Source organism: Gallinula chloropus, assembly GCF_964237585.1.
Source record: "Gallinula chloropus genome assembly, chromosome: 2".
NCBI lineage: Eukaryota > Metazoa > Chordata > Aves > Gruiformes > Rallidae > Gallinula > Gallinula chloropus.
The window spans coordinates 87,151,878-87,223,245 of record NC_140086.1 but is presented as its reverse complement, the minus strand read 5'-3'; the positions used below and the strand labels follow the sequence as shown (position 1 = coordinate 87,223,245).

General features: G+C 40.1%; 1 protein-coding gene across 1 annotated transcript; it reads right to left on the bottom strand.

Moving 5' to 3' along the window:
• Positions 1 to 14,238: 14,238 nt before the first annotated feature.
• On the bottom strand, positions 14,239 to 62,939 carry LOC311205774 (cadherin-6; the record flags this gene model as incomplete). Its single annotated transcript, XM_084280271.1, has 11 exons — positions 14,239 to 14,729; positions 18,291 to 18,542; positions 18,630 to 18,747; positions 19,575 to 19,696; positions 24,201 to 24,337; positions 31,138 to 31,391; positions 32,794 to 32,981; positions 34,481 to 34,648; positions 36,690 to 36,809; positions 38,361 to 38,655; positions 62,712 to 62,939. The coding sequence occupies 11 exons, from the start codon at positions 62,937 to 62,939 to the stop codon at positions 14,239 to 14,241; spliced, it is 2,373 nt and encodes a 790-aa protein (XP_084136397.1).
• Positions 62,940 to 71,368: the final 8,429 nt, after the last annotated feature.

Here is a 71,368-nt window from a genome sequence, read left to right as displayed (position 1 = left end):
CTGAGAGCTCTTTCTGCCACATAAATCTCATCGAAAATCTTTAAAGATCTTGCCCCAGAAGGCCACTATGTTTTCTTTCTCGGTAAAAAGAAGCAGAGCCAGGAATTCATTTCTCAAAGTTTTAACTAGAATGGTCTATTTATGAGGCAGGTCTGAATGCATCTCTATTTTACATTTTGAAACGTTTAAAAACAGCGCTGCACTTTATGATTAACTTTCACTTCTAAGCAGTACTACAAAGAGCTGTATCTATCTTCTCTCCCTTCCTTTCTTAGTTTGAGAGGCTGGAATAAAGAAAATCACCTTTCTTTTAGATGGGGGAATCTGAAGAAGCATTGTGCTTATTGTAGCTCAAGCCTTAAGTACCATAGGCACTACATTATAAAGGTGCTATTTGTGCAGCCTTCTTAAAAAGACTCGACACTGCTTCCCTGGTGAAATTTACTTTTTTTTTAGAGTAACTAAAATGATTTTAAAAATAAATATGTATTTTGAATTAAAAATCAAGTCTTTCAACTCAGCTAGAGTTAAGGAAGCCCAAAATACAAAGTCATACTAATTGTCCATAGAATTATCAGCACCTCTGAGTCATAAGGTGTGGCTTTGGGCCTGGCAGACTCATTTCTTCTAGCCTTTGTAGAAGTAAATATGAAGAAACATAAGAAGCTTGACCTTTCCCCCAACAAAAATAATTTTTTGAAAAGAGTCATTATTGAGTCTGAATTATCTGTACCACAGAAAGAACCTGTGTGTGTGAGTTTTAGGATTTTCAGGGATAAAGTAACTTGTATGACAGGGCTATAAATGTTCCAGTAACACTAAATGTTTGGTAAAATTATCTTTTTTTTTTCTTTTCTTTTTTTCCTTCCCCTACCCCTCCTCCTTTAGAACAGCCTGCTAAACTATTCCTTGCTTGCTCTGTCACTGTACAGATTGCTCTGTCACTGCGCAGGTCTGACCACACACTGTGTAATAGGAGACTGGGGACTTAATTTCCTTCTCATCTTTTTTTTTTCTTTCATCTAAACAAGCAAACTCCAAGACCTTTTGCAATGAATATATGCCAAAGTGTCATTTATTCATTTAAACTATGCAGCCCAGTGCAACTTAAATACAATTACCGCACAGCAGAGCAAAGCTAACTTCATAAAACCAGGGACATGGCAAGCAACATCCGATTAGACAAGCATCCTCCTACAGGTGCAGAACCACTGGCAACAGAGGAGGGCATTGCATTAATCCAGGGCATAATGGGAAATTAAACAGGCCATCAAATTGTCATTTATTGCTGAGAGATACACCAGTACATTTGTATGGTGCCAGTGTCAAAGAAGTGAGCTCTGTAGCTGTCTCCTCAAATAGAGCAAGTTTGTGAATACGGCATTAATCGTGTTAATGACCCCTGGCCTAGAGTATATTCCTATCTTTGTGAGCTCACTCAGAAACTTCTTTGCCTAAGTGTTCTTCTTCTGGCTTTATCATAGAATCATAGAATCACAGAATCATAGGGGTTGGAAAGGACCTCTAGAGATCATCAGGTCCAACCCCCCTGCCAAAGCAGGCTCATATTGCACAGAGAGGTGTCCAGACGGATCTTGAATATCTCCAGAGATGGAGACTCCACCACCCCCCTGGGCAGCCTGTCCCAGGGCTCTGTCACCCTCACTGTGTAAAAGTTCTTCCGCATGTTGGTGTGGAACTTCCTGTGCTCCAACTTGCAGCCATTGCCCCTTGTCCTGTCTCTACAGACCACTGAAAAGGGGCTGGCCATTTCCCCCTGCATTCCATACTTAAGATATTTATAAACTTTAATTAGGTCCCCCCTTAGTCTTCTCTTCTCAAGACTGAACAGCCCCAGCTCACTCAGCCTTTCCTCATAGGGGAAATGTTCCAGGCCCTTAATCATCTTTGTAGCCCTTCTTTGGACTCTCTCAAGGAGATCCCTGTCCTTTTTATACCAGGGAGCCCAGAACTGGACACAATATTCCAGGTGGGGCCTGACCAGGGAAGAGTGTATATATATGACTTGAAGTTGCTGCAGCAAATGAATGAGTTTCAGTGAATCAACAGACTGAATAATCATAAAATACAAAAAAAAATTGAAGTCAGTTTCTAAGCCTAGAATCCAACTCCAGTATTTTTGGGAGCAGTCTTTGGATTCCCAAGTTCCCCTTCATCAGCTCCTTTGTGCCTGTTAATGGCTCCAGTTTATGGGAGAGAGGGAAAGTACACTTTATGACAGTCCAAGGTATATTTCTGTCAGGAAAAGCTTTTCTCCAGCTGACCCCCAGCACTCCTTTATGCTTCCTGCAACATCAACCCCTTTGGTCCTTTGGTGAGACAGACTCTTGTCTCCCTTTTCCATGGCTGGTGCTAAGGGGATGGAAAATTAGGAAGAGAGAACTGGCCAATGTTTTTGTAGAAATAAAGGGTTTCCTAAATCTACTTTCTGGACATCCCTTTCAGTGTTGGAGGAATATTTGTGTCCCCCTTTCCTGTACTCAACATCCTTCGCAGAAACTAAAAAATGTGCTATACTTGCTAAGGAGCCTAGAAAGTGTTCTGGTGGGCTCTGGTGTCCCAAAGAGATTGGGCAGTGGTAGGGCAGTCTAAGTGGAAAGCATTTTCCCTTCACTCATCAGAACATCTTCTGGAGTTTGAAATTTTCTCACTTCATGACAATGCTAGTGCCAGCGATGACGGGAATAACTTGGGTTTGGGCAGTTCTGCACACACTGAAAAGGTTTTTTGGACTTTATCAAGGAGTAAAAGGTACCTAGAGAGTGATGCCCAGGACTATATATATCAGTGAGATGTAAATGGTCTACTTATATTTGCAGGGGTAAACCACAGCATGTGCTAAGTACCTGGCAGGGTTTCAAAAGGCAAGATGGAGTGAGATGATAAAAATGAGTAATCCTTAGCGTAACAGCTTCATTTCTGTACAGCTAGCATATAGTGTAAATGTTTATGAATGTATGCAGGCTATTCGGAGGATAAAAGAAAGCAGGCACAAGAACAAGAGCTGGATGAAACAAAGGCTTGCAGTGCAGCTTTTGTCCAGTTGTTTCAGAGGCTGGGCATGCAGGAGGGGTGGCCAGGGCTGGCACAAAGCAAGCGCTGCTGACAGCAGGGACCTGACCTTCCAGTGGAGATGAATTGAGAGAGAGAAGGGAGAGAGCCGGCAGGATTTGATGATGTCTCAGCTGACATACAGTGAGGGTGTGGGGTTGGTTTTTTTGGTTTTGCAAGGTAATTGTTAACAGGCAATAAAATGAAGTGCTGAAGTCTTGGCACAATGCTTTATATATTATGATCCTCTTGCCAGAGATCTTTGTTCACGTACGATTCTTTTATTTCACGGTCCTCAGGAGCAACATCCATCATCTGAGTCCCTTTGTCCTCTGCTGCACTTCATGCTGGTCACCAAACAGTTAACCGGTGCCGTCTTCCAGGAGCCCCATTTCACTCCTGCCAGAATCAATGATAAAATTCTGACTGTGCAAGCGAGCGAGCCCATGGGCCAGATGGATATTGGGTATCAAAACCTTTGAATGGCTCTTTCTGCAATAAAGAGCTATATGAAGTATTTGCTCTAAAGACAAGTACCAATCTCTTGTCTCCAGGGCATTTGTAATCGATATTATATTACAGGTTGATTAAATACCAAGATATTAGAACAGTGAATCTCACGGTGTAGTTTTGAGGTTTCTTTGTTACTCAAAGACAACTGTAAAAGCTGTTTAGAGGAATGTTGACAATGGCAGAAAACAGCAAAATCAAAATAGCATCTCAGTTACTATTTCCGAATGTGAAGACTTGGCAAGGGGGAAGCACGTGTCACTGCATGGCTACCTGGTAGCTGCTGTAGATGGGCAGAATATTAGAACCTAATTTCACCTACATATTTCACCTGTTTTCCTCGGTTTGGCTGAGATAATCTTCTTCACAGAAGCCAGAACGGGGCTGTGTTTTGGATTTGTGCTGAAAACAGTGCTGATACCACAGGGATGTTTTTGTTGCTGCTGGGCAGGGCTTACACAGAACCGAGGCCTTTGCAGCTCGTCACACCACCCCAGTGGGCTGGGGGTACACAAGGAGTTGGGAGGGGACATGGCTGGAATAGCTGATCCCAACTGACCCAAGAGATTTCCCATACCTTATGACATCATGCACAGCATGTGAGGGGCTGAGGGAAGAGGAAGGCAAGGGGACAACATTTGGAGTGATGGCGTTTGTCTTTACATGACGAAGCCCTGCTTTCCTGGAGATGGCTGAACACCTGCCTGCCCATGGGAAGTGGGAAATGAATTCCTTGTCCTGCTTTGCTTTTGCACATAGCTTACGTTTTGCCTGTTAAACTGTCTTTGTCTCAACCCAGGAGTTTTCTCATTTCACTCTTCCAATTCTCTTTCCCATCCCACCAGGGGCGGGGAGTGAGCAAGTGGCTGTGTGGGGCTCAGCTGTGACAGCCAGGATAAACCAGCATTTATCCTGCACTCTCTGCAAGTAGATAGTAGAACATGGAGAATGCTTTACATGCATAGCTTTTTAGAGTAGTATCCAGCATGTGCATAGAAAGTGGGTGCCTCTCAAAAAGTTGTTTGTACCCACAGGAAGCTGAATATAAAAGTTGAAATCTGTTCTCTTCAGACATTCACAATAATGGGGAGGGTGGGGTTAAAGAGACCTGTAGGGATGCTGTGTCAGAGCCTGAGCAAGTTAGACCCCCACTTTCTCCTTCTGTCCCTACACATTCTTCCACACTCTTTCACTTACTAGAGCTCTTCTATTCAGTCCCCTTTTCAATGTCTTGTTACCAAAGTTTAGGTTTGATCTTTGGGGGCATTTTTGGTTTTATTTTATTTTATTAAAGGAGGTTTGAGAGTTTGTTTGTTTTAATAAGCTGGGACTGTAATTGGGAAATGGGTTCAGCTTGTTTCCAATTAAGATAATTGATGTGAAATACCCAATTGCATCCTGAGAGAGAGAGAAATAAGTTCCCCAGCTGAGTTGTAGAAGAGAGCAGCTTTGTCTAACAATGTAAGTAGAAGCAGATGTTTAGAAAAACATGTAAAAGCAATCAGGAGGGGATTTATTTCTTTGTTTATTAATTAAGATGTATGTATGAACAGCCATCCAGCAAAGTTCCTAGTTAACAAAGATGAAGTTCCACCAGGGTGTAGAGGGAAAGCTGTGTGCAGGTGATTCTTGGGGAGTTTGGTGGGGGTTTTGTTTAGGGTTTTTTTTTTGGATGATGTGATGTGTGCTTTTTCTTGTGTGGTTTTCTATTTTGGTGGGTTTTTTTGTTTGGGTTTTTTTTTTAGTGTGAGGGTTTTGTTTGTTTGTTTTGACATTAATAAAAGAGAAACCACTCCACAAGATTTAGGTCAGCGTGCTGCCTTGTATATAATCTTCCTGCCTCTGTTCCTAGTAACTTGTTTTCTCTTTTGCTTAAAGAAAGTAAAATATATAGTGAGGTCTTCACAGGCCATGAATAAAAATCCACATGACTTTGTGCACTTTGTTGTTCAATCAGGTTAAAAAAGCCCCACATAATGAGTACTAGACCAGTTCTGAAATAGTCAGTGGCAGAGGACTTCTGACAATGCTCACATTTGCTTTAAAGCTTCTGGGGAATTAGGAAAGTGGAATCAGCTTTTCTGATTTGGAAGGGTAGAGATGCTTGGGGGTCTGGTGTGGGGACAGATGGCTGCTGAGAACCTGTTAGCTGGTAGGGTCACTTTGGGGAGAAGAAAATGTAGGGGGTGGGTATTTGCTAGATAGCTGGCTGCGCTAGAAACAGGGGAAGATGTGCTAGGGCTGAGAAGAAAGGGAGAAGCTTCAAAGCCTTTGGGCATGTGTCTTTTTTAATGTCTGTACTTTATCCATTAAACCTGGATTTTATTTACAACATCAAAAGTATCATTGAGATTAGAATTGGAAGGATCAACACTGAGTTCACTGGGCTGGTCACATCAGCAATCATTCCCGTGATTTTTATGCGAGCACTAAAGCATCGGTGAAACACATGGCCCTTTTCTTTGGTTTCCTTCTTTGAGCTGTCTTTGAAATTCAACATGGGCTGGTTGAACTCTTTTAAAGTAAAGGGCTGTAGGCTGTGGTTGCTTTTGTAATTTGTCTCTGTGACAAATCTGGTAGTGTAAATGAAAGATGAACATTGGGAGGGTTGTGAGGTTTTGGGGAGGGGGGGAATATTATTTGACTCACTGGTGGTCTCAGAGCCTCAGTACTTGTGGTGAGTTGCGGAGCTGGGACCACCTCTTTGCAGGTGGACAACACAGATTTGTCCTGCTGCTTCTGTCTTCGCTTAGAAAATTAAAAATTCAAGCTGATGTCTTGTGAAATCTTGTAGGGCTGCTGTGATGCCAACAGTAATGGAGATGGGGTAACAGCAGCCTCTCTATGCTTGCACCTGCAAGCCTGTGTTCTTACCAAAGGGAGTAGAGGAGTGTGCAGTGCTTGGGTTCTGTGATTTGGTGTTCGGGTAGTTGAACACTTTTATTTACAATGTATTTATAGACTCATGGTCTGCTAACGAGGTCTGAAAAGAGCTGGTTTCTTGGGCTATTCATACAGAAGTTTTCTTCTGGAGATCCACCTGGGATTGCAGACGGATGTTTTGTCTAATTCATCTCATCAGTTACAAAAGTTACTTAGTTCTTCCATAAACCTGGTACAGCTAGCTTTCCATGTTGCTTTTTGTGGCTTGTTCTAATGTTTGCAACGCAGTCCTGGTTTACCAAGACCTTTCCCACTCTTTTCTTCGTCCTTGTATTTAGGAAGAAATTTAAACATGATGAAATTCCTGGAGATGTAGACAGATCTTTTATTAAGGAAGCGTTAAAATGAACAACTCTCTGGAGGTTGTTCTTCTTATGTGATAAGATACTGCTAATGACATTTGGAGTCCCTGTAAGTCAACCTAGCTTCTAAGTGGGTTTTTTTTTTTTTTTTTGGACCTTGTACAGTGAAAGTCAAATAACTGAAGAGTGCTATTATAAACCATATGGTCTTTATATGCTTCAAGGAAGGTATTCTACGTGTTTTATTTTGACAAAGGTCCTGCTGACTTCCTGGGGAACCTTGGCCAAAAATTTGGCTTGTGAGCATAGACCAATATCCTCCTTGTAGTAAGCATCACTAAATGATGCCTTCTGAAACTGTATCGCTCTATTTGAGAGGCCTCACTGGTAACAAAATGGTGATCCTCCTGCTCTTATAGCATATTGCAAGACGGACACTTAGAAATGATGTTTGAAAGACTGTGTCAGTTTAACCCCATGTCTGAAAGGGACTGCAGAATCTTTCTGAAGGCTTATCTTTATGATAGCATTGTAAATACAAGGCATGTATTGAGATAATTAGGAAGGAGAAAAAAAAAAACAAAAACCACAACCAGTTAGAAAAAAAAACAATTTATTAAGTAGTATCATATAAATAACTTGTTACAAAAATCAATTTGCAAAAAGGCAAATTCACTCTGTCTGTGAGAAATTGCTGTTCAAATTGGTTTCTCATTAAATCCTTAAATTTCATTCCCTCTGCCCCCCACCCCCGAAAGAGAAGCCAGTACAGTGAACAGGAAATATAAGGGAGAGAGTGCACGCCTGCCACCTGACTGTAACAAATTGCCCATCCACTCTGCAGAAGAGATAACCATTCCAGCACGGGTCCCTTTGCAACACAGGGAAGCTTCTAGGTGTAAATCTCTTGGGAGACAAAAATCTTATCACCCACAGATGTCCCTCTGTGCTGAGCGATGACCAGATCCACCCGATGCTGAGGCTCCCTTGGCATGACCAGGGGATTACATCGTGAGAGACTGCGTGGCTGGAGCATGCCAGCAAGTAAATCTTCCCAGGTGGGGGTATCAGTTTCAATTTATGCTTGGAAATATTTTTAATTTAAAAAAAAAAAAATCAATACCGAAAAGCATTTATTTTAAGGGCTTAAAAATCACAAATCGCAGTAGGAGTTTGCCAGATTGATTTCGCTCAGTAACACAGTTCAGATGCACGTAACATTTATTATAAGGCCTTTCTTTTCAGTTCAATTTCTTTTTCAAAGCAATGGAAGTAATCACAGAATTAGAACAGTACAGTGATTCTGAAGAGGGGTTTCTTGCGTCAAAATCCAGAACAATTTTGTGTTTGCTGTGTTGTTTCCTTGTTGTGTTCACCTGAATGCTTAATAATTCTATACATTTGTCTTTCTTTAATAAACACTTAAAGCAGTAGATCATAGAAAACTAAAAGTTTATAGAAAGTGTCTCCAGGTATATTTACATAAATAGTGCAGTCTCATAGGAGAGGTCAAAAGCCCGTGGGAGGATTTCTCTATATGCTGAACTTGCACCTTGTTTGTCAAATCGACTTTGGGGAAGGAGAAATTTTAAGTTAGCAGCTTTTTTTGTTTGTTTGTTTTTATAAAGAAAGCAAAAGACATGCAGGAAAAAATGTAAGAGCAGGTTCTGTAAAAACCCCTTTGAAATCCAGTCACTCTATGCACAATATGACAGCTTTGTGGCTTTTAAGTGCCACGGGCATGCCTTGCATATGACTGATTACCTCCCCCCTCACCCCCACCCCCTCTGTGCAATTCACTTTGTGTTCTTCTTCCTGAAACTCCCAGTTCTCTGACTCTGCGCTCCCTGCAACCCCAGCCATGGCTTTCGGATACCTGCTGCCCAATTTTATGAGCTGTTCAGGAAAGTGGTTAGCGTATGACAAACGCAGGTCTGGGCTGGAAAAGGTCATATTGCAAAATGATGGGCAGGATCAAGATCATTTCGGCTGTGCCCAAATAGAACTACTGAGGGGAGAGGCTGGCATTAAAACACTGTGTGCTGGCTGCTGTGTGTTTTCCCCCCTCCTTCTGAAGCAAGGTGTGAATCTGTAGACATTAAATATGCTTTTGTTCCTGTAAGGTCAGAAACAGCCTCTAAGAAATCTTTCTGAAGACAAAACCAAAATTAAGAAAATGCTTGTGGCTTTGACACTTATTGGAGGAGGCTGCTGTTGTGGATGTCTGGAGGGGTGGAGAAAACCCTGCCTCTCGCAACTTACAACATAGGTTGTACTCACTGGGAGTAGCGTCATCGCCATTAATTTTTCAGCTCTCGTTTGACAAGGGATCTCAGACTGCAGCGTTAATTGAAACACAACCGGGCAGGTGATGGCAGCATCCAGTTGGGACAGTGGTCTTCTGAAACACTTGGTACTGCTTATAGCCAAAGGAAACATGGAGAGGTTTAAACAGATGGTGGCAGGAAGAGCGAACACGGAGGTGTGTTCGCAGAGAGCGAGCTACCTGCTCAGAATAACTGTCTGTAATTTGCCCTGCAGAACCCCATCAAGATAGATCTGCTGCAGAAACTTAACACGTTTTACTAATAATCATGACAAAGGGACTTTCTTTCCTAGAGGTCTGCATGGAAATGGCCTGGATTTAATTTGTTTGGTCTGAAAAAGATGATTTTTTTTTCTTCCTACCCATGCAAATCTCCCTCTGGCTGCTGTAGAAAACCTGGAAGTATTAGAAGTGACTGTGTGCTGTTGTCCCTGCTCAACATCGATGTCTGTTTTTGAAACATGGCCAGCTTCCAATGTTCATAACTACCCTTCTTTTTATTCATACTGTACATGTGCAGACACACATTCCCAAAGCCATTTCTCCCTGCTCTATTTCTTTATGAGTGTTCTGCTTTTTAAGGTACTACAGATACCGAGTTAGTTGGGTTGTTCATTTTTGTGACAGAGGAATGGAGATGATGTGCTGTGTAACACAGCCTGCCACTTCTGAAAATGGTTCATTTAAAGGATGCCTCTCCCTTTCACATTTAACAGCAAGGAAATACCTGTCCATAGAATGAAGCAGAACCTGAAAATAAAAGCCAGAAAAGCACCTCTGTTCCTAAGGAAAAACTTAGAAAATATTGGTGTTAGTACAGGTGGAGTGACGGTGTTCTACTCAATCTTTCCTAGCAGTCTTCTTTTTGCCAGCAATAAGTGAGAAAAGAGACTTTTTTTTTCTCATAGTTAGATGCATCTCCATCTACATCAGGTTTGGGAATGCATCCCAGTCCTGCAGTACTGTTGGTAGAGCCCTGTGGAAGCCTCCAAATTCCCTTGTCTAGAGCCTGCTGCGAGTTTCTGCCTCAGCTCTCTTTGAAGCACTTGCCTATAGAGAGATGTCCCTTCACTGGAGGCCTGTCCTGTTGTGTCTCTGCATACTGGTGCTGCTGTGGGACAGAACTGGCTTTAACCTGAAGTTCATAGGTCTTATAGACTAAAAATAAATAAATAAATATCCCTTTTCCAAAATGATGTGACTGTTTGGGTAGCTGGTATGATAATTGCTACCCTAGAAACCTTATTCCATCTCAAGTGCAGAGGTGTTACTGTTCCACAGTTGCAAGGCTGGAAAAGCCTGCCATGTAAACATGCCCCTGTTCCCTGTTAACTCTGCTGAATTCCTTGGTGTCTTTTAACAGGCCCCCTGTTAGACCAGGTGCTTTGCCAAATGAAAAGTCAGCTTCGCTGCTCATGTCTCTCCCTTCCTTAGCTAAACTCCCTAATACAATTCCCTCCTCTCAAGCAGGCATGTTTGTAAGGAGAGCAGGCTTAAAACAGCCTCAAAATCCACTTCATAGCCCATAGTCTAACGCTTGTTTATATATAAATGCCAACTCTAACACTGTGTGGATGCATTGTTAAATACTCATTTCCATCCTCTAGCACACTGACATGCAACAAAGCATAAAGAAATACTACTGCAAAATAGTATTTCACTGCAGTATGGCCCAGTATTTAATACGCAGTACTGATTTTATAGATTGTGCTTTGTGGTACTGCCAAGCAAGAAGAAAAGAGAGAATTAAATGCTTCTTGCTGTGTGAGGGATGCTAAATCTGTCTGATTTGCAGGAAAAAATACATCTTAAAACCTAGATGCATAAATAATAATTTGGATGCAAGTTTGCCTTGAATTTTCACAGAAGGATCCATTTAGTCTTTGGGCACTGTATTTGTGGTGACAGAATGTAGTATTATATATGATATATTTACACAACAGGCATGAATAGCCACGCTATTATTTACTGTGTCACTCAATGTGGAAGATAAAACCAGCTTCCAATTAAAAAAAGAAAAAACAAACAAACAAAAAGACCAAACCAAAACTTGCATTTGGACTGCTAGCAAATCGAGCCAAGTCTCTGTTCAGGAAAGCAGTTACAAGGAGAACAGCGACCCTGTCTTGTTATTCCACCCCAAAAACTGACTAATGCCAGGTGACCTGCAGGGTGGCCCAGACCTTTTAGGGTGCAAGGTCTGTCTTCAGTCAAGTGATGGAAACTTCCTCTTCCCTGTGAGTGGCTTGTAGGGCCAAGCATGTGTGGGGTTCCGGAACCACCTCTGCCGTCCCCTCTGCACAAGCATCTGTTTCCTACGGGTCTGAAGAGGGAAAGGGACAGTTAACTGGCTCATTTTGGGTGTCTGTCTAGAATCGGAGCTTGAGGTGATCTGCTGGAGGCAACCCCATGCAGTAATGGGTGAGATGCAGACATGTGTTGGGCAGCCATTTGGGAGAGCCTGGTGAGGGGTATGCTGTCTCCACAGCCCAAAGCAATGAACCTGTGACAGGTAGTGCTGCACATCTGCTATTCTTCCATGTATCTGAAAACCAGATGACTCCTGTGTGGCAGTCAGGCTTCGGGCAGTTTGCCTCATGAATACGCTAATTTCAAGGAATCTATGAAGGGCTAGACTCAAAGGCTTTCGTCATCTTAAATCACGGAGGAGACACTCAGGAGAGCATAATAAGGATCTAGTCATGCCACTGCTGTTGTGATGGGAGTGACAGGCTGAGCGATGGAGTTGGACACCTGGCTGTGCAGCACTGAAGCACTGCGAGAAGCCTAGATGAGGGTAATGGGGGGTTCTGCTCCCTTTGAAACTCTGGGTTCCTCAGCTCTGAAAACCCATCCAATTTGTCATGCTGGGCATCTGAAAGCCATTAGCTGCCTTGCCCATAACCTGTAAATGCATGGTGCTCCCCCCTGCAAAGGAGTCCTTCCAAGTCCCAGCCAGGCACCTCAGTGTGGCTGGCTCATCCTCTTCCCGTTTGCACCTGGAATTATGTTGTCATGCTCGTAAAAGTCTAATACTTGGGAATCTTACTGCTCTCTTTATTTACTCTCTAGGAGTAATGAATTCCAGGGATTAATTTTTAATCCCTTTTAATTTTCTGTTTATTAACTTTTTCCCGTCTCTATTTTTAGAGTAAACTTGAGCTGCTGTTTAGTTTTCAAACTGATTCATTTAAGATTCAGGAGAGGGGGGAAAGAGATCCATGCCTGTAATTCTGGTATTAAACACTGTTTCAAAACAAAATAAATGAGATTAGTTATGTATGAGGTATATTTAAAATAAATAAATAAAATTGCTGCCTTTCCTTGGCACAGGGCCATGGGCTCTGTCCCTAATTTGGGACACAGGGCTTTTCCCTCCTCAGATTGGATGTGTCCCATGGCAGGCTTCAGGGATTTTTCTAGATAGCCTTTCCTAGATGGCTGGATTTGAAGAGCAGCAACTGCATGCATTTGACAAACCAAAAAAATAGAGAGGTGCACAAGCAGTAAAGAAAATTGTTTTGGCCTGAGACTATGGCACTTTCCTCCCTACCTCTGGACAAGAATTACTTAGCTTGACATAGAAGATAAACGCATACTCTTGAGAGACTTGTCATTAAAATTCTACCTTTTGGTGAAGTATTTAACAACCCTGGTTAAGCAGTTTGTTTTAAAAAATGAGCTATAGTGCTAAACCCTACTTTTCACACCACTGAAATAACCATTGATTCTTGCTTACTTGTGCATTCAGGGCTTGAACTGGGTGGGAGGGAGGGGAACAATGCAACAGAAACAACCCAACCATCCAAAAGCATGAGAAATTACTTCTTCTGGCAGAACGCCACCATTTTTCAAATGACTCCTCTAATTCTTGCAACATCCTGATGAGGTAGGCATTATTTCCCCACTTTACAGATATCAAAACTGGGCAGAGAGTCACTCAGGAAGCCACCCTGGGCATCCAGGCAGGGAAGATCAGGATAAAAAAAGCACTCCTTCCTCCTTTGTTGTTGATCCTTTTGCTCTAACGGGTGGCAGTGACCTTGAGGCTACTACTCCTCTCCCAGGGATGATAATGGGCAGAAATAGATAGATATGAAAAGCCTGACTCCAACCTCCCCAGCACGGTGGCCATCACCAAACTGGTGTGGGGGTGGAGGTTGAGTGAAGATGCATAAAGAAAAGCAAAGTTAGGATCTGCTCCTTCCTCTAAGTCACAATCTCATCTGGAGTCGGGTTAGATGATTTTCCCCGTATCACAAGGCAAGTCTGGTTTAGAGCTGGGAACCCATCTAAGAGTTAGATATTGGGGCTACTGACCACACACACGTGCACGCACACACATCTCTCCAGCAATGCTAGGTCAGAAGAATATATACATAGCAGTCAATGAACTATATATATGTGTGTGTAAGTACGATTCAGTGCATTGGGGGGCAATGGTGAGTTCTAGAAAAACACTTAGGTTTGAATGGCCATTAGGGCCCTTCTACCCTCCTCATGAGTAAAATGCATGTTTGATTTTTTTTTTTTTTCTCAGCTTACTCATGTAGTAAACCTTCATTCCATCACCACTACTTTTGACTATAATACATAGGGTAAAACTAGGGTACCTCATTACATTGGGATGTGCAATACACAATCGACGGAGCAATCGTCTGAGCTGAATAGTCTGAATACAAGTAAAAAGAGCAAGTGAGCTTAAACAGTAATATACTCCAATTTACAATATAAGCAGAACAAGTAAAAATATTGCTCCCCATCTGATTTTTTTTTTCTATATTTTTTTCTTTTCTTCCCCTCCACTACTGCTGTGCCTGTAAGGTTGGCCTGGTAAACCGGATGCACTAAAAAATAAGAATTTTGCCTCTTGGAAGCTCATAAAATGATACTAGAAAAAGTTTTGAGACAGCTGATCCACACAGACTGCAGTCATTAGACAGTTGGAAGGGGTGGAACAGAGAAAACCCTTTCACACAGCTGTGGAGAGATAGAAATAGCCACTTCACGTATCTCAATGCTGTTTCTGAAAATGAGGAAGGGAAACAAAAAACCCAAACAAATAAACAAAAAAAAGGCGACATATTAAGAGTCTTTATCACTGTCCATTGCGCCATACATATCTGCCAGCTTTTTAAACCGCGGCCCCCAGTCACTGAGGTAATCGTAGTCCTGATCTCCGTCCGTAGTCACCGACTCCAAGGAGCTGAGGGACTCGGCCACGGAACCGTTACCTTCGTACGCGTAGGTTGCTAATGAGTCATACGGGGGTGCCGTTGGATCTATATCGTTTTCCTTTAACCTTTGGTTAATGAAATCTCTGACGTCGGTGTTGTCTCGCGCCGCTGCAGTCCGCCGTGGCATAAAAAGTGTTTCGGGCACAATATCTCTGCGTAATTTGTTATCGTCTATGGCTTCGGGGTTCCTCAGCGTGCCGATATCAAACGCCTGGGTGTCTTCCTCTCCACCACCTTCGTCGTTATAGCTGACAATGTTGTCTCTGATGTCTTCTTTGGAAATAATCAAAGGCTCTTTTTTCCGCTGCCGCCGCAGCGCTGCGAACAGCACCACTGTAACTGGGAACAGAAAACACAGGGAAAGAGAAAGGGAGAGGTTAATCCCTGACTCCGTTAAAAAGGCAGAAGAAAGGCCGGGCCTCCGCTCGAATTCCAAGTTTTATAAGATGTTTTGCAAAACTGCAGGTGTGTTTTCAGGCTGTGCCCGCTCTGCCTGCGAGTACCTTGGGAGATGAGACGGCAGGGATATGCACTAGAAGAAAGGAGACATCGAGCTTGTGAGAAGCCAAGTGGAGTGTCTTTTTGTCAGTAGGCACATTTTCACCCAGCATCGTACAGCAATTTTGTTGCCTTGAGAACACAACTAGTTTCCTGAGAGTTGGGAAGGAAAAAATGCTTCCTCTAAAACAAGTAACATCACATGTTATTTACCTTGGACCCCTGGGACGAGATGCAGCTTGTGCTATGGGTGAAGCCGGTATCTACAAGGCTATGATAAAAGGCTAGCAAAGCTGCGTCTCAAGACAAGTAAATCTATGCTCCTCCAAGAAAAAACCTTGGGAAGTGGAGTGCATTTTCAGCCGGCACAAAGTCCAAGTTTATTAATTTCTCTGGCATGTTTTTACATTGTACATCACCTTTAAAAAGCACATGGCTTAAATCTGAGACGGATGGGATGTGGTAATGGTATTATTTAATCTGCCAAAGGCATGGCATTTCTCAAACAGATAATTTTGTTTTTCATTCTAAAGTGTATGTGTGTGTATATGTACATATATTTCATTTATTTGGAGAGCAGGAACTCTGTCTAAGGACCTGATCCACATTTAAGTATTTTAACTCAATAATAATTCCCGGTGCTGTTAGAGAAGTGGGCACAGAGGGCAGGAGGGATTATGTTCAACACGTTATTCCCTTTAGAAGCTAATTTCAGATTTCTTAGCAGGATTCTACCTTAAGGTGTTAAATGACTGAACATTTACAAATGAAGAGCAGCAAGGAGCCGGGATGTATTGCTACTATCAATCTTGATTTCATACTCTGAGGTTCACAGTGCCCAGTATTTCAGCTCTGCTGTGCAGAATTTGCGAAAAGACACACTTTGCTGTCTTCATAGTTATTTCATAGCAAAGAAATCAGAAAATGCCTAAACTTGTTAACGTCAGATGATAAGGTGGTTCAAAATTATGTTTCCTGTCAGCTGTGTCTCTAGAATGGTGTGTGAATCAAAGCACAACAACTGATAAAGCCTTTTTTTTTTTTTTTGGCAGTCCCTTCCTCATTTGTAGTTCTGTTAAGGGCAATGCCAAGGACTAAGGACATCCCCAAAACAGAATTTTAGCCTATTGAATTGTCTTTCTTAGCTTTCTTCAACAGACAAAAAGCTGATCTATCTATCTAATTAATTGTTATTAAATTATGGGATGACCGCAAGATATTAACTGTGTGCTTAAGCGTATTGTGGAAGAGTCTCATACTCTTTCTCTCCATTGACTATAGAGGGGTCCCAGGATGATAACATAAAGTAGGAAAACGCTCTAACTCTTGCTGTGTCTTTTCCATAGGAATAGTGTGAGTAAGGGAGAACGTCTGTTAATATAAGTTGAAGGGAAATAAGTGAGGTTATGTAACTGAACAAATTAGGATGATGGCTGTTTCAGATGGTGAAAGCTTCAGGGCCTCACCCTAATGGTGAGGATTTACTTCTGGTGTCACATAAAGGTCCTAATCTGAGTGATGCTTCTTTGTCTTGCAGCATTTTTGCACAGCAGCAGAGAATTCTCTCCCTTTAAAGCATAAAGCTGTTGCATTGTGTGGGAGGGCTGGGGAAAGGTCTATGTGAGAGAACAGAGAGAAGCGGAGAAAATTTTGGAGAACTTGAAAAACACAGTGTGGATTTTGAATGGGCTTCCAGAATACCGACCAGTAGAGTGATCAGAGCAAGCGTAGGAAGGGTAGTTTCAACATGGAAGGGTTGCTGAAGTATCTCTAACAAAAAAAAGTTGTTTTGCAGAATATGCAGCTCTGATAATTATGTCACATCTCTGACACTTTGGTTTTCTTATTTTGTGTTGAACTTGCAGGCATAAACCTCCCCCAACATTTGAAGTTATATGTTAAAGTCCATCACCTTTATTTTCACGTCAGTGTTTAGCAGTATCTGAGGCCTCCTGATAAGCTGAGAGGCTTACTCAAGCTGCAAGTAAACCCAGCAATTTACAAGCACTTTTTGTTGCTGCAAAATTTTAAGTGGTGGTACAGGTCTGCCCAGAGTATTGTTTTTCACTCAGTAGTGGTTGCACATACAAACCCTGCAACCAGCCTGAAAATAGAAAATTATATAGCTGAGTTAATTGAAAATCTGCTTATGGTGCATGGTGGCGTGAGCAGTAATTGACATAAAGTGCTGCTTAGCACACAGAATCAATTATTTTCGATTGACATAAAACAGGAAATCGTTTAATGTCAGATTGATATTAATGAGCACAGTTGTACTAACGAGTGCAAGACTATCTGCAGCATTAGATTTCTTTTTCTGGTAAGGAACTTGATACAAAGTGAGCTCAGCCCTTGGAGGCAGTGAAACTACGTTTTGAAAAATGAATTTAATGGCAAATTAAGGGTAAGACTGTTGTTGTAGGAATCATTTCTGAAAATGGGATAGTGCTTATTTAGGTGGGCCATGACTATATTGTTAAAGTCTGAGAATCACAATGTGGTCTTTGGCTCAGCACCGGACAGAGCAATTTTGTTAATAGTAAAGATCAAGATGATTCTGCAGTGGTGATTAGCATGTCCAAGGAAGATATGATTATGGTAGAAAGAAGGGGGATCACTGAGGAAGTGATTTCTCCCCTGCTTGACACAGCTGCTCTAAAAAAAATGGTCTGACGCCCTTCTTTCCTGACCAGATACTAAAGGTGACTAATAATATCTCCCGAGAACTGCTCGTGCTGTATTGTTCAGTTCTACTCAGATGAATGGCCAAGAGACTGACAAAAGTCTGAGAGATGTTGCAATCTGTCCTTACTTTTATATAAAAATATATCTTGACTACCTGTAAGTGATGTGGCCAGAGACCTGCACATTATCCACACTTAGAATCCAACCTCTTCATATTGATGGGTGCCTGAAAGGGAGGACCCTGCAGCTTTTGAGAGAGTGCTTTACTAACTACCCCATTTCAGCATCCTTTTCCAGCAGAACAGAAGCACTGAGACTTGCTTCTCATCAGTTTACACACAGGAAGTTGTTTAAAACTAAGCTATATGGCCTCCTTCCATGGTCAACAGAAAGAGACAGAGGGTGATGAGCCTGGTCCACCTCAGGAACTGACAAAGGGATGGGATGAATGTCTATCTACTGGTGCCTCTTTCCACTGACAAGAGGCTGAAGCCCAGCAGTCTCCTCTTGCTTGGACATTGCTAACTTTTAGATAACTAAGGTAGGACAGGATGGATTCTATGTGCCATATCTGTAGCAGCCCTCAGAGAAGGAAATACAATAATAAAAATGTAGGATAAGACAAGGATGTCTTTGCTGTTGTTCTAGCCTTGGTGTAATCACTTGTAGGAATGCAAAATAAACATGAAAGGAAATAAGCATCTCTGAGCTACTTACCGAGCAGTATAATGATACAGAGAAGAATGGCAATAAGAGCCCCAGTGCTAAGACCAGTAGGATGAATCAAGGCTTCTGCATTACAGGACAGCATCTTTCCTCGGTGGTCACATGCACATACTCGAATAGTCACCGTTTCAGTGCTGCTCTGGATAGGGTAGTCATTGTCTGATATTACCACTGGCAAGAAGTAGGTACTCATTTCATGCCGGTTGTATCTGGTTTTTCGGGTGAAAATCCCTGCTGTGTTGTCTGGAAACACAAAGCACACATTAAATCTTCATCTGAAGACTGAAAGCAAGGATGAGATAATAAAGAAAAGTCTTCCTAGAAATTCACCTCTGTTGTCCTGTAGTGTAAAGTTTGAGCTGCTGGCTGCCTCAGGAGCTAAGGAGAATGAAAACTGATGTCCACTGTAAGAGTCATCTTTATCAACAGCACTTAATGTTTGTATCAGCTGAAACAATAAGAACAAAATTATCTTCAAAGTCAGTGGACCTTATGCTCATTTATATGCTCTAGGATTGTAAAGCAATCTTATTTGGGTCAGGTTTTTTGTTGTTGGTGGTTTGGTTTTTTGGGTTTTTTCTGCTGCTATGGTGGGTTTAGGAAAAGTGATCCACATGCTGCTGCTGCTGTTCAGGATCACCGTGCTATTGTATCCCATTCCATCAGCCAGTAACATCAGTAACATAATGCATTTGAAAGCTGGCAGGAAAATCATGTCGCATTCAAGAACAGGCTTGGGTTGATGCCACTCCACATGCGTAGGAAGCCTTTGCATGTGACAAGCAATAGAGATGAAAGGTGAGACAGTCCAAGCTGACTGCGTATTTATCTACTGAAATCTCATGTCACAGGAATTGTTTGGCTGAATCTTCCAAATTATCTGCTACTTTGAACCATTTAGTAATAGGACCGGTAGAGTGAGAATTATGTGGCAGGAAATAGTTATATCACAGACAGGACCCATGACAGTTATGGACCTGAAAATGTTTTTGAAGGAGACAGTGAAGATGCCTGAGTAAGGCAGAGAATCACAGAATGAAAATGAATCAGGGATAACAAGGTGCAGTACAGAAAACAACAGTGTAAAACATACTGTCACATTAGCTGCAAGCATGCTAAGTGTAATCAGGTACTGTGCAGCCGCTGTTTAGTTTAATTTTGCAAAACCGACAGCTTGATGCAAACGCAAAGTATACCTCCTGATAAAGTGTTGCAAGAGTAGCAACAAAAATCAATTCATTTGGAATATTTTCTTAGTAGGAGCAGACAACACACCTGTTCTGCCTTTGCGTTTTCACAGACGAAAGTCTCGTAAAACATGGCAAATTCTGGAGCATTGTCATTTACATCCAAAACCTTAATGAACACTGGGACACGGCTGCTTTGTTTTGGGTTGTCTGAAATGATAAAATCAGAAAGAATAGAGATTTTATTTAGCCCAGCTACTGACTCAGTGTAGAAGAAAAGGATGGGTTTAAGGGATCGCTGCCTTAATCTGTCTCACTCACAACACTCCACTTACACGCTGTTGATACCGGGGGAATGCGTTATGAGTTAAACACACTAAATCATGGTGTGTTATCATTGCTATGGTTCTGTGTGAGCTGTACAGCTAAGACTGGGTGGGAATCCAGGATGTACAAATTCTTCTGAACACTCCAAGTATAGTTATGAATGAATATGAAATATATATATAATATATCATACTGGAATTAAATCTATTTATTAACCTAACTGATACAATATGGTAGCAACAAACTTTCTAGAACATATTCCCTCCCTTAACTCTGAAACAGGAAGACTGAAGAGTCATGAAGATGGTACTGAGGGTTTTTTTTTTCCCCCTTCTGTTATATAGAATGTTTTGTCCCCTACAAATCTCACAACACAGTTCCTTAAGCTACCACAATTACCATTATGTTATATAAATAGTAGCTATGTCTGTGATCACAAATATATTCTAATGTGTTGTGAATTGATTTGGCTGACATTCTAGAGTTAACACTTAAAGGCATCAGCTGAAGAACATAAGCACTATACAGCATCTGCAGATCCCCATATGTAAACCTGCTTTTTCCCTATAAGGATCATATAGTGCCAAGCGATTGAATTCAACAAGGATATTCCTGAGCACAAAATTTGATTAAAACATTGTAATTTTTCTAGATGAAAGTTAAAACATTTGGAAACATGCCACACTATATAAAGCATTCCCTCTTCTGTTGGGAGGAAAAAGGCTTTAGTCACAAAGATGCACAAAATAAGGAAGAAAGGCAACCTTCCCTAGGAGCCATGACTGATGAAATAGGCAAGATTCCGAGGCAGAGTCACAGCTATCAATTCCTAAAAGGTACAAGACCTGTCCCAAAAACAACTTGTCACCACCAATCAAAATGAAACCATGAGAGATTGATCTGTGCACTCCGTGCTCCGTATCACACAGAAAAACCATCTAGGCCAGGTCACCTGGACATACCCACCTCAGTGCTGTGGGGCATGTGGGTGTGGGAATGTGAAAGAGTGAAGTCTATGAGGGAAGGAGCGTGATTGAAATTAGTTTCATTTAAAATAAATACCTTCCCCTTCGTGAGGGCTCAAAACAGCTTTTGTTACGCTAATTTCCTACTGGTGTTAATATAGTTTATTAATGCATTTTAACCTATGACTCAAGTAAAAAAAATAGTACAATACAATATAGCTGATCTAAGACTGTATGCTTCTACAAGTATTCATTACAGTAGCTTGTTGAGTTGGGCTTTAATACAAGTCCTATTACTGTGTTTATCATACGTTTATAAATTCAGAAATGCCTTCTCCAACATTGGCACTGTGTGTTTTTATTACAGAGCTCAGTCATTCGGACAAAATATTGTGCTTTAAAGCTGCACAGTCCCATTGAAGTTAATATGATTCCATTAGGCATAAACCACTTTCTAATATGAATCACTGGGCTAAATTCATTTGATGTATAAAATAACAGTTTATGTATAATATAGACTAGGCTGAATTCTGTGCTAAAATACATCAATACAAATGTTGAATTTTTATAATAGGCAGAAATAAAAGGTACTCATTTGAAGTTGTGGGACTATTGGCAAGAATGTTTTATGAGGCCATACCTTTCTAACAAATATATTCAGGCAAATGTGTTTCTTTTCCTCTCAAGGACTACAATTGTTTTCTTTCCTGCTTTTTGAACCATGAACTACATATTTTCATTTTACTTCTAGATGCTTAAGAGTCTCACAATTTCAAATGAAACTGTAATAAATAGGAACTTCATAAAAACTCTACGCTCTGTGGACAAGAGCCTTTTTTCTGATTTAACAGAAATATGAGTTGAAAAATATGGATACATCTTAAAGACCTTTTTTCGTCATCTTTCAAATTACTTTTGCAAATTTGTTTGCATTATCTCCAAAAAAAGCTCCGAAGACTCAACAATCTGCTTAAATCTGTAGTGGTATATTCTCTTTTGAGCCAGCAACCAAACTATTACAGCTTAGTTTGGTTTATGTTGTTTGGTTTTGGTTGGGGTTTTTGTTAGACTGGGGGGAGGGGGCGGGGGAGGGGGGATGGGGGAGGAATGGCAGGGGCCGGGGGTGTTCTGAATACGGCCTTGAAGTCCTGCCAATGTTTGATTTACCCTTAAGTGTTAAGTAAAGAACATTTTAAAATACTCTGGAATTCTCTCCGGTAAATCATCTGTAATTCTGCAGTGGTGAATCGGTAGCCCTGTGTACTGAATTTTACTGCCAGTTTGTCTTCTGACCATGGCACATGTACTGACCCAGAATCCAGCAGGATTCTCCAGGCTGCTGAGAAACTGCAGCTCATACTGGTGAAAAAGAAGAACCGTAAGATATAGAGCTACGTAAACTTACTGACAATTTAAAGACAATTAAAGGCAACGTAAATTCTCTATTTTTAATTTTTTTTCTACTGTAAAATGAAATCAAGGGTGTTTCTCTTTATGACTTTATCTTCTCTTTTTTTTTTTTTTAATATCAAAGGGAGCACCCATCACTCTGATTGTGCATCCTGCCTGTGACTTGATTGGATATTTCTTTTGGATTATTTCAGTGAAATATACCTGGAGTTTGATGTGATGCTATGCCACTGAGAGCAATCAGTGGAATTATCTGGATTCAGTGGAATGGGACTTCAGCTGGCCTTGGTAGAAATTACTTGGTTTAACTAGGAGCAGTAAGCAGGGGTGCTTTCCAGTCTACTCTCTTGAGACCTAATAGTGAGGTAGTCTGGATCAGACCAAGGTTTGTTTTAACAGTGGCTGCACTTCAGTCAAGAAAATTGCCTTTGGAAGGCACCTAGCCCAGTTATGACAAATTCAGTCTAGGCTCGGTGAAGCACAGCCTGGGAAGTAGCTTGTTGCAGACTGGAAGGACTCAGATTAAAGAGGAATGGTGATCAAGACAGAAGCCTTTGTCAGACACAAAGGGTTTAGTTTAGTTGGCCCAGTAGAAGCTCTGTCCTTTGGGGAGGAGGCAAGGAATTAAACGAATATTTCATATACATGCTAAGTTGGTTTTCAGATAGTGTACCATTCTCTGTATTATTTCATCTCCTCTGGGATCAATGCAAGTGTTCTTCCTAAATGTAATTGTTTATTCTTTCCTTTTCAGGTTTTTTTTTCCCCACTCCCTCCTCTACCCTGGAGCACAGTCTTTAGCTTACAACTCCTGACCCCGGTTCACTCCTTCCAAACTTAAGAGAAACACAAACACCTTCGCTAACAGGCAGCCAGGAGTCAGTGCTTGGTGTGCTGAAGCCTTGTATCTAGCACTAAAAGGTGAAAGCTTTCAAGAGAGGCAGAAAACTATTGAGAAGCATCATTCCTGTAAGCCTTAGCCCTGTATTAATTTTACATAACCCCATCTTCTTGCCTCGGTAGGATTGTTTCACATCAGTTCTAAGTTTTTTAAAAGACCTACAAAGTATAGAAAGCTGGAGTCAAGTTCTCCTTAGTTATATCCTCCTCACCATTCAGCAGCTGACTGAGCCATACTCAAACACACAGTCTAAGAAAGGAGAGTTTACATCGTCTCCGATTGTGTGAAAAAAAAGCGAGCCACTCAGCCTCTGTGTTGCACAAAGACTTTGTGAGGGTCACAGAAGTGGTATTTATGTTAGATCTATCTACCATCCTACCTTGCTTCACAACTGTAGGCACTGTGACTCTGCAAAAGTGAACAGAATTTCATGTGCTAATACTTGACCATCTCACATGCTCACAGTTAATGTGTTAAAGAGGATTGTTTATTAAGGCCACCTAGCATCCAAGTCGTTATCTAGATCCCTGGCATTTCAGCTCCTAAAATGATCGTGACTGATATCACAAGATTACATCTTCTGAGCAACCCTCAATTAAGTGACAGACTGATGTATATATAACTATGGCTCGTAATTTCAAAGGATGCTAAAGAAGTTAAAACCAGAAATCCTTAAAACAGATTAAGATCTGGCCACCTAGCTCAGCCCAACCACCTCAGTCCTGCTTGAAAACATCCAGCCTGCACTATATTCAGTCTGGATCAGACAGATTTCAGCCATGGAATGCAGTTCAGCTTTAAACCCTCTTTCTTGCTGCATACCCATTTCAGAATCCAATAATCATGTTCAAAACTAAAAATGGCTATCACTGCATAGAAAACACGGAATTGTGACCTCTCCTCCCTGCCCAGCCAAGTTACCTCTTCGTGACCTGTGTTCCTAGTAAACATAAAACTGCAGACCACCTCTCACAGAGCTTCCGCTTCTTCATTAGTATTGAGTGGACTATCCATATAACCTGACATCTGTCCAGCTGTGCTTTCCACATGCTCAACTAGAAGGCTAAATTCTTTACATCAGGGACAGCAGTGGTATTTAGGTTTGACTTACTGATCTCTGCTGCTATTACTGTAATGTTGTGCCATAGCAGTGTTTCCCGGTCAAGGGGTTTTGAAGTAAATATCGAACCGTTTCCTGAATTGATGTTGAACACTCTGTCCATATCAGTGTGTCGATCTACAGAGTACCTGCAAATACAGAGACAGGGGTTAGGAGAATGCTTTCCTTTTAATTTCTGTGTTCTTAAACCATCTTCTAAGACTAAACATCAAACAGCTAGTAAATGGGGCTGACTTTTGTTTTCAGAGCAGGCTTCGGCGTCTTTATATATTCACACAAAGAGCTAGTTCTGAGCTACTGGATAATGACACGTTGGAGGTTTGATTTAGAAGGTGGAGCATTGTCACTGAATAAATGAATTACTGTGGAATTTACATACCTCTGAGAATCATCAAAGCTTTGTTTTTAGTGAGAAATGTGAAGTCTGTCCTGGAAGATATGAAGTTTATTTTAAGGCTGAGTTGGCTTTCCCATTATAAACCCCCTCTTTTTATGGTTTGATATCTCAACTGTTCCACGTAATTTCTGATATTAAATTTGACATCTGGGATGTATTTCTGCCTTTCACTTCCCAGTGTTTAAAAAGAATGCCCCCCCAAAACAAGTCAGCATGGAACGGAGATTCATTATTCCACGGTACATATCACATAAAGGTTTGCTGTAATTCATTAAATCTAACACACTCAGCCCTGCTTGATGGTATCTAGATGTGAAAATGAATGCTAACAAGCTCTGGAGGAGCTCAGAGTCTAAATAAGGATTCAAATTTTCAATCCAATCTTCCACTCTTACTGCTGAACTGAATCCGACTTTAAAAGCACAGAACTCTCCAGTTCACAGGAGGGGGTGCTCCCACCCTGATCCAAACGCTGTGACTTGGTTTCATCGCTCATGAGGAGAAAATTCTCACATAAATTATGGAGGTTTTGACAGAAATACGTCTCATGTTGCTACAGCAAGAATACAGTTGCATTATTCTGTTCTTATTTCCTGCTGATGTACAGCCCAGGAGAGAGCCTTAGGTAACCCAGTGTGCTCCCTTGCTGTCCTTTGCAGGCCATGTCGATGGAGACATGGCGGCTACCACTGTCCCTTATGTCCAGGCAAGGATAAAGGTACAGCTGAGCCGGTATGCAGTCAAGTGAAAATTTGGGCCAGGAGAATGACTGGCAGAGTTTGTTTTCCTCATAGAGATGGGCAATTGAATATACACAAATATACACAGAATTCTATCACTGACTGTAGAAACACCAAGTATTTTGAGGAAAAGACCTTTTTTTTAAAAAAAAAAAAAGCATGGAAATATACTGAACAACCACTGCAGAACTGAGGGACATGCAGAAGCTACAGGAAAATCTCCGTTCCCTGCTCTGCACTAGCAGCAGCTGTGTGACATGTCCCTTGTTCTGCACAGATTTCCCAGTGCCTGTGCAGCATCTCAACTTCTGAGAAACATCATGCATGGATGAAGGAGGGGACAGAACAGTCCAGTTGAAACCTGTCAGTCTGACAAAGGTTTAAAATGAACTGACTTGCTAACTGTCTCGGAACTGCATTTTTCTTTCTTCTTAGCAAGTAAAAAGATGGGATATAATCTCCACAGCAAATGACACTGGTCTGACTCTAAAAAGTGAATTTTAACGTAGCCTACCTTCCTAAAGAAAACGATAGCAAGTGTTAATTATTTTCAATGCATTTTATTTTTTTTTACCACATTAAAATCCCTATGAAAGTCACCAAGTTAAAGTCAAAGGTACTTGCACAGCTCCCTTTTGTTGGTGGGACTTGTGTAGACACATCTTGCTGTTTTTTTCAGGAGTTGATTTAGTTTTTATTCGTGGCTGTCGCTTAACTAACAGTACTGCTCTTTCAGCTGCACCAAGTCAGCTGTGGTGTCACCCACCTAGTTCATTACACAGCAGCGTAACGCTACCGTCAGCCTGGAAGGAGCCTGTGAGAAGGTATGAAACAGGCAGCGCTGACTGATGGGACAGCTCCAGCAAGCCCTGTTGTTTTGTCCAAATCTAAATAGTACATGTGGATTTGTTGACTTATAGCTGAAATGTTTGATGGAAACACATTTATACAAACGGGTCTGACTCTCTTATATTTTGACAAAGTAAGTACTTGATATGGTAAACATTTCATTTTAACTTTCATTCATTCAGGCTTTTATATGATATTATGTTGGTATTTTGTGAATTCAATTATTTTTCAGATATTCTGTGCTCATTTCCATATCTTTCAGAGGAAATACTTTGGTATTTCCATTTTGCAGTAAAACTAGATTCTGTGTTCCTATTTGAAACAAAATAGCAGGATTTTCCATAGATTAGCTGTTCCAGCCAGCTGTAAAACTATGTTTCAGTCTCTTATTCAGCAAAACATTTAAGGAAGCTACTCGCTTTAGGCGTGAGTTGTCCGTTTGTTGGTTTTGTTTTTTTCCATTAATTATGCTTCCACTCATGCTTCATAGTACGGAAGGACTTTAAATATCTTGCTGCCTTAGCACATTTTAATGCCTTGGCATATTGTAATCACTATCGTTAATCTGTAAGATTTCTCAAATTCAATCTGTTGTACAGTATCTGGAATCAAAAAAGCAATGTTCTGAAATTATTCTAAGGTTACCAGAGCTGTAGACTTCTACAAGACATTAAGAATTTTAAAATATAATTCCTTGTAAAACCATATGTATATATTCAGTCATTTTTACAGTGAAAAATTAGACTCACAAAAAACCCCAAAAACCAAACCTGAGAACAGCTTCTTAATGAAATGTTAATTTTATTTCTTCATATTCAAAAGAAAATACACACACAGTCAAAGCAGTTAATGTATATTCTAATTATACCATTAACCCTGGTCTAGAAGGATGATTTTAATAAGCTAGACTGTCACTTCCGTTTCTTAGTTTGTATAATCCAGTCTCTTTTGATCAAGGACTGTTAATTATGTCGAACTGGTGGTGATTCTGACTTACAGATCATAACCTAGTAAGAATTAAGCAGACATCATCAAACTCATTTCTACATTTATTTAATGGAATTACTGGTGCGTATTTGTCAGGTTTCAGGACCTCATCCCTTTCGAACCACAAGGAATTGACAAGCTAGGAAGTTAAAAGGTATCTATGCAGATTCCAGTCTCTCCTTGCACATCATAAGCAGAAGGGGAGGGTGAAAGAGAGAATCTAACGCATGCAAATATGTTGTCGGTAAAATACACGAACAAAATTAAGCCTTACATTTGTTTGCAGATCATTTTCATCTGGGATACTTTAGTAAATCAAATCACAGCAGGGAGACAGTTCCAGTGACTGATGAACTTCATTATGCCTCTGAGGAGTTACTATAGCAAGAAAAGCTCAACTAGCAATCTGCAAAGATCTGATGCACAATACAGCAGCGCCAGTTGCAGCATTATTGTCTTCAGTGTGCAGCGGTTCCTGATATTTCTGCTTTGATCAAGTGCAAGCAGACTGCAAAACTTTTTCTTTACTAACACAGCTGGACAATGGAGTGTTACTTGGGAGTATATTAGCACTGCTACCCACAGATGCATATTCACATACAGCCAAACACCTTTTCTGTGGGTTTCTGTAAAGCCATGTCACAGCACAGCTTATTTCTAAGGGCTGGACTGATGAAATGCAGCTCTTCCAACACACAGGTCGTCAATGATTATGCACTCTTACAACCAGGGCAGAGATCCCTTCATAGCCTGCTATTGCTTCATTGTCTTCTGACGTTCAGCAGCTTGCTGTCTAATGTAACCGTAAGTCAGGAAGATTTGTGGGTCAGGAAGGGATGTGCGTGTGTGAATTTTTCATAATGCATTTTCATAATGTTATTGTGAAGGTTCCCTTTAATGGAAGATCAAAGGGGCTTTCATCTAACAGAGTTAGGGCTCAGTTTGTTTAAAAAGAGAAATCTTCACTCAAGTAGAGGAGAAAATGGAAGGTTTTCATTGTAATATCAAGTGTCTCAAGTTTTTATTTTTAACCGTCAAGAAAAATTGACAAGCAAGTGACAAGTCATATATATACAGTCTAATTGCATCTTCCCCGAAGCTCAGAGTGAAAATTGGATTTAGCATCTCTATTGCATGATGGAGGAAAAAAAAAATCACCCTGTCAAAAAGATGCAGACTCAACCCGTGCCCCTAAATTCTAGGAGATATTCATGATATTAGCACCATAAAATTACATTTATTACAAGCTAAGATCTCTCAGGCTACTGCTTTCTGCTGATTTCCATCCCCTCTTGCTGATCTTCATGTTTCTTCTTGCTGTGTTTATTTCTGTTACTCTAACCTCTCCCTCATTTTTCTTTTTCTTCTCCTTTCACCTTGATTGTTGCATGCTATTAGAGAATGAGACACGTTTTCTGCTGCTCTACATCAATTTTGACGTCTGCTAAATTTTCCTCAATAATTATCTGATACTTCAATATGCAAAGTACCTATAGCATTTTAAAGAACTGCCCTCTGAAAGATAGGCAAGTTTTAGCACATTCAATTAATAGAAAAGAGTCAGTAGGCAGTACTCAACAATGAACAGCATAATCCCTATCCACTGTAAATCACTTATAATTAGGAGCTGGTGCTGGTGTGAAATGCAAATGGTTGTAGTTATCACCACAGGGAAGAAGGGAAGCGCTCCCTTTGCTCTCCAGTGCCGTTAGATATAAAAAAGCAGGTTTGTATGAAGACTGGAAGGGGCCTGGGTATCATCCCAATAAAGTTTTCATCTTCATGCTAGCACACCCATGAAGACGTGCTATAGAAGGGGCTTATTCTGTCCCCGAGCTTTCCCAAAGTCATCAAAACATGCTGCTCTTTTTATAACTCTGCTCTGCTAGTCCATAACTCCATCTAATCATTGCATTATCTGATAGGCATGAAAGAGAGGGGAAAGAATCTTCGGTCATAGGCTTGCCAAGCTGGTGAAGATGGTTTTAAACTAAAATTGCTAGTGGAAGGAAACCTCAGTCCATCCCACTCTTAGCAGTTGGATTCCAGTGCCAGCAGTAGATGCCCAGAGCCAAGAGAAAGATCACAGATCAGCAGAAGAACACGTGAAGTGCAGCACAGAGGAATTCAGGCCACTCTGGCCAGTAAGTCAGCTTCACCAGGGGCTCAAGTTAAATGCCTCTACGCCTTGGAGAACAAACAAGAGGAGTTGGGAGATGTGCACACACCTACTATATTCTTATTGGCAACATGGAGATGATGGTTCCTATGACTGGACTGTTGGGATGGAAAGAAACAGGCTCTTTAGGAAAGACAGGCAGGGGGAAAGAGGAGGGCAGCAGGTCTAGGGAGGTGATTCTTCCCCTCTAGTCTGCTCTCGTGCGTCTGGGATCCCCAACATAAGAAGCACATAGAGCTGTCAGAGTGAGTTCAGAGAAGGGCTTTGATAAGACGGCTAGAGTAGGTATCCTATGAAGACAGGCTGAGAGAGTTTGGCTTGATCAGCCCGGAGAAGAGAAGGCTCCGGGGAGATCTTATAGTGGCCTTCCAGTACCTAAGGGGCCCTAAAGGAAAGCTGGAGACAGACTGTTTACAAGGGCATGGAGAGATAGGACAAGGGGTAATGGTTCTAAACTAAAAGATTGTAGATTTAGATTGGATATAAGAAAGAATTCTTCCATGTGAGTATGGTGAGGCCCTGCCACAGGTTTCCCCTCTCCCTGGCAGTGCCCAAGGCCAGGTTGGATGGGGCTTTGGGCAACCTGGGCTAGTGGAGGGTGTCCCTGCCCATGGCAGGGGGGTTGGAACTAGGTGATCTTTAAGGTCCCTTTCAACTAAATCCATTCTTCTAATTAAAATTAGAAGGTTTAGTTGTGAACAAGAATTCCTGTGCAGGACATTGCATGTAAAGACAGCTGGTTTCTGCCAGAAAAGATTTTAGATTTAGTTTTTTCACCTAGGAAATTAAGATGGCAATATTTACCCCTCTCACAAGATGAGCACAGAGCTGAAAACTTAGTCGTGCCTCATAAACATAAGATATCTTGATGAAAGACAGTTATTTGCTGAAGTGCGAAGTATTGATGGATTGGATTTTTATTAAACCTGCATTGTCCTATTTTGATCTTAAGACAACTGTTGCATTTCCAAGATGCCCAACTCAGAGACATGCTGAAAACTGACCTCGATTTAATATTGCTGTATTTTTCATTTCCTCCTCTTACTGCTTTGTCAGTAGCAATGAACTTTAATTAAAGCATGCAACTATTTACAAGTTCTTTTATACTCTATCCAATGTAAGTACTCTGGTCTGTCTTCGAATATACTGAAACAAGGTACCTGTTAATATACAAAAAATGAAGGCTTGGGTTTAGCTACTTCAACTTTAACATTTCCTCTTCTAAGACTAATTTACTGATCTGTGGCAACTGCAATTGATAAAGTCCATGAGATTGATTCTTATTTTACTAACCTTACACTGACACAGGTGAGATCAGAGTCTGCCTGTGAACATGAGCTGCTTCTAAGGCATTTCAGCTTGTAGTTTAGAGAAGGTAAATGTGATCTCTCTTAAGCAGGTCTGGATGGAAGGGAGAAGAAAGGGCTGCTGGATCACACCCCTATCACATGCACTGCACTGCACTGGAAAATGTTAAAGGTGGAAGGAGAACACTAACAACTTCTTAGTGCTCTTTCCACAGTAAAATCTTCCACAGTAGAAAGTACCACACTAGAAAGTACCACAAGTTACTGAAGCAAATAGGCTGTAATCACAATCACACGTACATAGATATGCTCAAGTGTGCACGTTTACCATCTACAGTACTCCATATTTAAGCCTACCTGAACAATTTCATTGTTAAAAGTGATTTTTTTTTTTCTGTGTGCTGACATGAAAAAAGTAAAATTAAAGCTCTAAAAAACCTTCGCACAAGCTGAAATAGTCTATGCTTACTTGACAGGATTCTTGGCAGCATCTGGATCCTGAGCAGTTACTGTTCCTATTACACTGTTTACTGGAACATCTTCTTTGACTTCCATAATATATGCTGGTCTGCTGAACACAGGGGGTTCATCTACATCCTCCACTTGAATTCTCACTGTAGCTGAGTCCTTGAATGGCCCCAAGTAGAGGAATCGAGGATCCACATGAGTATTTGTAGCTTCTACTTTAAGAATATACAGGTTTTTAGTTTCAAAATCCAATGCCTGGGAACAGGGGAAAAAAAAAGTTTGAGAGGTCTGTGGGGAATGCTGTGGTTTGCAGCCTGGTAGATAACAGGACACCGAACTAGAATTAAAATTCCAGCAGAAAGGATAAAGACAGGGCTCTTTGCCATTGATGATACAGTATAGAAAAAACACTTCTGAGGGAATTCTCTGCCTGGAATTCCAAAACATCAATTAATCTTTCCTTTTCAAATAGTCGTAACTCTTCATGCCTTTCCTTCTGTCATTTTTGGCATTTTGAGGTTTTCTTGTCTATTCCTTTCCCCTGACCACTACTTACTGAAGAGGAGAAGGTTTTCTATGAGCTGCTTGTTTAAATATTGGTTTTCCATCACTGAAATGAAACACTGTGACATCTACTGTCTGGACATCCAGGACCACTCATCAAGGAAAACATGGTTTTATGATAGGCTATGACTGTATCACAGTCTATTAAAAGAAGCAGCAATTAGTGACTTTTGTTACAGTACTTAAAGAAGAGAGAGTAGTCACCCCTTTTTTCCATTATGCTGTAGAAGATTCACAGCTCTGTCAGCAATGGACAGAAATGCAAACAGAGTTAGACTGATATCATAATCAGCCCCTAGAAGGCATATCCTAAAAAACAAGTAATGACAGGTGTCGTACTGATATCAATAAGCAAGTGCATATTTGGAAAATCTACACAATGTCTATCTAGTGATGACTGAACTTGAACTGATGGAGGATGATATCTGTAACCTTATCAAGCTTGCCTGATAACCCACTGTAAACAATATTTCTCAAACCTTTTCTGACAGCCAATGTGCAACCTTGTAGATGATGTCCATTGTGATCCAACAAGGCACTATGATTTTTTTCTATAGCAAAAGCATGCTGATGGATTTATTAATTACATTTTTACAAGATGTGAGGTGAAAGAAGTTTTTTTAATGTACTTCAATACCTTATAGCCATACAATTGAACACCTCCTTATAGTGCAGTATAGGCAATGTGATACTGGTTATTTCTGTGATCTTAACACAGCACTTTCTGATAAGTGAGCAAATCCTGTAAGCATTACAGAGGAAAACCACAGTTGGAGGGTGGTGCCTCCTTGAGTTAGAATATTCTGTGTTCAGATTGTAGAATTCTTTTTCTCAGTCCTATCCCACTCCCTAGGGCGTTTATTCTCTCAGGTCTTTCAAAGTATATGCACTGCTTTAGTAAAGGAGGATATGAGGAAGGGCCCCATATGCTTGTATAAAAGAAGCTTTTTACAGGTAATGTAGACATTCCTAACAGATAGAATTCAAATCAATAAACAACACGTGTTGCACTAAAAATGGATAACAAGTATGTGCTAGATAAACTTTTGACTGCTATTTCAGAGTCAGGGATTAAGTCCTTTAAGATGGGTACCTTTTTGACAGTTATAATTCCTTCCTGTGTGTCCTTGTCTGTAGTAATTCCAAACACGTCATATCCATCCCCCTCAGTGATACTGTATTCGATTTCTGCATTTTCATCCACGTCAGCGTCATTAGCTTTTATCCTGCCAACTGGTGAGTCAGGTGGCGTAGACTCAGGAGCTTTGAACTGGTATGTGCCTACAGCAGAGAGGGAAATTTTATCAGTTGGTCTCATGGTACATTGGACACCATCTCTCAGCCCACCGTCCATGCTGGGCATGCCCAGGTGAATTAGCGAGTCGCTGTGCCTTCAGGCCTTCATCGGGCAACAGCCTTCAGCTTCTGCCTCATCTTTATGTGGATAAAAGTGGCTTGTTTTTCTGTTTTCTATTATGAAGGATAGGCATTTTGTTTTCCTACACACATATCTTTAGCAACATATGTCCCTTTCTAGACATAACCAGGGTCTCTGTTGGCCATATCAAAATTGTATACAAAGAATGCCTTGAGGCCAAAAGACAAATATTAAGAACTGCCAAGGGCCAATGCAGCTTAGTAGCAATAAAACCAAATCCAGTCCAAAAGCCTATTAATAATGTGCTACACTGAATTCTCCTCTGAAAAAACCCCCAAACCCTCTATTTGGGGAATGTTGGCATTGTGAAACTGTATCTTTGTCTTTTATATTGAAGACACTTATGCCCAGAGATGTATAATTAACTCATTGGAGGCAGAGTGCTATATTTTCTCTTAAGTTGCTCTAATTTAAATGGAAATGCTTTGCCCACAGCTAAGAACAGACTTTGAACTTAAATGACAAGTTGCTTCCAATAACTTTCCCAGTGACTTAACCGCCAAAGCTTGCTGATTTGTCTGATAGTATCTGCAATTATTTTCTCTAACAGCTGCTCTTGACTTTGACACACAATGACACCGTGATATACACACATCACACACATAGCAGTGGTGGGAAAGAAAGTAGGAAGAAAAGAAAGGAAAAAAATGTGTGGGGGAGAAGTGGACAAAAGCTGAATTGCTCTGAATCGCTTAATGGCCATGAATGTTCATTAATAGAAATTACTTTTTAAGAGATCTGGCTCAAGTGATTCCCTTAAATATCACACAGATATCTACCAAATAACCTGAGACAAGGGAAGAAAAACAGGCAGAAATAGCTGGTATATTTATTTAAGTACTTTTGTTTCTGTATGCAAAGAAAATAGGAAAACTCATGGAGGCAAATGCTTCCTGGGTGTCAGTATTCATTTTGATAGAAATGCTCTTGGGATCATTTTATGTACTTAAATAAATATGTTTCAGAACTCAAATATGTTAGATTAGAACAGATACATTAAAATGCAGTCAATCACATAGTCTAATAGGAATAATATTGATCAAGATATATAGATTCTATCGGTCAAAGCTATTTAACAGGTAGGAAAAAAAATGTTTCTGTACATTAATTCACATCTCAGACTATCTACTGCAACTTGAGTAAAAATATTAAAGATACATTTCCCAGCCATTGCATTTAACCTTACAATGATCCTATTGCTTGCTTGTGTGTTGTCTTTTCCTTTCTTTAAGTCTGATATTCAGTAAGTTCATGGCAGTGTAAACAATCTGAGGTAAAAAAAAAAACCCTATCAATTTTCATCCATTTTACTGTAAAGACATAGAATGTAAATATTCCATACTCTGGGGGAAGCGAGGTGGATTGTCGTTTACATCAGTCAACGTGATGTTCACGGTGGTGGTTCCTGATAATCCGCCCATTTGGCCTCCCATGTCCTTAGCCTGGATAACCACTTGGTATTGTTCCCTGTTTTCACGGTCCATGTTTAGCAGAGCAGTTTTAATAATGCCTGAAAACATGAAAATTAAAGAGGGGGAATTCACAGGTAAAGTACTGACTTTAATGGAAATTCTTATTAAAAATACCCCACAGTCTAAAGAACAAAACAATCTCTGGGTAATAAGTAAACTTTGCCCAGTACAAATATTTACTGTTATGAGATGACACGTTAAATTACAGACTTGTCATACCATATCTCAGGCTGCTGCCTGTGTGACAGACACAATATTAGTGGCATACCCAGAAAGACGTTCTACCTATTTGTGAGCAGTGCTATTTTACATAACTGTTTACCCCTTTTCAGTTCCCTGCTAAAGTCTCTCATTGAACTGGAAAAAGGCTCTTTGTTCATTATAACGTGCTCCATTTTTTTTCTCCTGTTCTGTCAATATTTTTATTTTGACGTGGTTAAAAAAAAAAACAAAAAAAAGAAAAAAGCTAACTTCAGCAAGACATCATTAAAGAGGCAGTACAACATTAAGTGGAAGAAAATAAATTAATTAAGAAAATTGTGAGCATCCAAGCATGCCCAAGTGTACGTATTTCTAGTTATATTTGATTGAAATGATTTTGCCATTCACCTCCTTCTTCAAAGGCACAAATATCAGTTATGAGGCCAACTCCTATTGAAATTCAATCACTCAGATTTACCATGAAGCAAAATGTTTGCATTCTCACTGGTTCTCTTAAGGCTAAAACCTGACTCCTTTGTAGGCAAAAGGGGTGAAATTCAAGTACTGAAATCCGTGGCAAAATCCACAGCAGCTTTGAGAGAGACTTATTTCACTCTAGGAGTTTTGCAATTGATTTCCATGGCAGGAAGATCAAGCCTGTGGTTTACCTTGCTTCCCCTCTGTGGCCCATACAACCCTCTTGCTAAAAGATTATTACTGGTGAGCTCCCAGCTACATTATCCTTATTATAACTCTAGAGAGACGAGCACATAGTGTACTGTCCACATGAGAACGAGAGCACCGGTGCAAAAATCCTTGCTTGCATTATCTAATACCTTATGCTTGAAGGGAAACTCCCCTTGATTTTGTCTCTCCCTCTTTTCAGAATTATGTACATTTTTTCCATTCAGTTTTCTCTTTGAGACATCTTATGTCTTCCTCCTTTTCCCTTCCTGAGTCTCTGATAAGATTTATTTATGAAACAATGATTGTCTGGGATAATCCATTCTTTTCCTGTGAGGGTGCTGAGGAAAGTATTTCTCTAGCTTCCAGCAACCTATCACAGTGGATTCTCACATTTAAGGAGTTCCTTGAGATCCTTTCTTTCTTGTTGGCAAAGTTTGTTACAAATCTTGGGAAGAGGCAATACATATAGTCAGTTAGTCAATGGTACAGCAGATTCAGTCAGCCAGAATTCATATGTTTTACATCCACAGGTTCTCAAGCTGTTACTAAATCCATAAAAAAAAAAAATTCCAGTCACTTGTGTGTAATTTAAACATCTTCCAAAAACAGAACTCAGAAGTTTGGGATTCTATTTGTGATCTCCTAGTGTAGTGCCACAGCCAATTTTACCTCTTCTATCATTATTCTTAATTAAGATTTCTTTCATAAAATTATCATTAAAGTGATATGTTGCAGATGTACAGGAATTATAATTACTTTAAACAAGTTTTGATGAAGCAGAAGGAGAAAAAAAACACACCTGAACAAACCCTCAGTCTTAATTTAGCCATTATGAAGATCTATGAGGATTAAGCACTTTTTTCCACACCCACCTGTTTCTCGTTCTCTTCTAAAACCCAACCTATTTGGTTTAATTTAAGCATCCACAGCACTCTCTACCCACTCCTTGTTAAAAATGATTGAAAACTGGTTCACATCCAGTACTAATTATATTTATTAGACTTTGCTGGTAAGATTAAAATAATGTAGGTGTCATGTTTACAGATGTATTGCCCTATTAAGTTTGTCAGATTTTTGCACTGAGTGAGATGTAATCTCTTTGAAGTTTTTGCCTAGTATGTCCTAGCTTGGCATAGCATGTCATTTTGAATTACAGATATTGTCAGAGAATGACAGATAAGGTCCCCTGACCTGTCTCAGATTCAACGGAGAAATATGGTTGTCCCTGTAGAATGCTGTAGACAACTTTAGCACTGTTCCCATAAGTAGGATCATCGGCATCAGTTGCAGTGACTTGCACAACAAAGGTACCTGCAATGATTAATTACAGAAAATAAAAATACAGAAAATACAGAGGGGTTTTGGCTTTTTTTTTTTTCATTACCAAGACAGTTTATGATGTAGAAAAAGCATAGTTCAGGTTTAAAACATTAGAGACATTCTTATTCTGTGGAAGTTTCTCTGTTCATAAAGGACATAGATACAAAACCAAAATTATAGTTGGCTTATTCTCAGTTCATTAAAATACACAGGTATTGACTGGATATGTAGATCATCACACTTCTTATGAAGAAATGAGAAATGCACCCTTCCCCAGACAGTGAATGCATTCAGAATTTGAATCTAGGCCAAGAATACACTTTTGCGAATTTACTAATGTTTGTAAGGTGTTTGACATGGGAATGTAAATCTGTTTTTTTATGTGACTTCTAGAGAAAGAAATGATGTTGAATCCTAGGCAAAGTGTTAACAAACACAAAATGTGATCTTATGTTTTGGCATTGAAAACAGATTTGTGAATAAAATATTCGCCTCACATATTAAAAAGTGAATATTAGGTTCTCTCTTCACCAGATGAGGTTTCATCCATGTGACAAGTCCCATGAATGAGAGGAGAGAGTATGCCCCAAAGTCTTTATTTTTGAATTACTTGAGCTTTATTTTAATCTCATTCTTGATTATGATTAATTAATGCTTCTCTCCCTGGATATTAGTTCTTATTAGAAATCTGTTTCTTGCAGTTCAGCCATCCATCGATTTATGATAAAGAAATCAAAATGACCTCCCTAAGAATAAAAGACAAATAATCAAAACCTGTCAACTTCTCTGGAAAAGATCCAATCTTAAAATCATATTTCAAGGAAGTTATTTTCTTTTCTTATATTGATTGACTCTTACAGCTTGATACATCTCAAATCAATAGAAAGATTTCCGTGGACTTCAATGGACTTTAGAACTCTTTCCTTTTGCATGAAATGAACAACAAAGGTCAGAGAAAGCTAATGGCATAGCTCAGAATCAGTGATGAGTTGACTCGGGTGACACTTTCCTCCTGAAGTGTGCACATCTACTTCTGAACTTGCCTTTTCCTTTTTCTTTTTTTTTTTTTTTCCTTTTTTTCCCTGCTATGTTCCTGAACTAAGCATGGGTTGCTGAACAGATCTAAGGGTGATATCGACATGCTTAGGTGATCCTGGATTACCATATCATTACACTGCTAATAATTATTTTAACAAAGCATGTTCAACTCTACAGGTGTCATGTGACATGGCTTAGCTCAGCTCACTTTCCCTGTGAACTGAACTAGATTACATCAACTTTATTTTTTTGTGGTACAACAGTACCACAAAAAATAGGTAGTGGGTTTCACTCAGCTGGCACCTCTGATTCCAGCAAACTGTTTCCACTTTTGTCATGGAATTAGATTTAATTTATTTATTTATTCATTTATTTTGAACAGCTGGGGTACTTTTACTCCTGACCCCGTGTATGCCTGTATTCAGTGCCTATAAACTTTGGGCCCTTCATTACCTCCACAGAAAGAAGTCAGACAAGACACTGAAATGAATTATTACCACCTACCAACATCTGACATTTCGGGAATGCTGGCATTGTAAACATCCTTTGTAAACATTGGCTCATTGTCATTGATGTCATGGATCTTAATGATGAACTCAGATTCTGGTTCCACTGGTCTTCCAGTCCTTCTGTTTATAGCCTGGGCACGGAGTATGTATACAGGCTTTTCTTCCCTGTCTAGTCTCTTTGTGGCCTGGATGTCACCAGTGTTTTCATTGATAATGAAGAGGTCTCCTGCTCCATCTCCAGAAAGGATGTACTTAAGTGATCCATCTCCTTTATCCTGGTCTGAATGCAGCTGGTGGTGAAATGGGAATAAAAAAAAAGAAAGGAAAATAAATAATTGGGACACAATTCTAGATACTTTAACTGATACCATGATACATGCTTTACTGTTATTAATACCCAGCCAAAAGGCTGTACACTGCTGTTGGGAAATGAGATGATACCACAGTAGCAGCAATGAGTTGACAGAGTTGTGTCTTGATGTCAGAATTGAAATGGTCTGCAATATTGTAAGAAATTGCCAGAGGAAAAACATGAATTGAAGCTGCAGATTACTTTCCCAAGTGATCAATCAGATTTAAATGCTAGTGACTTAGGTGGAAGCCTAGGAATATGTAGGACAGTGACATCCTACAGTGGAGAAAACAGTAGATTTGGGAATTGCAGTAAGCAAACAATTAAAAAATGACCAGACCAGCCACTTCTTGAGATTAAACTCTAATTGCTCGGCTCTTACACCCTGTGGACACTATGTTATATACTACACAGGGCATAATGCACTAACATATTAAATACATACAGGAATAGCAGATAAATATATGCATTCACAGATAGGGCAAATTCAGAGCACAGGCAGGCAGACCATTAAAGCACTGGTAATGAAGAGATCAGTTGTCTTATCCGAGGGGATGTGGACCAAGATGAAACATGGAGGGGTCAGGGAAAAGAAGAGAATGATGGTAATTAGCATACAAAACATGAGCTGCCCAAAACATCATCTTTTTTCCCCCTGAGATTTTCACATCTCTTGACATACTGCTTAGCACACACAAAAGGTATGACCGATTAAACCATTCTGTCATGGCTGTTCCTTTGACAAAAGCTTTTTTAACACCCCTGGCCTAAAACCAAGGCTAATCGACTACAACTTATTTGGTTGTTACATTAGAGAAAGTAAAAATTTTTAAAAATCGAACATTAAAATGGCTTTTAAAGTCAGGGAATGGTGATGAAATTAATAGGAAAAAAAGAATCTATTAGGTAATAGATTCCTGGAAATTGTTGATTTCAACAAAAAAAAAGACACGTCTATGAGTCAGGAGAGCTTGACTTTCTCAACCAGCTCTTTCCTTTTCTACTCCTGCATACAAGTTAGAAAAAAACCCAAAACTTAGTTGACTGTGTGGTGATGTACTTAACACTGCTTTGCAGATGAGGAAAGATCTGCAGGCTGAAAGAATATAGAAAATTTTCCCATAGACTTAATCAATGCCTGACTCTGCCCCTACCATGCTGGAAGGGCATCCTCCAGCATGACCATCTGGTCAATACTTTGGGCTTCCTCCAACTCTCTACCCATATCACTGCTCTGCTGACAGCCTACGGACAACCCGCTTGGTGGCACAGGGCTCCATGTGTGTATGGGCTTATGCCTACGGTGCCTACAGAAAGTGCGTTCCACACGAGTTTGCCTTGAAGGGGAAAGCTGTCACCATGCGTTCCAGAAGTGTCCCCATGAAAATATCAGAACTGTAGCATGGTTAATCATTAGCAGACATGCTGGGGCACTCCTTAATTCTCTTCTTCAGGGAGAAAATGGGAATTCCATGTAATTTTTCACAGAGTCCCTTTTCTTGATATTAAGAATACCAGTAAGTAGCTCGTATGCAGCATTTTTCATAAGTAGATTTCAAAACATTTCACTAAAGCAGCCAAAGCCATTTGCTCTTTTTTTTTTTTTTTTTTTTTGATAACAAAGCATAGTAGCTTGAAGTTTCCCAAGCAGCTAATTTTGGAATCTGGAATAGGGTTCAGGTCTTCTGAGTCCCACTCAGTTGGCTAATGCACTTGGCAATAGGGCCAGGAGGAATTCTATAATATACTAGATATAACCTCAACCTCTGATGAATATCTGTTAGACCTGCTTGTTAAGAAGTCAGACTAGAAGTCAGCTGTGGGAAGTAATTTCAATAGGTTGAGTATAATTTTCCTCTGAGGCAACCTGCAACAGAAAAGGCATGAAAAGAATTTTGTCTTTAAAACTGTGTATTTTTTATGATTGTTTCACATCAGAAAGTCAGCTTTTGTTTGCCTTGTAAGCCTCTTGAAGTTTGTATCATACTGGGACAAAAACAGCCCTCAGTAACACACTATCATTAATTTACGTGAATCATAGAATAGTGTTGTGAGAGTTGTTACAGATTAAACTCCCAAACTAATTTTTATCATAATTTTTAATTAAACCTGGCTTCGATGAAAAAGGTAGCAAAAAAGGTCAAGCTAGAAAAGGTGTTGGAACCACTGGGAATTGTCTTCTATAATATTCTTTACCTAGCCTAGACCACTTAAAAAGCTAAAAATGGAAACTTGTGTGATTGTTTTTCAAATCAAATCTTTATGAAATTTCCATTCCTCCTCCACAATTAATCCATTCCATGGATTGTCCATGACTTTGGATATCAAGACAAAGTATATCTCAGTGTAATGACACATCAACGTTGATAATGAGGTGATCTTCATCAAAGCTTCAATCTCTAGCTCTTCAGCAAAAGCACATTCTATCTGACAAGATCCTTTCCAACTTCAATACCTTCAGTTTTACAACTGTCCTAAGAAATGCCAGAACACACAAAGTGCTCAGTTGTCCACACAGTCAGGGGATTAGTTATTGCAAAAGCAAGACATGGGGGAGGTTGTGTCCCATGTACCATCATATATTACATAGAGCTAAGACTGGCTGAATGCTCATGCTTTTCAAACCAACCATGACCTTATAGTGTGTCACCATGTGAGGAATAAGAAGACCCTGGTTCGCAAAGAGTCTCAAAAAGTACAATTACTATCTGTCTGATTTCAGTAAACTAGGATTGGTCTCTAACTGCTCTTCATCAGGGTTTTTGTGGGATAGGCCTATATCACAATAGCAGAATCAACTGCTTAATATCTGGGCCAAACTAGTTTGAATTTTGTTCTCTTAAGAAAAACAATAACTGGGTTTTTGTATTAGAAATAAAAACCAAGCAGATGTCTAGAAATGCTTCTCATAGATGAGAAATTTGTAACATTCACTTGTGAGGAAAATATCCGAAAAATACAATTTTAGATTACGTTATCTGCCCTTGACAGTTTGTTTGGTAGAAAAGTTTTGTCCAGATAAAGACAATCATCTGCACTGCTTTTTCCTTAAGAGTCAGTTTATCTTGGAAGTGTAACCTGTGTGAAAGGAGAAATTGCTACTGTAACCAGGTTAAAAAAAAAAAAAAAGATTTGGGAATAAAATTAAAGAAGAAAGAAATGGTGCCAGTTGAGGTCAACAAAATCAGCCTGGAGGCAAGATACACTTAAAAATACAGTTGACAGTTTTGTATATAATACTTAATACCATTGTTAGGTTATTAGGATGAAATGAATACTAAAAGCCACCCACCTTTCCCTTCTAACTTGAAGTTATTTTTCACTACCAAGACACCTCTTAGCAAAGTTTGCTGTTACGAGGTATGTGTATGAATTAGACTGCAGATGCATTTAGCAGGACCAATCCTAGCCAATACAGGATATTATAGTCTCTGTTTGCTAACCCATGCTGCAAAAGAACATCCATTATCTACTGCAATGGGACAGATAAATAGGACATGGCAGATAGTCACAGCATGGAATATAGTGCTCATGTCAGCTGAGCTGTATTATATCACCACTCCTCGATACAAAGTTCCTTCAGCCAAAGGTTTTTTTAGGGCTCCACTTAAAGGTCAACTTTTTTTTTTCATTTTTATTTTTATTTCCTTAGAAACTCAGTGTTACTCAACGACATTAATTTCAATTGATGACTGAATTGAGAAATACCCCAAAGGTAAGCAAAATTATGAATAAGTGAAGCTATGCAATAAAAAGTAAATGCATCAGCAATTGCACTGTATTAATATTATAGTAAATTGATTTATTCAGAATGTAATCTGCACACTTTTGTGAAATTGTCCATCAATCACTGGTTAAGGCTGAGGAGAAATGACAGATTAAAGATTTTACTATGCCCTAGGCATACTTTTACTCATTGTACTTTAATACCACTGTTAAGTGAACCATCTGGTTTGCTTTTAATGACTTACAGTCAGATAAAAACTACCTGGTGTTTGTCTTCTCTCCCGCCCCAAATGTCCTGGCCTAAAATCAGGGAAGGCTTCATGCTTCTGGGAAAGAGGCGTCTAAAATGCCCAAAGGACTGCACATTAGCTACCCATGTTTGACATTCTGCTTGTTGTCACATATGTAATTAAAAGGAGAATGTTGTTTGGTTGTTTGGTTGTTTGGTTGTTTGGTTTTCTTTCTTTTAAAAAGTTGCCACAATCTGGGGTAGCCTCATTCTCCACAGGTGCTGCTGGCAGAGCTGTCCTCAAGCACCAAGGACAGTGGCAATGGGATGCCTTCAGCATGACGAAAAGGGAAAGGCAAGTGAAAGCTGTGCTCAAAGTTGTTTATACCATGAACTTTTTTCTTTTTTTTCCTCCCTCAGAGTGAATATATTTATAACTTTTGTGTTCTTCTCCAACGGATAGTATTGCTTCACTTTAAAACAACACTCCAGGAGAATTTTAACAGGACTTACAAAATTGAATTGGACCCATGCTACACACAGAGGAATTATTTCAGCAAAGCACATGTGAAGAATTTAAGGGCATCTTTCATGTGCTTTGGCAATAATACTATAAACTGACATGGCATGAAAACAGCAAATCCAACTGGCATTAAGGTGTACAATTCATTACTGGCTGTTGCTGGTATTACACGTGAGGTACACTCCAAAATGACAACAGCAGTTACAAAAAAAGCAGAGTTGTGTGTCTGAACTGAGTGGCTCCCCTGGTGGGTGACGGGAGGGCCTGGCTGCCATGGCCTGTCCCGGTGCCCCAGCCAGAAGCACTGGGGCAGCTCCAGCCCTGGGCATTGGGCACCTCCCTGGGGACAAGGACTGGCCAAGGCCAGGCAGGGACATGGTTCTGCCAGTGGGCTGAGCTCAGGGGCCCATGGTTGGGCAGGGCAAGTTTGTGATGTCGCTGGGGCAGGGCTGATGAGCCTGGGGAATTGACATGGGGTCCTAGGTACATCTGGGGAGCCTTGAGGGGGTTGACATGGGCTCCTGGGCTTTGGGCAGGTTTGGGGAGCCCTGGGGAATTGACATGGGTTGCTGGGCTATGGACAGGTGGGAGGAGCCCCACAGGGCTGGGCAGATACATTCAGGGCTGGTGGTGCCTCAAGGCCCTTTTCTAACTAACCATGCTAAATTCCCCTCGATGCAAAACTGTATGAACCTGCAGTGCTGAAACTGTATAAGGAAAGTGAGATCCCAGGTATTTTAATAGGTTAAGCTCTAACTTTTTTGTGTGTTTAAATGGAATACATTAGAGAGAAGCAGCTTTCTAGCATGCATATTTATAACAAGGTTGTACTGAAAATGTACTTTTATAGCTGTGGTAATTAAGTTCCAAAAATTTGAAATTGCAGGCAGTGGATATTCTCTAGAATGGAATAACATCCCTTCTCTACCTCACTCTGTAACACTGATTTAAACAGCATAGTTGATCTAGTTTATGGAGTGTCTTTAGATTATGCAAGACAGCTGTAAATTGAAGTTTAACTCCCACTAATGTCATACTGCTGGTTATGATACCTGGCAACTTGGTAGGTAAGATGGTTTTCCATCCACCCTGCAGACCAAATTCTCCTTCCTGTGGTGAATTGTAACACCCTATTTGCTGAATTTCAGAGCAGTTTCTGAACCTCTGCAAAGATCAAAGTCAATTGACTTTGGGATGTACACACTGAACCACTAACCTACAATTATCCAGCAATAAGCTGACTGTTGCATTTTATGATTTGTTTGTATTTATAAGAGGAACTTGCTATTCTGGGGTTGCTGTGGTCACATTTTTGTCTCCTGACACAATAATGAAATAAGACTAATTATTAAAATAGTATGTAGGCAGTTGGTAGGTGTCTAACAAAGAGAATCATGAGTTTAGTCTTGGCAGTATTCACAGCATGTGATTTTGCTCCAAACTGAATAGAACCAAACAGCAGTCTCCTGTCTAGCAATGAACAAATTCAACCACATGTATTGCTTGAGGTTACGCAGTGCAATGCTGCAGCATTCAGAAAAACTAAAGCACTCAAAATGAAACTGCTAATACTGTAATATTGCACACAGTTTCTATTTCAGAATAATAACAAGCTTGCACTCTTATGGGTCTCTTCTGGTGCTCTGTATCCCTACAGCATCAGCCAACCTCCTCAATATCATAATACTATGAATATCATCAAATAATAAGCACCAAAGTTGTTGCTCCACCTGGTGATTCTGCATTAAAAGGCAAATGGCATTGTTTTTGCACATTAAGTAATAAGTATTTCTGTATATTTTACTGAAGTTTTAGTCTTCTTCCTAATGCACAAAAAATACTCCCAAAACACCATATATGTGTTTCATATACCTACATTACACACAAACCATGTATCACCAGGGAAAATACCTACCCAATTTTTTCAAGCCGTAAGAGATTCTTTTTTTCCAAAATGTATGCCACAAGATCCACAGTGAGATCCAGCTTCACCAGAATTGACAGGTTTCCTATGGATGTGTGTGCCATGTTCTTACGGCCTCAATTACTCTAAGCTCTGGTTCCTTTCATGGTCCACACAACCTCTTTATCTGACTCACCCCTAAGGCAAAGCATCCTGCTCTCTCTCCTTATCACTTAGTCCACTGCATGGTATTTTATCTTTCCCACTCCAGCCCGTGTCCTCAAAAGCTCTTGACTGCAAAATGCTGCTATTTCTGTTCCCTAAATACTGGCTGGAGAAGAGACAGCATGGGCTGCAGTTGGTGGTGGCTTACCTGTGTATTTGTGCAACAGCCAGCTAACCAAACAGGCAGGGCATAATGTAGGTTTATTTGCCTTATGCAGCTACTCTTCTTCCAAACAGTATATGAAATTAATGGTTTTGACACCTTTATTCCTCTATAAAATTTAATTGAAAGCAGTTAATGGATTTACAAATTACCTAGAGGTGGCCAAAGGTGAGAGATAGAGGCCATAGCACTCACTGAAGCTAGTTATCTGCTTAGGTCAGCTGTCTGGAAGGTTATGTCAAGACTTAGGCAGCTACCCTTAGGCAATGCTATTTCACAACCAAAGCTTAAATTTCTTATAAGAATAGGAGAGCAAAAAATAATTTGGAAGACAATGTGAGAAAGATGTAAGAATGCTTGCAATTTTTTTTTGTGTAGAGAAACTAGAAGAGGTGATCCATTTCTAGTCTTATACAAAGAATTTTGAAGGTTATATGAAGATTTATACCCTACATCCTCAAAAGAGCTGTAGACCCGGAGTTTGAAGTAAGATTCAAGCACTGTCATTTTCAAAGAATTTAAAAAAAACACAAAATTTTTCTTACAAGATTAAAAAAGAACTTAAAACAGATCCAGCTTTACCAGATCACACCACCATGCTTTCAGATACACAGCTATCAAAACCAGCACCTCCACACAGGGGCTCTTAGACTGCTACAACAGGCAACTAAAGTAGATTCTAATTTTTTTCTCTCTCCTCACTAACCCAAGACTTGCTGTCCTAAACGATCAGCAGCCTTCATTGTTCATCACTTTCTTTAACTCACAGATGTCATGGTTTATAGAATACTTAAATTAGCTAGCTACAGAAAACTATTATTTTACTCTAGTAAATATAGTTACTATACTATAGTAAATCTAGTAAGCCTGAATATGTCTCAGTGTGACCGATTCCTGAGTGTTTCAGTTTGTTAGTGCAGTTTCAACTCACTTTCTTCCCACTATGCCTAGTGAAGAAAAAGATGCAACAGGTACACAGTTTCTATTTGAAGAAATTGCCACTCTGGTGATTGGAAAGAAACTTGTTTTCTGGATTAAATTTGCTGTTCTTGTGCCAGCATTGTTTTTTCTGTTTTAAGAACACCTTCCCACATTCATACATTCTTCCTCATCCAACATTTATAGATAATAATCCCATATGCTCTCATTATTTTTCTCTGCTAGGCTACCAGCCTATATACAGTCTTCGCTTGCAAAATAGGCACTTCTGAGTCCTCAGCTGGAATCCTGTTTACAAGCCCAATCTCTGGTTTTCAAATTGAGTGGACTCCAAAAAGAGCCTGTGAAGAAAAGGGCAAATAGGAAGGGCTGATGATCCCAGTAATTTTTCTATAATTACTGCATTTCTATTGGCCTTCCTTCTATGTGAATGGACACAGGTTTCTGAACAATGATGTTACTATTTTCCTATCTCTATTAGAAATGAGTACAAACCACTGACATATTAAACTAGCTTCTTCCTGTTGTCCCATGACTGACTAAAACACTTAAGTTTTTCTCCTTCTTTTGCTGTTTCTAATTTATGGCCATTCACTGTGTATTGGATTTATTTTTAATAACTCCTATTTCAAGAATATTGTGGTTTTATCCTGTTTCTATTCTTTCCACTTTGAAGAGCATCCCATTTTTCCTCTATGGTATTCTGGTCAGGAATAAAGGATAATGTTTAGTACTGAAATCAGGCACACACACAAACATTAAATATGTAGTAAATTAATGAAATAGAGCATTGAAGAATTACTGAGGTTATATGAGATTTCTGCATTTTGGGCTGTTGGTTTCTGTGGAGTTATTGGAAAATTAACTATGACCTATTTGCATCGTGCTTACTTTTTTGGGGGGTTGTTTATAAAAGGTTGTACAGCAGACCAGAAATACCTTAAACTCTGGCTTATTCAGCTATGGAATCCTATTAATATAATAATACATAACAGACTGTTTTTATATAAAGTGCATATCAGGAAGCAACTTTTTTTTTTTTTTTAAGGAAACCATATCAGCCCTGAATGCATGGTATCAAGCATATTGGAAGAAAAAGTAAAAAATAAAAAACATTTTTGGAAAAGATACAGGGATCTAATACTTGAACTATAAAAATGCAGATTAAATGTTTTATTTGGACTACCGCCTCAGAATATATCGGGGAAAGGGTAAAACAATAATGCCCCCCGAGGGCCTCTTTTAACTTAAGTACTCGTTCTTAGCTCTAGCCCTCAGATTTAAAAAAAAAAATAAACCCAAAATCTCTATGAGAGTCAAAAAGGAAAAAAAGCTAAAATTGCACCCACTGCAAATGGGAAAAGCTCCATGTCAGACAGAAGTGTTCAGTAACAGCAATATCATCTGCAAAAGACGACTGTCCTGATAACAAGAACTATAAGAGGAATAAAAAAAAAAAAACCCACCAACTAGGAAAAAAAAGGGTAATGCTATCTTTCTGTTTCTTGAGACTATCAAAATGTCAGTGATCTTTCTCATTCACTCTCCAAAGTAGGAGTACCAGTCTGTTTCCCGCAAATGAATGACACTAAAGGAAGCTAAGAGACAGTTTTGTGCTGCTGAACAACTTGAGGAAATGAGTGGGTGAAAGAGCACTAAGAACATTTCAGGGTTCAGAAGCAACCAGGTACTCAAAAGGCAAACTGAGAATAAAAGATGGTGGCATCTGATTTCAAAACAAGCAAACAAAACGTAGAAAAGGCACTCTAATATTAAAGAGTAAAGGGTACTGGCATGAAAAAGAAAAGGCAAGGAGTGTGTGGGGGTGTGTGTGTAAGAAATGGAGTGCAAAGAGCCCTGCAATAAGAATTTGTGGTGTGACTGGGGACAAAAGGTGAAGAGCACTCACTTCAGACCCTTCAGGCAGTCTGAAAGGCTGCTGTCATTCTCTTTTTGTGAGGGCCCTATGTGAAGCTGCATGGCCAGAGATAGACAGGGACATGGTGTTGTCATCCTTGGTTTATGGAACAGGCTGCCCAAACAGTGGTTGGGAACCTACTGTTCTATTTTAAAGGTATGGAGATAAGAATAAACATCCATACTGTGGTGACTCACGCCTTTATTACACACCCTTCAAAACCACAAATGAGTTTTCTAACCTGAAGTGCAAACATGCAGCCACAGCTAATCAGCTTTGCAAAAAATCAATTGGAAAGTGTCAATCCTTTCAACATTGCCTGGGGCCTATCAGCTCTTTTCCCTCTTGGGTTCCCCAACTGCTGCTGCTCTTCATTGCTATTAAACAGGGACAATGGCACAAGAACTTTTGTCCTGCCCTGCAGCACCTCAGACTAGAAAGGTCCCTTATTCTGTTGGCCCTTTTCTCTAGGGGAAACTTGTTATCAGATCTTAATGAATATTTAGCAAAGCTGCAAACTAGGTAAAGGTGTTTCCATGTTCTCCTGCGCTGTGCGCTGCTCAGCTCTTCTGGGGTAATGTCATTCCTCCTATTATCTCTTAAGTGCAATTACAGCAGGAACTAACAAAGTTGGTCTTTACAAAGACAAACAGGTCTTTAATTTATAAGGCATAAGATACCACAGTGCCAAGTCTGACCTCTACATATATGGGACCTTGAATTTCATGTTCTTTTACAAAACTTCTTGCTTTTCTTTGAATTACTGTATACCAACAAAAAAGATAGCCAGCCAATCTTCCTTTAAGACTCTAAGGAACTTGAAACAATTCTGCCTCTGAGTAATAACTCACCTCTCACTTAAAAATAATTAAAAATTAATCCTTGTTTGTAAACTGAATTTTCCCAGTTTTACTTACAGCAGTTGCATTTCATTTTGTCTGAAAGATTAAAGAGCCCTCTCCAGCTAAACAACAGTGAAGGTAACCAAAGAGCATTGCACAGATTACTGCAATTACTCTCACAAAAGCATGAAGTTCTTTTTTTTTTCTCTTACAGAATCATAGAAAATCCAGAGTTAGAAGTTTAAGGCAGTTTAAAAAGTACTGTTTCATCATACTGACCATCACCCCTTTTTTTGCTGGTTTTTAAACTGTGTGGTAGCAACAGTAACTGGTAGACATGAGGAATGGTTTTAGTTGAGCTATGAACATTCACTTACTAAAAAGCATAAAGGACTTGGCCATCCCCAGACTTGTCATGCCCTAGCTCACGTACTAGGAAAACTCTCTTACATAAATATGTGAGCCGAAGATTAGGAGAGATTAAATGTTACTTTCTTACATAGTGTATACACTGCAGTGTTTATGAATGAGATTTCAAGCCTTTGATTCCTTGAAAGCCATAAATAGCTGTACAAGTCAGTTTGTTTTGGGAAACAGACTTTCTCATCACTGCAAATTTACCACCATAGCTGCAAAGTCAGTCACTGGATTCAAGTTTGAGTCTCAAATATTGAACACAAAAATTAGTTTGAGGCACTGGTGGTTTCCTTGATATTAAAAAAAACCCCAAATAAAACCCCAAATACACCAACCAAAAAACAAAGAACGAGGAAAGAAGCAAATTCAAGTGTCTCTGACAAAACACCAGATATGCAAGTGAAAGATAGATAGGCTTACAGCCACAAATAAAGGACTGACAGGTTTTAATACTGTCTTTGTCGCAGTCTTGCTGTCTGATCTTAGACAGATCGCTATTTGATGCTTTTACATTCTCCCTGCAGTAAAATGTGGGTTGTTAACAACGTCCAGTTCTGTATGTAGTGATTATAACATGATTTGAGAGCCTTGGGTGTAATTTATTCTGCGTTACTTCGTGGAAGGAGCGAGGATTGTTTAAGTGGTGGAAAGATTAGCAAACCTGTAGTTTTGCCACAGCCTGCTGCATTTAGAGGGTGAGGGCATGCTGTATTCTTAATCCAGCCAGAATACTGGAAAAGGTTACTCTTCTCAGGCGTTAGTTACTATCCACCAGCTGAAGGCTACTGGTATCACACAGCTTAGCTAAGGGATGGGGTAGATGGGAGAGATTCTGTACTCTGGGGGCGGCTCTGTTAGCTCAAAAAATAATTGAAGGCATCTTCAAAACAAAGGCTTTGTGGCAAACTGAAAAGAAATGCACGTGCTTTCACTTCTACTGGGTGATCTGTGGGGTTAAGGAAAACCATGTGCCTAACTTGTAATGACGTTCAACAGGAACATAATGAGTCTCCAAAGGGATGCATGCCTCCCTGGGAAATCTCTTCACTAAAACCTCATTTTCCAATTAAAGTCGTGCCTACAATTCGAGAACACCTACTTCTGTCATAGCTTTTTTTCCAATCAGAGAAAATACTACCAATATCCTGGTATCACCGTGTATCTAAAAGATGGGTCTGTGCACAGGAAAATGTAGCTAGCACATGGTTAATGTAACTTCACTGTTTAGGCTTATTAATTAAAATATAAAGCATGTCCTGTTTTCCTCTTTGTTGGAAAAGATACTCAGTAAACCAAAATACCCATATATATATTTCATCTTTTAAGAGTTACACAGGGGAAAAAAACCCACCCAAAAATCCTATGAGGTTTTTCGTGTACACAACTATTTTATGCCAGAATACTTTTGTAGGTTTGTTCTCAATATTTTTCAGTTAATTTGAAGGTCTCCAACTGACAGTAATGGGATTTCTGTTCTGTACTGCATTACTCAATCAAAAAGGGAATCACATAGTGCTACGTGACAGCAGGTATTCTACTGAAATTAGGACAATTTTTTTTTTCTCCAGAAAAGAGTGCGTTCAACAAACATGCACTTCTATAATTAATTTGTTTTACTGTATGTCCCTTGATCTCTAAATTATGTCATGTATAGTTAGGGAAATCATTCTGTGTTATATGCCCAGCCTTTGATTTCTCAGGGAATTTACCCAGGGACAGTTGCTTACACTTCAACAGTGGTCAGAATTATACATTTAATCACTGAGAAAATGTTTTCCTTGGACTCATGATCATTCAAAAATGCCTCAAAATTATATGGTGGGCAAATACAGCACCTTAATTATAGTATATGAACAAGTATATTTCTAATTCAGTTAAAACCTCTATTCCCCTGTGGGCATAGGGGAAAATATTTTAAAGATGAACTCAGAAACACCAAAACAAAACACCCCCCCCCTTGACCTAATATCCAGAAATGTTTTTACTGGGATATAGTTGAATAAAACATCAGGCTTCTTCAGCAAGTAACAGCTTCTGACTACTCCCTGATGGATGCGCTTGAAAGCAAATGCTCATCCTTTGCTTACTGACAAAGGTGACCCTTTGATATTCTGAGCACTTGATGCTGACAATCAAATCCTGAAATATGTGTATGAATTTTATATGCTGTATAAAAGTGTGTGTGGCAAGGAGGAGAGTACAGGAATGGAGATGGGGGGGGGTGCAGACAAACACTGTACCAAATGAGAACCTACGTTCGGGTTTAAGTGAAGACTTTCCAAGAAGGAAATTAATTCATATCCACAGGTTTAGTTGAGTCGTTAATCTATTTGCATGCCTGGATCATCTAGTTCTGCCATTCAGAAGCTTGGGAAAGGAAAAAATATCTGCGTGCTGTCACGTTCCCTGACTTTGTTTCTAAATAAGAGTTTGTGTCGTGTGAACAGATAATTAAGGATTTGTGAGAGACAACAGGTACAGTCTAAAAGGTTGCGCATTTCAATCTCAACAGGACCCTCTTGAGGAAGGCTGCTCAACTAGCAATATGGGAAATCTTAGCCAAGGCTGCCATTGAGCAGATTATGCTTTCAAATGAGTATGCCTTGAGGTGCATTACTCAGGATGTGAACTCATATGGCTTGAATACTGCAAGGGAAGAATACAGGCCCTTTAGAAAGGCGAGGCCACAAAGGCAAGAAAGTGGATTAGGAAAAGATCAGCTCAGGTAGATGGAGCTTTGCTGTGGAGCAGGTGACAAATCAGTCAAGACCTTGTGGATAAGGGGACAGACCAACACAAGACATCATGGTAAGCATCTGCTACAGATTGCCTGCTCAAAGAGATGAAGTAGATGAAGCTTTCTTTAGACAGACGGAGGAAACCCTATGATTGCAGGTCACAGTACTCATGGGGAGCTTTAATCATTCTGGTGTCTGCTGCAAGGGCAATATGTCTGTGTGCAAGCAGCCCAGGTTTCTGCAGAATGTCATAAGACGATTTCTTGACACACAAGATTGATGAACAGACCAGAGGATGCATTATGTTGGACCTTTTACTCATGAATAAAGAACTTCCAAAGGATGTGAAAGTGCAGTTTGCCCACAGGCCCCAAAGATCCTTGAGCCTAGCAGAAAATTCTGTCCACAGCAGAAATAAAGAATTTTTTAAGTAAATTGGACAAACTCAGTTCTGTAGGGTAACATTGGATGCATCCTGGGATGGTGATGGAAAGTTTTCTTTCTATAATGTCTGAAAAGTCATAGTCATTGTAGAAGATTCTTAAATTCTGGCAAAAGGGAAAGTCACACCCATTCTAAAGAAGGGCAAGAAGAAGGATCTGGAAACTAGAGACCAGCCAGCTGTACCTCAGTTCCATGGAAGATTATTAAGCAAAGCTTCTTGGGAGCTAAGTCCAGGCACATGAAGAAAAATAAGGTGATTCTGAACAACCAACATGGATTTAGTAGTGGAAACTCATACTTAACTAACCTGGTTGCCTTCCATGACAGCATGGATGGCACTGCCAACACACAGAGAACAGTGGATATTGCATGACTTTAGCAAGGTCCTTGACACAATCTTCCACTGTATGATGACAGTGAGATATGGACTGCATAAATGTCCAGTAAGGTGGGAAGAAAGCTGTCTGGATGGCCAAGGGTTGTGACTTGTGGTATGAAGTCTGAATGGTGGTTGTTTACTAATGATGTTCCTCAGGGGTTGATACTGGGAATGAGTGCTGGTTCATGTATTTATTAATGACTCAAAGGATGGAATGTGTCCTCAGCAGTTCTGTAAATCATTTAAAAAAATATGGAGGTTGGGTGGGTAAAATACTCTCAATATTGAGAAGGTAGAGCTTCTATCTGGAGGGACCTCAACAGCCTGGAGAAATAGATGAACGGAAACCTCATGAAGTTCAGCACAGATAAATGGAAAGTCCTGCATCTAATCTGGAATAATCCCTTGCAGCAGCACAGGAAGGATCTGGGCATTCTGGTACACAAGAAATTGAAGATGAATCAGCCATATGTCCTTGCTGAAAAGAAAGCCAACTGCTTTGTTTTAGCAAAAGCATTGCCTGTTGATTGAGGACAGTGATCATTCTTGTGAAACAAGCTTGTGACAATACAACTGGAGTAGTGCATTTAGTTATGCCCCACCTCTGTACAAGAAAGACATTTCTTGTATACAGAAGTGTATACAGAAGGGTCACCAAGAGGGTTAAGGGGGCTGGAGCATACAATGAATGAGAAGAGAAGAGAGAAATGGTTTTCTTTAGATTTAAGAAAATAAGTCTCACTGTTGTTTACAGCTACCTAATGTGAGAGTGTAGAGAAGGCAGAGCTAGTGAAGACAGTGACAGGATGAGAGGCACAAGTTGCACTGAGCAAAAATCTGATTAGATATTAGGAGAAAAAGAAGTAAAAGGAGAGCTGGTTAAGCACTAAAAAAAAAACCATCCAGAGAAACTGTGGACTCTCCATCCTTGAAAAGTTCACAAATTTTGACTGGACAGAACCCAGAGCAATCCTCTCCAATTGGACTGGCTTTGAGCAGGGGGTTGGACCAGATCATTTGTAAAGATTTCCAACCTTAATTTTTATGTGAATCTATCCATCAGGAGTGATATTTCCCAGGTTTCAGGTAACAGTTCAAAATCCAACATTTTCTGTCTAGGAAAGAGGGCTCATTTTGACTGGAGAGCCTGGAATTCTTTTAGTGAGAACATCTGTGCATATGCTATCCAGGTTAGATAATTTCTAGCTTTTGTGGAATAAAAGAATTCTTTCTGAAGAATCAGTTTAATATAGTCTAAATCAGTTTAAATAGTCTAAAAGGAATCTTTCATAAAACATTTTCTATAGGTAAAATAATAAGTATTTGCATAAGGAGGGGGTGTGTGTGTGAATGATACAGATCCTGACAGGCTTTGTTACCTGGAAGCAGCAGGAAGCTTAAGCTCACACCAGTTTACAATTGCCATGAGTTTTCATGCACTGGGCATTAACTCTTGGCCCACAACCCCCTTGGCAATTGTTTTTCCCTATGTGTACAGGACATTCTGTGAGGAATTTTAGCATTAACTCTGCTTTAAGCAACTGACCTGAAATGTGTAAAACCACAGAAAGAGCACGGAGTGGAAAGAAACTATGAATGCTCTGACACCTCTGTTTGCGTGCCCTTTAAATCCTCTGCCAGTGTCCAGATCAGCGTGACTGCAAGATCTACTAGGTAGGAGGAAGCATGTCATAGACCCAAAGGTACAGGTACACTGTTCGTTTCTGACTTTTAGGGAGAACTTAACCTTCCATATATGGTAGCATGATGCTAAACAAAGAAGTTATACAAATGGTGTACCTAGATGTTGCCTTCCAACATGAAGATCTAGTATGGGCAGAGACATGGTAAAGGCAAGTACATTATTATGATGTGAGCCTGTGTGGGACAGTAAAACCTTCTTTGTTCCAACAGACAACTAATGGTGAAACATCACTTGATGTTTCACAAAGAGACAAAGGAAGGAATAGTGCCAGAGAGTCGATATCCCTATACAGAGAGGCTGTTCCAGCTGAGCTCTTCTGGAGTCCTGCTCTGTACAACACAGCACATGAAAGGTGGGGATAGAAGGGCTGCAGCCTTCTTTGGATGGTAGGACTCCAAAATAAACAACTGTGAAAAGAAAACAGCAGGAATGATAGTCCCAGCACAAACATTTGCTGATCTGTTTCCCCTTTCCTTTAATGTACATTTTTAAGTCCCAGCTCCCTCCGTGTTTTATTTCTTTGCAACCTTTGTTGTTCTGAGTTCTTTCGTGAAATTAGAAGAGAGAAAGGACTGACTTTTTTTCTTTTCTCCTTTCCTTCCAGAGAGTGATTCTTCCCTTTCCTTCATCCTCCCGCTCAGACTTTCATGATAACTACAAGCTTCACTGAACCCTGAAGTACTTGCAAGTGCACGCTGAGGTTTGTTTCACCCTGTTAATGGCGAAAGCAAGCCACAGTCTGCATTAGCGCACACGGATCAACAGTAGCTATTCACATCACAACACATTTTCAGTTTGTGTTTTGAAATGTTACACTGACTGGCCACAGCTCCCAATCTGCTGCTGCCCCACTGTGAACCTGTGCTCACCAGTGAGGGGAATGGCAGCGAAAGAAAAGGGAGTCACGGGCAATGCGAGTTTAATTTAATAAAGAGATTTCTCTTAAGCTTTACGGTTTAATATTTTGGTGAGCCAACTGTAAACAGAAATGATGGGATAACAATGGTTCTTTGTCTTGAGCCTGAAAAAAGAGCTTTTTTTTTTTTTTTTGCAGTTGCTAGCCTGTGAGTTCTATATTCATGACATTGCAGCTCTATAGTGAGGATTTTACTGTGCTGTACAAACAAATAAGAAAATGGTAATCACAGCTCCAAAGACCAGTGATCTAAGTAACACAAAATAAAGCATGAACTTCACCTGCAGTCCCTCCTTGGGGAAGGAAGATTAATGTGTTCACCTATTTTAATATAGCCAGAAGTCTAAGGGCATACAATTTAAGAAGGCATGCAGATCGCTGACAAGGGTAGGACAGAATGATCTGTGAAAAGATGTGACCCAAAATGTAAGCAGTGGTCTGAGCGGGTCTTTAGCATATGGAAACCAAAATTCTTTAGTTTGGGACATGAAAAAAGAAAAACAAGAATTAATACAAATACTGGCTTTAAGGTCCCAGGATTTGCTTGCTTCTCTAGGTAGAAGGGGAAGAAGGGGAGGAGGTTATGTGCTGTTACACTGTAAGTACTATCACCCGCCATAATGTAGCAAATGTGCTATGTTTGAAACAGATGGTTGCAAGGCTCTTACATTGTGTAATATATTTGGATACAAGGATGATGCCAAGTAGATTCACAATTATGATGATCGTAAACATTAACCAAGCTGTGTTTCCTGCCTTTTCATTTTCTGCATAACATTCTTGCCCATCCCGCCCATTTGTCATTAGCTCCTTTCTTTGCCCCCATAGGACAGTTTAAAATCTGCAAGCTGCTCCTGGATTGCCATCCCGGGCCTCTAACCTCTCAACTGTCCCTCATTTCAGAGTTATCTGTATTCCACAGAGACCAGCAGCGCAGAGAACTTCTATCAGTGCCAGTAAATCTTTCGAAGAGGAATATAAGACAAGTGTGTGTATGTGTGTGCAATTCAATATAGGAATGAAGGGCAGTTGGGAAAGTCAAGTGGTGGAACATAAAATATGAATGATGGATGAGGAATAAAGGAAGTGCAGATTCACCATGGCATTTGTTCTACCTTTTAAGAGAATGACAGGTATTCAGCCTATTGAAGTGGGAGACAGGTGACCTAATCACTTAAACAGGCATGGAGAAAGGGGGTAAGAACTCTAGTTTTTATTAAAAATCTCAGTTTAGAAATGTCTGACTTGTAGCAGTGCATAAGGTCATGTAACCTCCCCGTACATCAGCTTCCTCATGTGTAAAAGGCTGATCTTAATGCTTCTTTGTCACAGAGTTAAACATATCACTACAATTAACTAGTATTGGTACTCATAAAAGACCTCATGACTTTCTTGTCAGGGGCAAGGGCAGGAGTCACATAAATAGCATACAAAAGCCCAGTGCCCTGCTAAGAGACAAGTTCCTCTGCAGGGAGTGGTGCAGACAGCTGCTAGTGAACAGCCTCAAACAGACAGCATACTGGAGGGAGCCTAAATCTGGAAAGGTGCAAAACTTTCGTCCTCCTCCTTCTGCATGGTAAAGGGTGTGGAGGTCCTCTGAGAGGCACAGTAGAAATTTAAATTTCATGTGCACATTTAGCTGTGAAAGAAGATCGTTGAGGACTTGCCAGGGACAGGGGTCCAGCCTAGAGTCCCATGTGTACACTGCGGACAATGCTGCAATCCACAGAGCACTTCAGATTGATGGATGCAACTTAGGGATGACTGACAGCTGTCTCCATTTTTGCTGTGAGCCGCTTCAAGGCCAGAGATTGTTCAGGACAGAGGTCTTTCTGATACTTAAAGCCTGGTTCTTGGGCTGCCAGTTGTCCTGGAAGCAGAATACAAGAATCTAGATCTGGAGAAAGGATATTCTGAGCATCAAAATAAATTGAAAACCGTTTTGAGCAGACACCCTGAATAAATAGAAGTCACAAGTGGAACTTCTAATTTTCAGCCTCATAAAGATAATAAATAGTCACTGTGTTTGGAACAGGAAACTGAAGGCATCAGGTGTATATCATAGTTCAAGGTACAAGGTAAAGAAAACAAATACTGAGCAAGTATTTGTCAGAAGAACTGCATAAAAGATGTTAAAAGTGCAGTGCAGATTGGAAGAGTCATTTTAGTTTGACTTTTCACATCTTTCTTTTTTGGGGTACAAAAGTGTTTGATAAGTACAGACTGCTACTGTACTAAAGATCTAAGAGAAAGCAAAGGTTTTTCTTGCCAGTGTTCATGTCATCCGATTAAGATATGATACCATTTAACCACTGGAGTAATATGACCTGTTATTGCCTCAAATACTAGAAATACACGGACTGTACTACATGACAACAATTTCCTCATCGAAATAGCCACTTCTGTGTGCTCAGAGCCTTTCTGTCTCAGTGTGTGACTTAGTCCCACTTCTTGCAATGACTTGAAAAGATTCTACCTTTTGTTTTATTTGCTTCTGGTGAAATACACTGCAAGGGATGGTTCTGCTTGCCTTCAGAATAACTGTAGCCAGAAGTAAAATCAGGCAAAAGAAAGAAAAGCAGTACTGAATCTATACCGTGGTATCATTTAGTGCACACACACCCCTGACCCAGTACAGGATCAAGAGTACTTTAAACCATTCCCAACAGAGGGGAACTTATCTTTCCCAGTGGTTCTTTCAACACCAAACAAAAGGATTCTGGTTTTGCCTAGAGTAATGAAGTATCCTTTCTGCTTTCCCCAGCCACACAGCAGCAGGACTTTGACTTTATCTTCCTTGAAAAATGGAGTTGTCAGCAAAGGATGATTGTTTATGATGGGTTGTACAGGTAGTAACATCAGATAGCTTCCAGGCGAGCATACTGCTTGAACTATATGAACATCAATAAGACTCAGCAGAAATGAAAAGTATGTCTGGAAGTTTCCTTTTAGTGCCAGACAGACAGAGTGTGACAAAACTGTCATGCCTGTTGTTATCAGGAAAGCAAGTCACTCCTTTACCACTGCAAGCTGCCAGAAGCTGTTTCTGGGTTAATGAGTAAGATTTAAGACTTGTTCAGATCTTTCTTTAGTCTAAAATAAAGGGACGTCCTATCCTTTTGCGTAACAATGATTTGTAGGTTTGTGCTGTGTCAAGACCACTCGGTGATGGATGTCAGTACTTGGATTTTATGGAACCAATGGGAGAGCCGTGCAAAGACATCAAGAGCATACAAATGGTAACTATACCTTTGAGTATAATCGAAGAACAGGGCAGGGTTTTTTCACTCCTTCGCCCACAAATACCTGAAGACCTTTAGGGAATGTAGCATATATTTCTACATACAGCTGCACTACCACTTCATCGTTTACCTGTGATTTAGAGATGCATTCACCCCAGCCCTTTAACATTGTACTAAGCGGACACAAGTACAGCTAGATCTCTTTTAAAGTCCAACTCAAATGTTGCAGATTTGGTCTAGGTAGGAGAGCTGGGAACTTCTCTACTCTGATGCTCATATAATCCCTTTATTTTATTTTGGGACTGAGTCCCTGCCAAGTGTCATAATTTCTGAACCAGAAGAAAAGATATCTTCAGGTTAAAATGCCACCATGCCCATCAATCACACTTCAATGAATAGCTGTAGTTCACAAGTTATTCAGCAGTGCAATGAATAATTCCAGTCTAGAACTTTTCTGCAAGTTTCTTGTTTTATTATGCCTGAGACTACCCAGGATTGGAGGTGTGAGTTTCTGGTTTTCTTATGTTATGAATACACAGGAATGAAATTCAGGAATGCAAGAACTGGATAATAAAATGGCGGACCTGTTGTTGGAGCTACAGCATGCAATCAACTTGTACTGATAATACTGGGAGCTTCTTGTTGGCAGCCACATATTTTTGTTCAGTGTGATACAGCAGCACATTTAGGCTGACAGTAAAGTGTGTACCATACAGAACGAGGGAGCACTTTTTAACAGCTGACAGTACCCATGGATACCAAAGAGAAGTCTGCTTTGTTTTTCTATGTGCTTAGGCAATTATCTCCTAAAGGATGGAAAGCATTTGGGGTCATTGGATATAGAGTATATAGGGTATGGAAGATGGCGGCGCCTTGGTGCAGGACTCAGATGTTGCTTTAGCGTTGTCTTCAGTGCTGCCTTAAGCTATATCCTCAGAGAGATTATCTTTCTTTTTTATTATCTCAGAGCTGAATGCATTCCCCTTCACTTTTCTTCCTTTTCTCTCTAAAAAGCTATTATGATATAAATGTATGGGGGGGGTTTCTAGTATAAACAGTTACAGGATTTTACGACTGCAATTTGGGTAGTTTATAGAAGTAATGCTTTTTGTTAGAATCTTTCACAACAGTTTTCTTATATCTCAAATTTTGATGTATATGTTTGAATTAAAGAGATGTTAACAAATGAAAAGACAGAAATAAAAACAGCCCAAGTGAATTTTTTTCTTGTGGCTTATATGGAGTAATTTTTAAATAATTATGATGATAATGCCCACCAGCTTTAACAAATAAACCAAAAAACCCAGAAGATCCATGTCTGATTGCTTACACAGTAAGACATAAACACAATTCCCTGTTACATACATATATTCTTATTGTTTTAAAAGATGTTACTGTTCACATTTCTTTATGATTTAAGAGAATAAAAAGACTATAACCAAATATTCATACTATTTTTGTTTTATGTTTAAGGTTAACTTTAGTCCTCTGAGAAAAAAAATGCTTCATAAACATGTTCATTATCCTCATTTGCCTACACAATCGAGTTTAATTGCTCAGTTAAATTGCCTGGTTACCTCAATTTGGAGACATTCAGCTGTTTCTATCATTTATCCTCACGTTAATACTCAACTTTCTCTAATAATGAATGGCTGCTCTTCCATGCCTCTTGGCTAATTGTTCAAGTACAAGGGTGTGAGCAGTTCTGGCATTTGAAAGACGTGTGAAAAGCCACTTGTGAACAGCCCAGGGACACAGAATCGATGACATTTATACATTATGTGTTGTTTCTATGCTTTGTATTAGGAAGTATATTCAAATACCAACAGGCAGAAGAACAACTTTTAAAAATAATGTCCACGTTTTTTTTCTCTTTCAATGACTCCAGTTCAAACTTTCTTCATTTTCTGCTCCAACCATCTTTTAAGTGTCTCTCAGCAGGACTATTCACTCCCCCCATCAGTACCTCTGAAGCCAAGAGCTTCTATTCAAATTCTGCAGTGAAGAGAATGGGGGAGCAGGTTTAATGTCAAAATTCACAGTGAAAATGGCAGGCTGTAGGACCAGCCTCAGCATCACATGATTTATCTTTGGAGAGAGATCCCTATTACTTTGACCACCCCAATCAGACTGTAAACAGGAGAGTGTGCGGAGGACTGCTGTCTTTTCTTTTTTCCCCTTGACTCCACATTTCTTACCTGATTTTTATCCCCTTCACTGTCTCATCTTCTGTTTTTATTTGTGCTCTCTATAGGTAACTTTTTCTTCCAGCTCCTATACTCTGCTCCCAATTGATGTCCCTTTCCTCTCCTCTATCTTGATTTTTCTTTGTAAAGTTTCCACTCCATCCACTTCTGTCTTTCTAGTTCTTGCCTCTCACTCTCTTCTGGCCTTTATTCTTACCCTCTTATCTTCCCTCTCTACTTGTCTTCTCTGAGGACTCTCTGCCTTTGGCTTTTTCCTGTAGATTGGGCTCATTGGTACCCTTCATGAATGCTGATTATCCTGGTCAGAGCTCTATGAGTATTACACCAGCTGAGTAGCTCTTCATTTGAATCATGCCTTGCAGCCATTTAGCAGGAAAGGAGTGTCACATCCAACTTTGACTGACAGCTGATTGGCAGGCAAGAAAAGCAGCCACCATCTCTCATGGGAACGCTCAGAAGCTTGCAGGGGGAGATAAAATGTCAAACCACTGTGATCTGCAGCCTTTGCTAAGAGGCTTGAGAGATCAAACTAGATCAGACACAATCCCATCTTAGTTTGGAAAACTAAGCTGTATTGTCTCTACTTTGAATGTCATCATCAATAGAATAATTTCTGTATTCTGCAAGAGAAACTCCCATAGACTATGGCACCTTGGGCAGTGTAGGCTCTCTCCAGGCTTACCACAGGCGGAATAGCTCTACAATTCACGTAAAGGTTGTCACCTACATGGGTGTATGCTCCTCAGAGAGGTGGATATTCTCAGAGTTAAACTGTGATCATTTCTTTCTTTAAATTAGCATTTTTACAGACTTTTCTAACTGCCAGCATGCTTTGAGCTTAGAAAATTCCAGCTGCTTGTTGCTTCTTATTGTATAAACACATTGTGCTTCAACTCCATGTAACAGTGTGACTTGTGGTATTATGGTCATGTCACAGAGTCCTCAAGTGACACCACAAAACCTCGTCAGAAAATGGCTGCAACACTATCACAATGGGGAATAAAAAGGGAAATGGCTGCCTTTTGCTGGGTAGACAGAATCCTTACCGAAGTAGGGGTACTGTGATTCCTAAATATCTTGGACCAAAACATCTCTTGGTTAATACAGTTTTACTCTAGCAAAATTAATGAGCGTGAGAGAAAGTGCAGATTACACTTTAAAGCTAAAAATCTGGCCTGGACAACCCTATAATTAAGCTGCATTATTTCCAGGGAAAAATTAAAAGGAAAATCTTTAACATAAATGTGAATGATTGGTGGTGGGACTTGCTGGTTACATGAGGAACTTCCTGGTGTTGATTATTACAATTTGAAGCTGAAGTGTACTCAGCTTTCCGCTGAAGTACTTCACAGCTGAACCTGGGCAGACAAGAAGGTGAACTAAAATTTGTAGCAGGCATTGTTCTTACCCACTTGCTTTTGCAGGCTTTCTAGCACTTCTAAAACCTAACCAGAGATATGTATGAAAAAGACTCTTACCTTGCCAACATACTGGTAGTCAGTTCCTGTGTATTCCTCCAACAAAAAGAACTGATTCCACATCCAGCTCCTTTTGGAACGATGAAGGTCTCGCCTGCTGTTTCCAGACAATACCAAAACCTTTTCGTTTTCTGGAAAGCCACTAGTCCTTTTGGATAATGGTGTTAACAAACTTTGTTGGGGCTGACCAGCCCAAAACAGCAGCCAGAAGCAATGGTAAGTTCTCATCACGGCAACACAAGATGCTCTAAATAATGACTTATTTTCTTGCCCTCAAACTAAGCTACTTTACTGCACTGAATCCAGTCTCATGCCGTCTTCCTTCTTTAAACAGTCTTTGCAGTCTCAAAAGATTTCTGAAAAGAAAAATGACAACTTTTTAAGCATTTTCAAAGGTACTTAACATTCATCGCTCAAACAAATAAGGTCCAACAAGTAAAAGAGTAACCAGTTGTTGAAAAGCTGGGCTGCTTCTGGTTAAATACATTTCAAGTGGCCCTTCAACTAATCTGAGTGAATCTACATGGACTGGGAGGAAGGAGTCCTGATGTTTGGGTTTGGGGGGATATTTTTTTCCCCTCTCTTTAACTTCATTTCCTTCCATTCATCAACTAAGGCAAGCCAGGTTTTTCTCTTTTTACTGCCTGGATTTTGGGAAGTAACTGATTAGTTTCTGACCAGGAACCCTGATGAGGTTACTTTATTACACTGAAGAAGAGCTAGCAAAAGTGCAGGCTGTCTTCCCAGGAGACATTCTGTTGCTATAGTTATGGGCTGAAGAGCCAGGACTTAGACAAGTCCAAGATTTTTCCCTCACATTTAAAGAGCGTTGCCTTTGGCTTCATTTAGGAAGGGTCAGGTAAACAGGTTAGTGAAATAAATATACATATTTGTCAGTATCTCCTATATACTAGACCTGCTTGATACTGTGTAGGAAGTTCAGCAGACATTTTCATTATTTCCTCAGTTACCTTCAGCCAGAGTTTTCCATTGAGTTTTGGCTCTTTAAATGCATAGTTATATATGTAAATGCTTTCATTGATAACTTCTAAAAATAAAATAAACTTTAAAAATGAGCTAGTTCTTCTCTACCTGTGGGTTTGTACTAGCAACTTCCTACTATTAGTAATACTAAATACATGTGCACCTACAAATAATTATGAAAATTATGCCTATATCTAAAGACTACATGATTTTCATCATTAAAAAAGCTATACATATAGGACTGCAGTTTAATGTGGATGGTTCTTCTGTTTTTAAAAAACTTGGAAAGCTTCTATTCAGGAAGATGAAATTATATATGTGCCTCCGGTAACCAGTCGTGCAAAATGCCTAATGAAGAGCTTTGGAGCATTTCATAATCTGGAGAAGTCAGATTTAGTTGACATACCCACAACATATATTTTTCATAAACATTTTGTTAAATTTTTAGTCCAAACAGATCCATACACATTTGATTAACTTTCATTTGGTTTTGCACAGATGGTCTTTGGAATTTTTAGTGTTTTTTTTTCAATATCCTCATAAAAAAAACCAAAACATAACTCATTCTGAACCAGTTCAAAATTCAACACAGAAGGTCTCAATATAAATATTGTAGAATGATGGTCTGATTATACCTAATTGTAAAGAGAATTTTGGGTTTGTTTTTTTTTTTATTTTGTAAGCATTTCACACTACTACTTGGAACATATTATTTATTAAAGGCCATTTTTTCCCTAAATTATTTGTGTTAATTTTTTAAAGGTGTAAATCATGCAGAATTTAGGTTCTGAGCTATACTGATGGAGTTAAAGCATTCACAATGCCTTGGGTTAGCCACTGATGGTTGTCATTGCTCTTAGTAATAAATTGTATAAAATAACCTCAAGCCTCTTACAGTTCCTCTTAGCAAATCATTTTCTATAAAGAAATACCACTTAGCTTTTAGATGGATAGTAGGTAATGGAACAGGGCTGTTCAAACAATATTGTTTTACTGCTTCACAAGGTAAAATACCATAAAAAGGTAACTTCTGGGTGAGGAGGAGCCAGGCTTTTTTAGCATTCAGAGGAAGAATGGAAAAGGTACAATTAATGCTGAAGCACTGTGGTTTCCTCTTGAAAAGAGAGAAGGTCTCTAGTTAGCTCTCATTAATGAATTACTTTCTGTAAGGAAAACCAACTCTGCCCTGTCATGGGAGCTACATCCACATGAGGCTCTGAGTGCTGCTGAGACAGACAGGGACACACAGGCCTATACGTACTTGCACACACACAAACATGCACACGCATACACAGATGTAAGAGCAAGGACAGACCTCCCCCCTGACCACCACATGGACTGTCAGAAAGGAGGAACAATTAGCCAGTGTGACTAATCTTTAGGAGCTAGAGGGGGACATGGGCAGACTCAGGCACCAGGCTAGGGAGAGCTGAGATGGCTTTAACTCTCTCCCAGTTCTTACAGTCTCTCTTCTCCTCCTGTACCCTTCCAACCTGTGTAGCATCTTGTCCTTTGTGGCTCTGCCAGCACCCACCCCTCTAACCCCCGCATCTTCCCTGATGTGACACCAAAGAGAAGCATATGTCTCTCGCAGTGGTTTTCACTTCCATTTTCTTGCCAGGTTTCTCTGTGGGGAGGCCAGGGCCTGCCCAGGTGAGTTAATTAGTGCCCTGGGCAGCGGCTGCCGTGACGAGCTGCCGTGTAACAGCACGCCTGTCATGATCCGTGCTTGGAGTGAGATGTGAAAAGATGGATGAGACGGTAGCTCTGGCTGCATGCATGTGGCTCACCTTATCAGGGAGGCAGGGTCTGAAGTAGAGAGCCCAGCATGTGAGCAAAACTATTATTCTGCTATTAGTGAACTCTGCATGGATTGCTGAGGCATAAGGGAGAGAAAAATCATCACTTGACAGCTCTCCCCCCTCCCTCCAGTGTTCATCTCATTACCCCCATGGCCAAATCCCACAGTGGGACTCTATCTCTGCTCCTTCACGTGATGTTTCCTGAGCAGCGCTGCCTGGAGCAGCGTTACCTGGACAGGATTTGTGCCAGCCTGTTGAAGGATCAGTCCTTTGCCAGGAAACAATTATTCCTGCAGGGGAATTTTCCGCACCTGAAGTCAGCTATATTTCACAGCTCTGATGTCACAGGAGAGGTTTTATAGGGGCTCACGCTGAAATATAGCTCACAAGAATGATATCATAGCTGTGAAATACAGCCTTTTACTCTTCCCTGCAGAGATGTGTCCAAACTGCTGAAATAAGGGCATGCACCCGTAATGTCAGTCTTGACTGGGTAGTCTTTGCCTAGGAGCAGAGCACCTAAGCCCTGGCAGCTTCCCCGTGAGAGGCAAGAGAGGAGACACACCTTTACAGACCTCCACTTACTTACCTCCAGTGTGCAACTGGGGTAAGTATCAACTCAAGTCCAGGGTGTCTTTTGCCTTGTAGGTCCTGAGAGCTGTTTTACAGGTCAGTATGATAAATTCAGTTGAGTGAATACAAGCACCGGAGCGCTGTTCTCTGAGCCGAGCCGTCAGTGAAGCTCCTGTGGCTCATAATGCCATTTTGTGCTTCCGTCCCAATGCCTCGTGCTCCAGAGAGCTCTCTGCAATCTAATAGTTTTTCTCATGCAATCTCCATCCTTTATTTTGAAAACAAGTCATTCACCAGGGATGTTTCATTTTCTTTAAATGGAGATGTGCAAATATAACTGATGGGACCTTGGGATGGGGGCTAAATTTTCTTTTGTTTCCTTCACACCACACAAAGACAGGCAATAAGACAAAAGGGGCACTTTAAACATGGCATTTCTCTTAACCATCAGATGGTCAGCTGGTTGGGGAACTTGCTGTGTTAATCAACTGTCAGGAGTGAAAAATGATTTCACTGTACAACAGCCTCCGACTTAGCTCCGGCTTAGCTCTCAGCTCAAATATACAGCAAATCTGGGGTTTTATGGGAGAAAGAATCTGCATACCCAAGCTTAAAAAAATATCCCTGTCTAACTTTAGGTATGATGATTGTTAACATAAAAGCAATGTCGCTTGCAGTCACAGAACTGTCTTCAGTGTGACAAGTCACAGATTTAAAGTTTATGTTCTTGCCTCTTTGAAGGATCAAAACCTCAGACAATTGCTTAATCACTATAAATATCAACTTACTTCAAAATTATTTCCCCTAGGTGATGATATTCATAGTCAACCTTTCTATTCGCCCTCTCCCCCAATATCTCATTAATGCAGGTAATGTCTTAATGCCACCAATGTGAGAATTCAGTACAAATTTACACCTTTCCAGAGCAATAATTATTTCAACTATAAATCAAAGAGAAAATGCATCCATTGGAGTTGCTCTTATAAATCAAGGAGCTTTGCCATGGAGATGCCTTTCTTTCAAAGTGACAAGTGCAGGTTCTTGACATGAGGAACCTCAAAGAGGTTCCACCTCTGCTCCCACTCAGTGGGATGTGGGCTGTGATGCTCTTTCCAATTGGTGGTTTAACAAACCGGACTAGCAAAGAGCCTTCCCATGAGAGGCATCTGAACAGAGAGGGAAAACATTCTTTCTTCATTCCTTCCTGTTCAGCCCCATGTTACTCCTCCCTCAATAGACACTCAAAGGAATATGCTTTGTCAAGTGTCCTAGGCTCTGGACTTGAACATAATTTCTTTTCAGGCCCCATGTATTCAATCACATTTCTGTATGTATTTGCATAACTTGGATGTTATGGGCTGCTGATTATTAGATTTTAAAGTAGCCTCTAAATATTCCAGCAACCATCCATGTCTCTAAAGTTTCTGACATAACCTTTATTCAAATGGAAGTGCCAGAATAATAGATCTTTTATTCCCTAGTCATCTAGGTACATTCTTTGAGGGTTGGGTACAAAGCTTCACACATTAGGATTAAGGTCCATTAGTACACTGGAATGAACATTAATTGTATTTTCAGGAATTGATAATGTACTGTTGTTCTTACACTAAGACTGAATGAGGTGGAAGTTAATAGATGATGTGGCATAGTAATTTAGGAAACTGAGCATGGGAAATGATATTGATACACCCTGGGTGAGTGTAATATGAATATGAAAATTCAGCTAACATGAAAATTTGGCTAGTTTTAGGTTTCAGGTTTGGTTTGGTTTGGGTTTTTTCCATTTATGTAACACAAGAAACTGCATCCATCCTCATGGAGATTGCTAAGGTTTTTGAGGAAAAATGCACAACAGCAGAGAACAGATCCTGCTCTTTCATCTTAGCAGATTACACTATAAATGCACTAGTGCATGTACCTTTACTGCCCACAAATCAAGTCTGATTTATGGTTGTTGGTGCAAAGATAGAGACTAATCCCTGGCTTCAGCAGCAGCTTCATTATATGAAGTGTCTACCAATGCCTTTGCAAGAAAGGGGGGTTTCTGCCCTGGAAGAGAAGATGTGGGGATGCCCTAAAAATACCCTGATACCATATCTTCTAGATGCTTGCTTAGCCAGCACCAGTTGAGTTTTCCAGGCAAACTGACCATGCTTAAACCCCAAACAATCCTACGAAGCAAGCTGGCAGCCACAGTAACTGGACCACAGGCTTCAATTTCAGTTTCCCTGTGCAAATGGCTAGTTCCCTAGCACGACCATGTACTTCCTGTACTTGCACAGTCCTACTGGAAGGACCTTCCCCTGGCTCAAGTGTCAGGTGCAAGTGTTCAATCATCGGTCCTGAGAGAGGAAGACATCAACACTTCATTGTCAAAGCCTGAGTAACCAAAGGTGGGAAAAGCATTAATGTAGGAGGACAATGATCAAATAGCAAGTCCTGTGTCTGCTGTGTAAGGTATGACAGTCTGTGGTATGGAATGAGGTACGCTAGGTAAGGATCTGGTGCTTATTCACTTGGGTTTTGCCTTGTTGTAAAGCCATGCCAAAGATGTAATGTCCAAGTCCCTAGGAGAGCTTGAATGACCCGGAGGAGCCAGGACCCTAGGCTGTTGTTGAGGCTCTCCTCACAGATGTGAAGTATGTGGTTCTGCTACTCTGTAGGCAAGATTGCAAGGAAAGGATCAAGGCTGTAAGAAAATCTGCAGAAAAATTACTTTCTCATCATGGGGGGGGGGGGGGTGGAAGGTTAAAATAGCAATAACTACACAAAGAAAAGAAAGCATTCCAGTTAACTTCAAAAAATAGTGGCTTCCAAACGTATCATATTAATTTCTTTTCAGTGTTTTTTTAATATATCATACTGACACATTTTCATATATAGCAAAGAATTCATTGCTAGATATTTTCAGTAATAGCTAAGCTTCATGCGCTCAGAAGCTGTAACACTGCAGAGTTGTCCATAATTGACTTGGACTTAAAAAGCAGTTGATGAGTTTGAGCTTACTTTAAAATTACATCTCTTATGACCAGTCAGATCTGAAAGTCTCCATCTAATAATTTTGTCAAGTATGAATTAGATTCTACAGCTCTAAAATCCAAATGCTCTTTGTCCCTCATTGTCCATGAGGCATTCATTTGTAAATATCAGTTATAAACAGGAAAAAAAATAAAAATCAAATTTTCAGTGTAAAGATAGCTGGTGAAACTTCAATCTTCTGATGTTCACTTTATATATATATATCTATCTATCTTTGTTATATAAACCTATATGCTCTACTGATCATTCCTGTAAATACACCGCTGAAATAACAAAACAGAACAGAGCCAAGAATTCAAACTGAAAGATTTGTGGTTTTAAACTAGAAGTACTTTCTGAAGACATCAAGCACACAATGTAATCGCAGCCAGCAGTGGTTGATTATAGTGTCTTTCAAAGTCATTTTTTTATTCAGTGCTCTCAGCAGGTAAAAAGGTCCAGAACTATAAAAATAACTAAATGCAGCAGAAATGTTAAGATAACTACTACCTCCATCCTGCATTGGGATCTATTAACATGGCTCTTTTGAACAATGCCAGTGCTTTAACCCTCGTGGCCCTGAATGTGCTCGAACACCAGCCTTCACAAAAGCACACACTGACAAAAGAGGGAAAGTGAGAAGTGTATCGTCTTCTTTAGTTCAGGAGTGGTGGTGGCAAAAGATGACTGTGTGACTTTGTTCTGTAGCTGGCGAGTGAATTGATGCTGTCTGCTTTCAGATATTTTGATTTTATTTTTTTCCCCCTCACCTGGCATTTGAAAAGAGCCTGAGTGTCATCTTGTTTCAGAGATGCCCACTCTAAGTCTCTGTGTTTAGCCACATTGGGAGTGTATCTTTTATCCACTGTGCATAAACAGCCTCAACACGCAAGATAGAGGAATGGCACAGAGAAGGAAATCTTGTTTCCATTGTATGCTGGCTTTAAGTAACTTCTCTGTGGTTGTTTGAGAATATCTGTGGTGGGGCTGGAAGCTGGATTTAGAGTTCCTGATATGTACAGCAGCATTTTAATTGCGAGGTTGCTCTTCTTCCTTCCTGATGGTGTGCCAGTCCAAGGCCAAAATATCTGTGCTTTAACCATCATGTGCATTAAAGGCACACACACTGGCTGGATGTGGATGTATGCTGGAGGGCGTGTGGACAGTGTAGCACCTGGAAAAGGATCTGATGTTCCCTGGGTGTGTGGGCAGGAGCAGTAACTGCTGCAACCTTATCCAGGTGTCACAGGCTAGTTGCCTCTGCGAGCAGCTGTATGGAGGAAGGAGGACAGACCCAGCTCTAGCTGACCATGTTCCCTCTGTGAGCTACCTCTGTGTGGCATTAACAGGAGCTGGAGCTGGTCTTGCATTAGGCCTCTGGCTGCTTCTGCCTTTTGCGGGTGAGGTGGGGACAGGCCTCGATGGGATTTTACAGTCCCCCTGCAGCAGGAAGCATATTGCTAATGCTGCGTTATAACCTAGAATGGAGGTTGGGTCTGTGACTAGCTGGTAACACAGACTAACACTGTAAATTACATTAACTTGTTCCTTGATGGAGAGAAGACTAAGACAGTCAAGCAATCGACTACATTTTGTTGGAGCACAAATCGGTAGCGCTCCTACTGCTGTGTGTATCCGGTCCGCGGGTCTTTTATTCTCAATCAATACCTTAATGGCAGAGAGTCACGGATGTATGTGGAATCATAGCCAAAGGGGCTTCGGCAGTACCAAAACTACTCTTGAAGCCGTGAAAATACTTTAGGAATGCCTTATTCCTTGTTGTTACTAGCTGGAAGTCTGCAGTGCTGTCCTTTTGTTCTGGAAGTTCTTGTTGTTTTCAAACACACCGTTAGCTACTATCAAACCTGCAGCTGCTTTTACAGAATCGGGGTTTTCCCTAATCCTCAGTATTTATTTATTTAGTTACTTATTTATTTACTTTAGAGAGGCAACTAGGAGGTTCTTCAAAGCACGAGTGTCATCAAAAAGAAATTCAGTCTACCTTATGCATCGAAATTTGATGTCTGAAAAGGAGCCTAGCTTCCCTATCTTAGCTAATAGAAAGCAAAAGGCTCTTGGGTGACTTGAAGTGCCAAAGTTAAAGCATTTTGTCTCTCCACTGAAAAAGCTACATGGTTTGAATACCTCTTCTCCTGTTTCTTTTTAGACTCTGGTACTTGAAAGTCTCCTAGACAGGCTCTTAGAAGTGATCTGTGACATTTTTGGCTTTTCACTGAAAAGCAAATACAGAGCTATTTTAAAGAAGACTCCATTCTGAGA